At 38.2% G+C, this 71,350-nt stretch overlaps 2 protein-coding genes across 3 annotated transcripts; one reads left to right on the top strand and one right to left on the bottom strand.

Annotated features, from left to right (window-relative positions):
* Positions 1-439: 439 nt before the first annotated feature.
* Positions 440-4,720, bottom strand: RD3L (RD3 like). Of its 2 annotated transcripts, none has more exons than XM_069857095.1 (4): positions 4,404-4,720; positions 3,428-3,519; positions 2,412-2,717; positions 440-1,504 (listed from the first exon to the last, which is right to left on the bottom strand). In XM_069857095.1, the coding sequence occupies exons 3-4, from the start codon at positions 2,708-2,710 to the stop codon at positions 1,207-1,209; spliced, it is 597 nt and encodes a 198-aa protein (XP_069713196.1). In that variant the 5' UTR covers positions 2,711-2,717; positions 3,428-3,519; positions 4,404-4,720; the 3' UTR covers positions 440-1,206. The 2 variants fall into 2 exon arrangements, with proteins under 2 accessions (XP_069713196.1, XP_069713197.1); XM_069857096.1 differs by having other exon boundaries at positions 3,428-3,516.
* An 11,790-nt stretch (positions 4,721-16,510) lies between these two features.
* TDRD9 (tudor domain containing 9) lies at positions 16,511-71,067 on the top strand. The gene is made up of 35 exons (XM_069857034.1): positions 16,511-16,529; positions 18,845-18,942; positions 19,366-19,587; positions 22,291-22,413; positions 24,730-24,810; positions 27,834-27,992; positions 32,874-32,977; positions 34,498-34,538; positions 35,058-35,112; positions 35,246-35,330; positions 36,028-36,085; positions 36,651-36,755; positions 37,915-38,012; positions 39,337-39,468; positions 39,991-40,153; positions 40,237-40,300; positions 41,181-41,244; positions 45,471-45,515; positions 46,452-46,505; positions 47,818-47,934; positions 48,722-48,826; positions 52,071-52,171; positions 53,324-53,497; positions 54,060-54,171; positions 55,358-55,570; positions 57,312-57,401; positions 60,732-60,992; positions 61,439-61,582; positions 62,622-62,692; positions 63,768-63,877; positions 64,029-64,131; positions 64,804-64,942; positions 66,112-66,221; positions 69,009-69,081; positions 70,354-71,067. The coding sequence occupies exons 1-35, from the start codon at positions 16,511-16,513 to the stop codon at positions 70,447-70,449; spliced, it is 3,789 nt and encodes a 1,262-aa protein (XP_069713135.1). The 3' UTR covers positions 70,450-71,067.
* Positions 71,068-71,350: the final 283 nt, after the last annotated feature.

Raw genomic sequence — 71,350 nt, 5'->3', positions numbered from 1 at the left:
TGAGCATTTTCTTCAGTGTTTGAAGAAAAGATTAGAGGAAGCAGTTTCCCCTCTGTGTGAAGTAGTGTGTTTTGTGAGTTGGGCAATGTGAGTCTTGCCCAGTTTGTGATGTGGCAAACGGATGAAAAAGGAATCTGGAGATGAAGAGGTTACATAAGGCGTGTAAAAATTTGTTACATATGGAGATGGGAGCCCAATTGGAAATTCTGGCATATGTTTTCATTGATTTTCTGCTCTAATTGTCTGCTGTGACCTAACTGTTACATATCCAATCGGTCTTGTAAAACTTTATCATGAACCCACAGTGATAGATGATGGCAACTGAAAACTGTGAGATTTTGTTTAACTGAAATTTAAAAAGATCACCTCTTGCTTTGAACTGGTCTGTGGGCTCTTTCTTTGCTATTCTAGAAACTTACTGTCTGATCTGATCAAAGCATTAGAATTTAATACAGAGTCTTGGTTTCAGGATAACTTCCAGTGAGACAAATGAAGGAGTACAACTATTTGAAATAAAACAATTAATTAACTTTTTAAAGAATAGAGAGCTAGTTGTTAAACACCATTAAGTATCCAACATTTTCATTTAGTTGTCTGTCTTCGCAGTAGTTCAGCTAGTGCAGAGTACAGTTTGGAAACAATACAGGAACAGTACATGCATAATGTTATAACTTCTGACATTGTTTTATTATTAGAAATTATTCTTGAAGGTAAGAAATAACTGCTCTGCTTCAAAAAGTATTTATCAGTTGATTTGGTGTAACGTTATATTAAACCATTTATTTTACCTGGTATAAAGTTCCTAGAGAGCCTAAAAGCTACGTGACAAATACAGAAATTTTTGCGTAATGCTTTGAGGGTTGATGCTGTTACAAAATCTGGGAGGAATTTTTTATTTATTTTATTTAAATGCATCAGGCTGTCTATGGCTAAAAACTAAAATGCTTCAGAGTTTTATTCAGAAGCATCTACATTTTTGGTAAAAGTAGGCCTTCGAACACAACATTTTTAAGGTACTATAAAGATAAAAGGAGAGTCCGTATATAAAGTTTGTATACTATATACTAGCTAGAGTCAAGCATTTTAATTTCTGAACTTGGAAAAAAGGGGAGCATGTCACTTCTCTTATTCCTATGTTTGTGGATAACAGTTACAAGAAAGGAATGCAAATGGCTACATACATTTTTGAAAGAAACACAAGCCAACTTAACTTGATGGGTAGTAATAGGGTAGATTCCAGATTCTATGGGAGAAGGTGGGAAACATGCTTTGTGTGGTTTTGTCGACGTAACTGGAAACTGTGGGGATTTCGTCTTTGTCTGATTTGATAGAACTGTCACCACGCATGCTGAAGTGTTCAGAGCAATTTGTATTCCATGCATCTACCAGCTGATCTTGTTGATTTTCTCTTTCAATGGTGGTAAGAAAATCTTTTAAAACTTGCTTGAATATGTAGACTATTTCCCAAGGTAAGACATCATTTTCTGCTAAAACTTCACGAAATCTAGAAACAAACAAAACCAGAAACCTAACCATGGGCACTGAAAACTCTTCTATTTCCTCTCTGCTTTTGTGAGGGGAGGGGAAGGAGGAGGAAATGATTGCATTCTAGTGTCATTTATTCCTTGCTGCCACATTTCTCCCACATGCCTCCCCCAAAAGATTATAGGAGGAAAAGAGCTCTAACAATGCACTGGATATGGTCCAGCTATTATGAGCTCTGAAAGCTATTGTTGCTGGGTATACTGTGTTTTTTTTTTTTTTTCTTTTTTTGGCCCATCTGGGTAACTTGATTTAAACTGACTTTGCCCTGAGGTATATTCTGGGCTTTAAAAGGCACATAGGCTTGTTCTGTCATTTCTGTTTGTCCCTAGAAAATGTATTTAAAATACAGGAATGGGAGAATTTTTCTTTGTAAAACAGGGGTGGTGTGTTTGTTTTTAAAAACTGTTATTTTATTTTTAATGGGATTTTTTGGGGGGGGAAGGGAGGCGTGGCATCGATCTGCTTGTTCTAGAAGCATTCAGCTATTTCGGGCGGTGAAGCTGGGTTTCTGCTTAACAATGCATTGCATTAGTGCCTTAATTTTCTGTTATTGGGTTACTATTTAATAAATATTGGGAATAAGTGACAGGAAAAACTGAAACATGACTGAGAGATCACATGTTTAGGCATGCAAGACTTCCCTTATTTTGGGTTAGACCAGGAAAACCCTGATTAAAAACTTCCTTCAAGCACAACATCTTAAGGTAAGGATGTAACTTCTAAAATGTCAGTAAAAATGCGTTCCAGTTGCTGGTCATTGTTACTCTGAAAGAAAGATCAGTGTCAACTACGAGCTTGGTTTAAGTAGAAGAAACATCTTTTTTTATGATAGAGTACTCGAAGTTAGAGAAACACAAAACAATTACCTGCTGAGAACAGTTCCTGTTTGGCAAGGCTGGATTTGTGAACACAGAACTTCGAGCTGCCGCTGCTCAGTAGCCGGAATTGTTGCTTGAGGGTTTTGGTAATTCTTCAGCCAGTTGTAATCCACGCCAGTCTTCTGGACTTTTTGCTCATTTTCAATCTCTTGCACTAATCTTTCACGCTCTTTCAGGTGCCATTTCAATTCCCGCAGCAGTGTTTTTGTAACTACTTCTGATCCAGGGTATCTTGTGGGTTTGTAGGAATCATTTTTTGCCCATTTCATCCAGCCAAAAAGTGGCATTTTTAAGCTGTGAGGGGAGAAGAAAAAAAAAAAAAAGTTTGCTTATTTCTGTCCAACTCGTAGTTATTTATACCTGTAGACTTCTTTCTTAGCAACTGAATGTTTAAAGGAAGCTTTATTGATGATCCTAAAATATTTTGCATGGCAGCGTAAGTAATGATAACAATAATCACCAAGCCGTAGTTAAATATGACAAGCCTTATATTTTTATCGTATTTTTGGTCTATTTTCTGAGTTGACATAACTGTGACATTTATAGCATTTAAGTGTGCATCTGTCATATCGGAAATACTTCTTTTTTTTATCCTGGTAGTATAAGTGGTTCAAAAAAAAAGGAAAACAACAACAACAAAAAAACCAACAAACCCCCAACCTACCCCTCCCCAAGAATGAACACCACACACAAAACCTGTAAAACCAATCAAACAAGAACCACCACCCCCCCCAAAAGAAAGTGGCAACAAGGAAAACCCTTCCTAAAAACCCACAAACCCTCAAACCTTCAAAATTTGAAGTTACCTGTACATTTAAAAAGTAATTGAGTAAAGTGATAGAACTCTGTGTGATCTGCTTTGAAAACTTCTGTAGAAACTTCTACGTTAAATAAATTCTTGCATATATAATCTGGAGACAGAAATCTGGTAGAATAGGTTTTTAAATTGCAGTTTGTTACAAATTATGCAGACACAAGAATACTAGTAAAATAACATAAATTACCTTTGCAGTTGTCTATGACCAGTGTTGTTCCAGGTGAGTTTGCTTGAAGGTCTCTTACTCTAGCATATCCTGTGTCCAGGCTCTTAATACTGCTGGAAGAAAACAAGTTTGTTTTTTTTCTTTATTTGCTCAAACCATGTTTAGAAAAATGACTTTCTGTACTGAATATGACAGTAAGTATTTCTGCTTTTAAGATTGTTTTTCATCCTCTGTACCTGAAAGAAGTTGTAATCCATTTAACCTAACATGGTCTCTCAAATACTTCGTAGAAAGTCCATTAAGATCTCCTACCTTTGAATTGAGCTCTGCCGATGGCAGCAGTTTAAAAAAAAGATGGTAACAATTTCGAATGCTTGTTGCTAAATCCTTCGGAAGGTCTTGTTGGTAGTGAGATGAATAATGATAGTCAGAAGCAACTCCAGACGTGCTTCTAGCTAAAGTTAAGGCTGTCGTATGATGTGATGCTTGGCTCTGCATAGCTGTAGGTCACAGTTTAGAGCTGTGTTTCTATGCCTGTAGAGTGCTAAAAATAACCATGTTGCTTTTATCATCAAACTAAACTTTCAGGCCATTGAGATGCTGGAAGACTTTTCTTCCATTAGAGGGGGATCGGGCTGTTCTGCTGTCATTTTTAAACAGCCAAGAATAGTCTTTCTCTAGTAAAGATCATCTAAAGCCTTTGTTAAGTGAGTGTTGACAGAAAAGAGCTATTTGACAGCTGCTGAGTATTTTGTTGCTATATTGAATACTTCTTCCAGATGAAAATCATCGATCTTGTGGTACTACACTTCTTTTTTTGTTACTGTGCGTAGCTGTTAGCATTTTAAATTAACATTTCAAATGTGTTTAAAGAAAGTCAGTCTAACAACTGCAGTGTGCCACGAAAGACGCATTAATGTAATTAAAGGAACAGAATGATAAGGAGATGCAAGTTGAGATCAGACTGATGTAAAAAGCCCAGAATTGTAAGTCTTACCATAGACTTTCCTTGTCTCTCAAGTGGCTGTCAGTTGCCTGCTCCCTCTTTCCTTAGTGAGTATTTTAAGCATGTCTGTTTTTAAGATGCATGTTCAGGGATGGCATTGTGCACACTAAAGGTCGCTGAAGCAGCCATTTTCCGTTCCAGTTATCTGGTCTCTTCCTATTAATCTAAACAGAGAGCATGGTGTACAAAATGCCTCCCCTTCTCCTCTTTCTTGTTCTAATGAGTGTCTTTGCTCCTCTAAGTATTTTTCTTTGCTGCTTTTTTGTCTCCACTGGTGTGTTGAACTGTTGTGAGAACAAGGGTTCTGTGAATGTGTTTTGCGTGTCATACAACATAGAGGATGACGTGTATGGCTGTTATTAAAGCTGATACTACTTATACATTGGAAAAATCCAAATGTCAGTATTAATCCGCTTCAACTGGAAGGTTTTCACATTGCATTGTATGAGGTACTATGAAAAAGGAAGGAAGCTGGGTTTATGATGACAGAACTGTCCTGACAGATTTTCAGATGAAATTAAAATGCTCCTTGCCACTTTCTTTACAGCACGGTTAATGTGTCACTGCTTTTTTTTTCCACCATATCAAACTTGAAAGCAAAACTGCTGTACAGTATAAATCCACTGTAGTGTGTTGCAAATTAGAGATGCATACTGGAAGGCATGCAAATTAATTAAATGAGAAACCTGCAGCAGTTGTAGTGGGTTTTTTTTGTTTGAGTCTTTTTTTAACTTAATCTTAGGCTGCATCATCAAATTCTGTGACGTGGGATACGGAGAATGGTATTTACCTTTCCATTGGTAGGAGAACACTAAAGCTGAAAATTTATATTGCTTCTGCTTTTCTATGCATTTCAAATCTGCAGCCAGGAAGAGGTGACTGCTCGTGTGAGGCTAGCGTTGGGAACTGGAACTTAAAAGTGGAGCAGTATTTTATGTAGTTGTAGCCAGTGGTTAATCCTGGAAGCTTTGTGAAGTGTTACACTTCCGTCTGACTATCCCTAAATGTATTAGTGCTCCCGCTGTGCTGTGTCAGGATGGAAGTTTTGACTTGGCTTTGGCTGATGGTGGCTCAGTTCCCTGAAGACATTTACGTTGTTGGTCTTGCTAGATAAACTAGAGTTATTGTTAGGTTTTAACCTGGGGAATGGTAGGGGGAAGGCTGTGTTTTGATTCTTACCATTAATTTTTAGGCATTTCCTAAAATTACAATAATAAATTTACAAATAGTGTGAAGTTCTTCCACTGTCTCTTTTCTTACTGATGAAAAATGTTGTGGTCTCTTCAATGCTAATCTGGCAGTCTTGTGCTTTCCTGAGTTCAGTCTGCAAATCTAGGTAACTCATAAGTGCTGTACTTCTAAAAGTGATACATGGTCTTAAACTTCTGAATTTGCTTTGCCTTTGGCATTCATCTCATTACTGACATCTGTAAATTTTCTGAAAGTTTCAATCCTAGTGGTTTTGCTTTATGCAGTGTAGTAAAACAACATTCTTATAGCTTGTTTCACTTTTCTGAATTTTCCTTTGCTGGTATTAGCGACTAAAGCACATTATAATACTTGAGCAAGACCACAATGTTAGTTATATAATGATGAATTTTTGTGTTTTTGAATAAGCCATACTTTGCTGCTGCATCACGGCAGTTGATTGCAAATTTATTTTTTCCCTGTAAATTAACCCTATTTGTCTGTGTAATATAATATGAAAATGAAGATTATTTAAGCTTATTTTAAATTTTCCCTTGAACCTCTTTTTACTTTGACTTCTAATTTTGAGGCAAAGAATGTAATGAATTCCTAAATGATATCGTTTTTATGCCTTGGTGATATTCTTTGCACTCCACTGAATGATATCTCCTCTTATGTGGGTAAGTCACAAAGGGTGTCTTTTCATATAAGTATCTTATCAGAAAGCATGAGAAATAACTGTTCTTTTTTTGTATATATTATTTTAGGCTTGTTTTCTGATGCTGTTCTCAAATTGAACTGAGGGAGCAGCAAGAGTTGCGGGAGCCAGCACGTACATTTCTTCTTGTCAATCAGTTAGGGCGATTTTGGTGGTCTTCCCTTTCTTGCCATGGCAGGTCCAGGTTTATCAGCAAAGAGCTTAATTCCAAAACAATGGCCTTATAAGAGTATGTGCTAATTGAAAATTGATTGGGTAAATAAGGAAAAAAGTGTGGCAGACAGTGGATAGAATGGGTTCTTTTCCTTTTTGAAGTGCCCCACTGAAGTGATTCATGGTGAAAATGGAGCCAAACCTTCAAAAACATTTCCATTTAACCAGGTATTGCACTGATGTGAGCAAGAAGGTGAGAAGGGGTGGATCAGAAGCTTCGTATTCTTCAATGTGGAACTTTTTTTTATGGCATCTGTACCATGTGAGATGCTACAGACTCTTGCAGTTTAAAGAAGCAAGTGGTATACCTCTGTGAATGAGACTCATAATGACACACCAAGAAATTGTCATTATTCTTATTTGATTTGATAGCAGGTCACAACTGTTGCTAGCTGGCTAACAGTTCGACATATTGACATAGTGGTGTATGTTTCATATGTCTTCATTAACACCTGTGGTTAGTGCAGTCATATTCTGTGTTTTTCTGCCTGGGATTTTGTGTGAAGGGCTGATACTTAATTGTTGTGGGTTAAGCCCAGTAGGCAGCCACATACCTCACAGCTCCTTATTTATTCCACGCTCACCCGCAGTGGGATGGAGGAAGAGGAATGGAAGAGTAAAAGCAAGAAAAACTAGGTCTGTCATTAAAAACAGTTTAAGTGGAGAAGTGGAAGAAGAGAGAAAGAAAATTAAGTGATGCAAAGGCAGTCACATGCTGCCTACCATGGGTAGGGCAATGCCCAGCCAGTTCCCAAGCAATAGGTGGCAAACCTGCCTGAAAGCCTCCTCTTTCCCCTTTTTATTGCTGACCATGATGTTCTATAGCATGGAATATCTCCTTGGATAATTTGGGTTACCTGCCTGATTGTGTTGCCTCCCAACCTCTTGGACAGCCCTCAGTCCATTCACAGGCTGGGAAATGGAGAAGGCCTTGATGCTGTGCAAGCTCTGCTCAGCAGTAGCTATAACATTCGTGTCTTAGCAGAATTGTTTTGGTCACAGACTAAAAATGCAGCATCATAGAGCTGCTATGAAGAAAATAAACTCTATCCCAGCCAGACCCAGAACGGTTAACATAGACAGGTAGAGAGGTCACTAATGCTACCAGTTGTCTGAGAAAAGCATGGTTTCACTTCTGTAGCTCTCACAGCTAGCAGGTCAGAGGATTTGCTTCCATTTTATAAATGCAGCCCCATTCCTTGGATTTAATGATCAATTTGCAGTGTGTTTATTTTCTGATTTGACAGAAAACTTACTGTAACTGTTTTGAGCTGCAGACAGATGGTGTGTCTACTTCCTCTGATCACTTCATACAGCGTTGACTACTGCTTTTGCTTTTTAACAGCTAGGAACACAACTTGCCATGAGCCTACACGAGAGGCCTCTTGGTTAGGCTTCTTGTTTGGTCCTTTGCTGTGACCGCTAATGACAGTGTCATGGAACTTGTGTTGCTGTGATAAATAAGTTGGAAATGTTGAGGCTGGTTTTTACTGTTGGACTGTCTGTAGCATTAATGTCTGCTGCTGGTGACATTTCACTAATCAACAGGGTAGTTAAATTTGTCAGTTTGAAATTGAGGGGATCTTGCATTTGGTACTTGTCTTCAGCAGAATTTTTTACTTGCATTGTATTTTTTATTGTAAGTAAGTCAGTCTCTTGCTTATGTTGTATTGTATTCAGAGATTTGTTTAAGCTGGATTTTATCAAGTTGATAATCAAACATCTTTTTTTTCATCGAGTCCAACCATTCCTATCAAACACTAAACCATGCCCCTTAGCACCTCGTCCACCCATCCCTTAAACACCTCCAGGGAAGGGGACTCAACCACCTCCCTGGGCAGCCTGTTCCAGTGCCCAATGACCCTTTCTGTGAAAAATTTTTTCCTGATGTCCAGCCTAAACCTCCCCTGGCAGAGCTTGAGGCCATTTCCTCTTGTCGTGTCCCCTGTCACTTGGGAGAAGAGGCCAGCACCCTCCTCTCTACAACCTCCTTTCAGGTAGTTGTAGAGAGCAATGAGGTCTCCCCTCAGCCTCCTCTTCTCCAGGCTAAACAACCCCAGCTCTCTCAGCCGTTCCTCGTAAGACGTGCTCTCCAGCCCACTCACCTCAATGTTGCTAAAGGATCAGAAACGATGCTTGATAGATGAACTGTTCTTTTAAAGAAATATTTAAAAAAAAAAAAAAAGAACACATATATTATTCATAACTAATAACTGTTCCATGTGTGGTGGAGAGGCAGTTGCTGTGTAGCTTGTCACCAGTCATCACAGGGACTAGCTACCCTCTTCAAAAATCCTTCTTCGAGCTGTGGCTGCAGAAAGAGGAGCTCATCAAGGGCTTCGTTCCAGGAAGAGCCCGGTTCTTTGATGCCTAGCAGTTCATCCCAGTCTCTCCCACTGGCATAAAATCCCAGAGCAGTAGGTAGTAAATCTGAGGATTTGGGCTGTTTCCTTCTCACATTTGTGGCTATTTCTTTTTTCCTCCTCTGTGGTTAAGGTGGAAGTTGGAAGATCTTGCAGAGCTTGGCATGTAGAGTTTGATACAGAAGAAGTGTATCTGGGATACTGAGCTCACATAGTCTATCCAAATGCTTGCATTTGAGTTTTTCAGGATTTTGCGAAGCAACTTTATTCCTTTCCCTCTCCCCTGCTACTTAAGGTTTTATAACAGGAGCTCTGAATAATTGCTGTGAGGAAAAGCAATGCAAGCCTTTAAAACGCATAGGTATGAAGACTTTATTACTAGATCTAGCTAAGTACATTTTGGAAGAGCTCTCTTGAGTGGAAAAGAGCATGTACCTCATTGATTCTTACATCTTAAAATAATCTGTAAATCACTTTATAAAAATCTGTATTTTAATATTTAATGGATTCCACTTAGGCTGAATTCTATGACTAGCCTTCTATTTCTGTGACTGAAACATTATGTTTTTTCAACAACAGTACATTATTTCTTTGAAGTTAGTGTATATCTGCAGGTAAAACTAGTCTTCTAAAAGTTTGGAATGCCAACTGCCAGTTAAATGGTAAGTAAATTTTAGTATGTCCTTCAGTACAGCCAGTGGAAGGTTATTTCCTGACATGGCAAATGTTCAGTTATGTAAAGTGTCACATTATTTTAGTTTCAGAAAAGAGGGTTTGAAGCAGTCTGCTGTATATATTGTACTAAAATTGTACAGCAAAATATTGCTCTGTACATTGTAAGGCTAACTGTTTTCTCAAGTGATTCCCCCATTATCTCGAAGTAGGTGGACAGCTTGTGTGTGTGATAGAACCCGTGACTTACAGCAGTCCTTCTCTTGTGATCTGTGAAATGAGTGACAGGAGCTGTATGTTCAACTCCCAGTCCCATCTGAACAGCATTTTGTGTGTCAAATGAGGCAGAAGATAAGCAAAAAGTACATCTGTAAGAATTTTTAAACACACAGCCCCACAACTTGTTGATTTTTCAGTTGTTTGTCTCTAAGATGGAAATGTTCTTGAAGTTATATGGCCTTGAAGAGGAGCTTCAACCCCCAAATTAATTGAAAATTACTTGCAATTGGATAAGAAAGCATCTTAATTCTTGAAATTTCATTACATACTTGAATGCATTCTTTATGCAATCAGATTTGCTGCATAATCAGTGTGTTTTTTTCAAGGAGTAAGACTATATGTATCTGTTCATTTAATAAAGGGTTTTTTTAAGCATCCCTCCTAGAAATATTAACAGTGTCCAGTGCATGCATTGGCATTGTAGTGTACGTTACTGAAAAGAACCATTCAAATTATCTGTTACAGTTATGGTTGAGATTGAGCAAATGATTCTGCTCTTGATAACTAATTGCATTAAAAAATGCTTTGGGTAGTATTTAAAATGCTCAAATAAAAAAAATTGACCATGTACTCTGTTATGATAGCCTTGTTGACTTACTAGAGGTCATTCTGTAGCTTGAAGAAAAGGAAGACCTTTCTCTGGCTGAATTTATTTAAAGAAAGGCACCCTCAGTGTATTTGGAAGCACTTACAATTGGATGTGTCAACAATTTCTGGTGTTACACTGTTTTCCTTCTGGTAATTGCCCTGAAGTGGCTGCTTTATTTAATTTTGTGTTAATGGCACTGAACTTTCCCTTCAACCCAAATAAGAAGTGTTTTAAAAGATGTTGTCCCCATCAAATGCTCAAAATCAGTTTAAGTAGTCATATGTATCCATGTCAGTCACACTTCAGAAAGGTCTTAGAGTAGTTAAACCATACAGTAAGGAATAAGCAGAGCTTGCCATTGTCGTGTAAGACACAGTGTTAATTCTTCCAAAAAGAGGCATGCTGTGAACAACCGTTTGGCTTGTGTGGAAAGCCTCCCACTGGTCACTGCTTGTCAGGCTCAAAGTTCCCACGCCTGCTGCTTTTGAGAGTATTTACCAAAATAGGTAGGTCTTGAGATCATAGAATCATAGAATAGTTTCAGTTGGAAGGGACCCTAAAGATCATCTAGTTCCACCTTCCCTGGCATGAGGTAGCTGATGGGTGATGTTTTCCAGATGCTAGGATGTATCAGGAGTTTCTTCTTGTTGAGTGACATTACTGACTTGTGTCCTCAGTGGTTTACAATTTTGTCTGTCTTTGTCCACTTAGAGTGGACATAATACTGTGTGTTTGTGGATGAAGCATGCCCTTGATTTGAATAAGATCAAACTCTATTTTTAGAATGAGGGGGAAGGAAGGCAGGAAGGAAAGACAGAAATTCTAAATTTTCCTGGGTTTCTTTAGGTTGACGTTAAATGTAATTGTGTTAGAGTAAAAGAAGTGTTTACTGCCTTGTCATTTGGTAAAATTCAGAATGTTTCATGCATACAGCTGGAAAGCTGTTGTTTGCCAATGCTGTAATGCATCTGAGGGGTAAAAAGATCTGGGGGAGTCTAAAAATAGGTGAGGACCAAGGCTGGAATCTGGGAAGCCTAAGGCACATATGCTATAACAGGACAAATGTACTTAAATGTGGAGTTGCACTGTGTCAGAGGCAGTAGAAACAGGATTAACTGGGGCATCGGACAGATGTGCTTCAGAAGTAGAATCCAGAAAAGACACTTCATTTGTGTTGCCCTTTCTTGTCCTGGAATGGGTTTGAATTTTCTGAATCTTGTCATTTCACTGATACCAGCAAATGCTTCTTGAAACTAATTAGAAAAATGTTCTCTCTTTGTCCAGGTATATGTAGAATGATACTTGGTGGCTTATTAATGATAGCTTGAAAAGTCTGTATAGGTTTGACAATCAAGGAGAGTGCCAGAGGGCTCCATAATAATTTTTTTTCCCCATTTCACTTGTAACAGTATTCCCTGAGCTTTTAATTTAAGAAAGCTGCAAAATTAAGCATTAAAACATTGAGAAATGACATAATGAAGGCTGTTTACTCCTTTTGTATGTTCTTAATGCAGTTTTCCAATTACATAGATATTTCTCCAAGACTGTAGTCTGATTCAGTGCATTGAGTGAGCAATGTTCATTCTTAATGACTGGCTATTATATATTTTCTTTATTCATTGCGTAGCCTGAGGTGTATTTATTTCATGCTCTTTTCTGAAGACAGAAAGACTAATTTCTGAAAGAAAATATTAAAACCAAACCAAAATAACATTCTTGCAAATTGCCGAGGTCATACTGTCATTGTTTTCCTGGACCTGAATAGGCACAGATCTAAAGCACGTGCACGCATTTCATCCTGAAATGCTCAATACTTCATCTCCAGGAGCATTTAGTTGAGTATACGCATTATATAAAACTGTTTCTTAGCTGGCTTCAGGTGTTGTTTAAATACTGATGTTTCTGCAAGGTCTTCACAGCAAATGTGGAACACGGTCCTGCCTTTCTCACCCATAGCTCCTACCCCTCAATGGGAGTTTTATTGAAGTGATTTGCTCACTATTGCGCAGGGTTCTTGACAGTCCAGTAATAACATGCCCCTCCACGAAAGCATGTCTTAGTCAGACATGCTTATTTCTTCTAATGGGATGAAGGACAACTTACATTTACTGTATAACCAGATTTTATTGTCAGAAGATGTGTCCACTGTGCTTGGTGAGGCTGCAGTCCTGTGGAAATGAAAAACAATTGCTTATAACACTATAATCTGTGTAGTATGTGCATATGATGCTGCCAAACTGAGACTGTGCAGCCAAGCTTAGTTATGTTATTTTCATAGAATCACTAGATTAGAAAGGACCCACTGGATCATACAGTCCAACCATTCCTGTCAATCACTAAATCATGCCCCTCTGCACCTCATCCACCTGTCCCTTAAACATCTCCAGGGAAGGTGACTCAACCACCTCCCTGGGCAGCCTCTGCCAGTGCCCTGTGACCCTTTCAGTGAAAAACTTTTTTTCCTGATGTCAAGCCTGAATGCTTTCCAGCATTTTTCAGCTACTGGATGCTTGATTTTGATGCCATCACCATATTTTTTTGGTTTTTAGTGTTTAATGTACATTCAGTGGAATAACGTCCTTTGCAAATGGTCTCACATGATGTGCACCAACTTTACCTCAGATTAAGGCTTGTTGCAGAGTGTTTCCTGTCCCAGTTGTTTCAGAAGGGCTGTAGTGATGAGAGTGTTGTCTGCTTGCTGAAAGTAGGCAGCTGTTGCTCACGAAGTGACTCTGCAGATGCGTGCAGTCCTGTTGAACCCTGTGTTAAGAGTTACTTGACATCCAGGGAAGAATTGCCTTGGCCCTATGCACAAAATATTGTTAATGTAGGGTAAAAAGCCGTATATTGGTTTGTTAGTAGGTGATAAATACTCGATGTTTCCGATACGAGGAAATAGTGACTAGTCAGGGTGTGTAGGCTGTAGCAGAGCCAAGCTGCGCAGTTTGCTTTGTCAGAGGTTTGGGTGCACTGTGGCATCAAGATATTGTGAATTGCTCTATGATGTGTGACAGTGCCATGTTAAAAATCTGTTGTTTTCAGCTTAATTGTTTTTTGGAGTCCATATTGCTTATAATTTGGGTTAAGAAATGCATACTTCTGCAGCGCTGTCCTTTTATAAAACGTTTCAGAAGTACAGCGACTGAGGAACAGATTGGCTGTGCACTGCATGGCAGAGGCTTACACTGGGCTAAGAGCTTGAAGTGCAAAGCCGTAGTTTTGAAGAGGGGACTTTTGATGTTTCCATTGATGTTTCCAGAACTCTTCTACACTTAAGTTCTTTTATGAGTCAATAATTGTCATACATAGGCTGTTTTAATCTCTAGTGAAACCCACATGCTTTTTTTCACACTGTTCTGTCAAAGTGAATTTTTTTTCTTCTGTTTCATTCTTTGTCAAGGGTAAACTGTCCTGCACATAATAAATATCCATAAAATTCACTGATTGGTTAATTGGGTTAATTTTTTTTTTCTGGCCACCATACTTTATTCGCTCAAAGACAAAAGTTCTACCTTTAAGGAGGGTGAGAAAATTGTGTTTACTTCTGTCTACTTCCCCTGTCTCCAGGGAGTCATGTAAGAAGTACGTGTATTTTTAGTTGTACCATATCAAGAATTGGTGAAACAACTGTATAATCTTTGATCAGAAAAAAATCAAGAGTTTCATAGAAATTCCTAGGCATTAGAAACTTCAGGGGTGGTATTTTTGGAGCTCAGTTGTTTTAAATCAAAAAAAAAAAAAAAAAAAATTATGTGACACTTTCTTCAAGCTGGTGTTTTAACTGCAGAGGCAAAATTTCTTTCTGAGGTTTGTTTGTTCATTGAGGTAATTCCTGCATGACATGGAGACTCTGAACTTACTGTATAATGCTGTTATTTCCCAAGATACCTACAATTAGGAAGCATTTATGGATTTGTCACTTTCCTCTGCAGGTTGCCTGTCAATGTTAGAACTGAAGATGCTGAAAATCACAGACAAACAGGGCCAGAAGAACTTGATGCAGTTCAAAATCATCAGCTTGCCAATAAACCAGGTAAAAAAATAATAATAAATACATAGATATTGGCATCCTGTTCTAAACTTGGATATACCTATCCTTTTCCTCTCTGTAGTCTTTCTTCCCATCTTCTCCCCTAAACAAAACTATGAAACCTTACTGTATATTTCTTGTTTGTTTAATGATGGATATGCATGGTATTAAAAAATAAACATCCTGTTTTATGGAAACAAGAATGTGTAATGCTGATGAATGGATATATGTGCATACGTCTGGTTTATTGTATTGATAGAGGTAGATACATAGTTGAAATATTTCTGAAAGGAAAACATATCACTCAATGGATTGATGTCTTTGTTCTGTTTTCCCATTTTCTATCCCATGTTATTTCTGTGTATACATGATTGTTGCTTTGAACTGCCTTTAGAGAGAAATTTGATTGCACATCTTTCCTAGGAGCTCTGTTAAAAGCAGTATGAGGCTGACTTGCTTGTCAGGACAGCTCAGCTTCAAACTCTTACTATGCCTCTTAATTTCCAAATTTGTTAATGTAGCTGATTTCCCAAGAAAAGGGTATTTGTGTTTTGTCTGTTTGGTGTGTCATTCTCTGTAGTACTTTTTTGTATCCCTTTGCTAATACACCAAACTCTGTCAAATTGATAAATTTTCTAGAAATCACTGTCCTTCAGTGCTTCTGCAAATTCCATGGCCTCTGAAACCCAGATAGGTGGTGAAGCTGTTTGGCTCGTCATCAGCTGAGGCAGTAAGCGTAGCTGGCGTGCCCAGCACGTGCAGCGCAGCCGACCTCCTGTCCTAACCACAAAATACCGAAATACCATCTCATGTTTGCTTGACGTGACAAAATTTATGGGAGAGGAAGAGGAGGTTTTGAAAGCTGAAGAGCAGGGTATAAAGGGAGCGGAAGAAGCTTTAGATGTTATAGTTCAGGAATGTGGTATTTCCTAGTTTTCCATGTGCTTTACTAGCAAAGGAAGGACAACAACGAATTAACTAAGTGAAGTTCCTTAGATGTCTCTATATGTAGTGGTATTGATTAATTCAAGGAAATACTGCAAATCATTTAATGTCCTTCACCTATTAAACTGGAATTTTACCTAAGGTAGGCTAGTGACTTAATTTATCTGCACTGGTGGCCTGCTTAATTTTGAACTGAACTTTCCCATAACTGAGTTTTCAGTTTCTTTTTGCGCCGACTCTAAAAAAGGAATATAATTATTTATTCTGGATTGGCATTAATGGCAGAAATGATTTGCTTGTTCTAAAACAACACGGTGAGCAGTTGCATGCTTTTCAGTTTACTGTTCTCAGGTGGGGAGTGTCCTCTATTCTGTTTATGTTAGAATCTAAGGTGTGTTTGAACATGCTGCCTTACGAAGTTACGCATCGGTTAGACTTGTGGTCCCAGGCTTAGTAATCTTTAATCTTCAGATGCCTCTGTTGCGTTGCAGAAGTGCTGCAATGTCTCTTTCTAAAGACCAGTTCTCTTTTTGGGATTAATTAGGTAAATAGATAGTAAAAATCCAAACAACAGCAGTTGAACGTGATTACAATGCGTGGTATGGAGTCCACAGTTTAATTATTGCTTAAATCAGTAGAAAAACCTTGGAACTTCCATAGGGGTCTGTATTCAAGTATATTTATTCTGTAGTGAGTCTTCATTGTTCAAAAAAACACCTTTCATTAAATGAAAAAAAAAAAAAGTGTGTTTTGGTTTTTTTCTTTAATGTCTTCTAAGGTGGTTACCCAAGTTTTTAATCCCAGTTTTCTTTTCTGAGGTTGTATCCTCAGTTTGTTAGAGTGGGCCTTCTGATGGCTGCTTGGGTCACATCAGTACTCACCTGAAATTGAAGGTTTATTCTGCCCAGGATGGTACCATCTGTCTCAGTTGTCATGGTATTGGTTTCCCAGGCGAAGGCAGTAACGTTTCTTTCAGTTTAAGCACAGAGTACATGCTTTGAAGAGGAAAAAATCCCCAAACCATACAGATTTTAGTACTTGCAGCACCTACTAAACGGTTCTGTGGCTTTCTGTTCTCAAACTGCTTACCTATGGTGGCTGATGTCGGATGACATTCTTGGTACAGCTTTTTTCCAGATTTCTCTGCTTAGGAGAAGGTAAGCTATTGCTGTCATAGTACTGTCAGATAAAAAAGAAGTGATATTAAAAGAACTCAAGTTTCATCAGTGAAAAAAGAGGTATACGACATTGATTAAATTGATCTGACTGTTCAGCAGGTATGTGAATACTGGTGATTGTTTACTGGTTTCTGGTTTGTTCCTTTGGATTTTTTAAATGAAACTCTTAAAATCATTAACCTAAAGTTAGCCACTTCTTATTAATACACCCTGAGCTTTTACTGAGTTAGAGAAGCTTATGGTGTGAATCCTACTATTTAAATTTTCTTTTTGAGCACTGCTGTGGAGCAGCCACTGCCCTCTTCTGTGGACTTTTAACACATTTTTCAAAATAGCAGTTGTTACATGGAAAATGAGGTAGAGATGGGAAGGCTGTGTTGTTCCAACAGGAACACGCTGACACTAGGATCTTTCCCCTGGCAGCTTGAGATTTCTTCTAGCACTGGTCAAATCGTGCAGAGCTACTGATGTCTGGGTAGTGACATGTTTGTGCCAGAGGGAAGCTAGTCAGCCTTTGTACAGTGTTGCTGTGACAGAGTGCTGTATGTGACTTTTCCTGGGGAATATATTTAGAAACTTGATCAAAAGTACTTTAAAGAGAACAGTTAATATTTCCCAAGGATGCTGATAATAAGTTACGTTCTGTGTATGCAACAAATCACTGGTAACTACTGCATTACACAATCCCAGCAAAGAACATTTCCTATTGGAGTGTGGCTTCCAGAGAACTCTGGTCTTCAGTGCTTCATGAAACTGTCTTAATGAACTGTCTTTGGAGATTGGTTTTAATGTAGGGGATTGGGGCACATTCAAGTGTAGTACAGAGGCAAAAGAAGTTGAGCCTGCTTCTGCGTCCCTGCTGTGTGAGGTTTTTATTAATATTTTCAAAGAAAGGATGCTTTCTTTGAAAAAGATGTGCGGTCAGGTATTTAGGCTATAACCTTTATTTTATACTAAATATGACCTTTGTAAAAATAATACTGGCTGTCTTTCCCATTACTCCATGAATTTCTCAGAGAAATGACGTGACTGAAAAAAAAAAGGTGAAGTCTACGTTTTTATCATCTGTATGCAAATAAGTAAATATCACAATAGACTGAGTGAAACCATTTGAAATAGAAACATTTCCACTTTTCACTTCAGGATAGCAGGTCTTCTCAGCTAAATTGCTTAGTTGTAACATGCTAAATTATTGCTTGCCAAACTGCTGTCCTGATTTTCCCCTTCTACGCTTGCCTGCACACCTGCTCAGTTGCTCTTTTGGGGCTTTTTTGGTTTGGGTTTTTTTTTTATGGTCACACTGACAGCTGTCTCAGCAGAAACTCATGATAACACTAAGATTTTTGTCCTCTGCTTCTCGTTGTTAATAGAATCATTGAGTAGTTTGGGTTGGAAGGGACCTTAAAGCCTATCCAGTTCCAACACCCTGGCATGGGCAGGGACACCTCCCACTGGATCAGGCTGCCCAAGGCCTCATCCAGCCTGGCCTTGAACACCTCCAGGGAGGGGGCAGCCACAGCTTCCATGGGCAACCTGGGCCAGTGTCGCACCACTCTCATCTGCCCCTCTCCAGTTTATACCCATTGCCCCTTGTCTTGTCATCACAAACCTTTGTTAACAGTCCCTCCCTAGGTTTCTTGTAGCCCCCTTCAAGTACTGGGAGGTCACTATTAAAGTCTCCTCAGGGCCTTCTCTTCTCTGGGCTGACTAACACCTGGCAACAGACTGCAGGGCGTGGTATTGTGTTGAAAGGTCATTGTGATGCTTTATCAGATTTACTTTAATTGCCATGTGGTAGAAATGTAGTGGTCTTCCTATCAAGCTGAGTTATTATGTACTGTGGATCTAGTAGCCTTTAAGGGAAACTACATGTGGGTACATGAATAAGGCATTTTTTTTTCATAATTGTCAAAAAGACCAGGGGTAGACTTGGTAGTAGCAATGCAAACTATGCAAAATACTTATATTTTAATTAGAAAGAAAGCATGCATAATTATAGGATTTTATACTTTCTTGACACTGATGGTGGTTTATAAGCAGAAGCAATGCCTTTCAGAGCTGCTGCCAGTAAACAGCAGTTGCATAAACACAATCTCTTAAATCTATTAATATTAAAAGGTATTAATTATGTTAATATTCATAAGTATGCGATTCAAATTTGGTAGAAGTTAGGTTTCCAAATACTGTGATCTTATTGTCCTGCTGGTCTTTCCCTTTCTCTATGGAAATGACTTATCTTGGTTATTTTTATGCCCAGGTACTTCGTTGTCTGAGTGTGAATTGAATAATTTGACTTCTGAAGCAATAACTAACCATGAATACGTGCATATGCCTGTAGCCGGACACAGGAGAGAGGTAATTTCATTGTACTTTAATATAGAGTAATGCTGAAAATTGTGTTTTGGTTGGTTTGTTGTTGTTGGTTTTTTTTTTTTTCCTTCTGAAAGAAGCTGCTGTTCCTGTTTAAAGTAGTGTACAATGAACAAAGGTTTTGTACAAAACCATTGTATAAAAACCCTTAGAGGAAGAAAAATTGCTGTTATGCTTGTTTATAGGTGTTTATGTAAAATATGTATGAGTGTGTGCCCATGTTCAGTCATCTCCTAATGTATTTTAGGAGTCCAGTTATCGATGGATGCCTAAGAGATGATAGAAAATATAGCACAAAGTTTTACAGAGATTTATCTGTCCTGCGAGCTATTTATGTTTCATATCTTTATGAAATCTGCTTTGAGTTGTTTTGTGGACTTAGGAGTTTTCTTGAAAAATTTGTTTCAGATAGTGCATCTGATAAAAAGCAATTCAGTTGTGATTATACAAGGAGCAACTGGCAGTGGTAAGAGTACAGAGGTTCCACAATATATTTTGGATGATTGCATTCAGCAATCTGTCCACTGCAACATTGCTGTTATTCAGCCTCGGAGAATTGGTGCCAGCAGCCTTGCTAGGTGGATCTGCAAGAAAAGATCATGGAAGTTAGGTGGACTTGTAGGATACCAGGTATGAGAAAATTTCAAATTGTAATTAAAAATACATCAAAAAGTACTTGGATCTTATTTATTGATTATGTTTAAGCGTATCTAGTGTACGGAGGAAGTGTTAAGAGGATCTGCTTTTAAAGTGGAATTGCAGTTTTCTAGCTGTCTCCTGTTAAACATTCATATTAAAATGCTTAAGCTTTTAAAGTTGAAAAACTGTAATTGCTAGTCAGACTCAAACAGAAATATTTAATTGTCTGCATTCTAATAATTGGACACATCTATGTTTTTATTCGTTGAAGTTGTTGCGGGAGAACAGTATTCTGCCACTGTCCCTTTGCTAAACTCCATAATTAACATAATTCATTACTTTTGCCTGTCAGCAATGTCAAAACTTCCATGCATTTATGGCCAGACTGTTTTGTGAGTGTCCTGTTGTTTCTTCTTGACATGTGAAAAACTTCATCTATTAGATTGGTGCAAAAACAGTTACCGTATTCATCATGTGAACTGTGATGCTTATTTTGGATTAAACTTTTACTTAACTGTGTTGATGCACTATACCATTTTAAAGACTGCAATTCTCTACTTATTTATGCTAAAGGTTTTGTTTTCACTGTTTATTCTTTTTTATATTTCACTGTCAAAGATGGGGGTAAAAAGCCACATTCAAGCGGTTCAGAAAGGGATGTAGAGGAGTGGAAACTTGCTAGCAATATCAATCAAGCATTTAGCCAGGGGACTATCAACGAATGTACAGTTTGACATTGGTTCCAAAACAAGGAAACGAGCCATGATGAGGAGGGTTGCAGATGTCCTTCTGTGATAGAAGACAACTAGCTGAGGGCTGCTATTGAAGTGGCTCCATGCAAAACAATTCTAGAGGCTGCAGAAGAATCAAATGTTGACCATTCAACAGTTGTTTGACAGTTGCACCAAACTGGAAAAATCAAAAAAGTTCGACAAATGTGTGCTGCAGGAGCAGAACGAAAATCACACAAGTCACCATTGCCAAGTCTGTTCTGCACTTTTGTGGAATGAAAGCTATCTGTTTCTTGATTGCTTTGTGGCATGTGATGAAAAATGGATTCTGTATGGCAACCGACAATGTTCCACACAGTGGCTGGACCAATGTGAAGCACCAAAACACTTACCCAAACTGAAGCTGTGTCAAAAGAAGGTTATGGTCCCTAATAGTCAGCATGTGGAATCATCTGCTACGGCTTCTTGAATCCTGGGAAACGGTTGCAGCAGAGAAGTATTGCTAGGAAATTAAATGTACTGAGAACTGCAATGTGTTTACTTGCAGTGTCGGTCAGTTGAAAAGGACCAATTCTCCTCTGTGATAATCCCTGACTGCAGGTCTTGCAAATGACTCTGCAGAAGCTGTATGAACTGGGCTATGAAACTCTGCCTCATCCAGCTTACCCACCAGACCTCTGTGCCAACAATTACCACATTTCCAAGCATCTCAACAGCTTCCTGCAGGAGATTTTCCTCAACTGAGCAGTAGCTCAAAAGACCGTCAAAGAATTCATCAGTTCTGTGACTCCAAAATTCTGTGCTGCCAGATTACTCATCTCTTGTTTCTTGCTAGGAAAAATGCGTAGGTTCTGATGGTTCTTATTTCAACTAATAAATTTAATTGTGAGCTGAGATACGATATTATGAAGTTGATGGTTAAAAATGGCAATTACTTTTGCACCAACTTACTAGTTTCTCCTCTTAAATCTATCTCCCCTTTTGGTGTTGTCAAACTCCACTTATAAACTTGATGGCAGTTTTGTGTTTTCACACTGGCACTGGTACTCTAATCAACTCTTTGTCAGTAATTACAATAAACTGCTGTCATCACTGTTTCACTGGTAGTTTGACAGCTCTCTCCAGTCTGGCTTCCTCAGGTCCTAAGGCCAGAGGGTTCATGCTGGTGCTGGCAGTGGGAGGATGTTTATGGAGAGTTATCTGCTTCTGGAGTACTTGGCTGGGAGGAACGAATGCATAGCGGTTTCTTCCTCCACTCCATTCTTTTTCTTGTATCTATCTTTCTTTCTTTCACTTAGGGTCATATATAAATATATTTGCTAACATGCATTCTGGACATTAGGAAAAAATTTTTCACAGAAAGGGTCATTGGGCACTGGAACAGGCTGCCCAGGGAGGTGGTTGAGTCACCATCCCTGGAGGTGTTTAAGGCACGGGTGGACGAGGTGCTAAGGGGCATGGTTTAGTGTTTGATAGGAATGGTTGGACTTGATGATCTGGTGGATCTCTTCCATCCTGGTTATTCTATGATTCTATGATTCATTTACCTCTTTTTCTTCTTACGTCTGCAGCTCTGGGTTGTGTCCGAATGCACTGCGTATAATGCTGTTTATGTATGTTAGATATGTTCTCTTCGTTATGCATCAAACCAATTTTGTCCAGTTTGAGGTCTGAGATGTTTTTGTTTTGAACTGACCATTACAGAGTAGTTTGTGGCATAGAGTCTACAGTGCTGAGCTTCTTCCTCATCTGTTAGCCCTTGTCTGCTATCCTGTGTCTACGTTTCCATTTCTTTGTTAACAGAGGCAACTTACTCTGGGCTTTGAAAACTCATTTGTACAGAGTCTTTTAGAAGTTTGAATGAGTAATTCTTATGCATTTACTTTATTTAATTTTGGAGTTCTTTCAGGTGTGTAATTCCTGTAAATACATTCAGTGTCTGTTCATGTCGTTGTTGTGTTAGGTGTGTTTGGAGGATGTTTCCTCAAGAGAGACAAGGTTGCTGTATATGACAGCTCGTGTTTTTCTTGAAAGAACAATTCAAGCCAAAAGCCTAGCTGAATTCACGCATGTTGTGATTGATGAGGTAAGTTGGAGGAAATAAATTTAAATTACATATTAAGCACTCCTTCTTTTGTGTCCCTTAGCATGCTAGAGAGAAAAATGCAGATACCCGTGTGTAAAGATGCTTTGTATAAGTTGTCGCTGCTAACACTTCTTTAAAAAGGCTTGTCTCTCTGTTCCTTTGAGCACTGAGGTTTAGAACTGAGGATGTGGGGAAGATGTTTGGGAGTCATTAGCTTTTGATATGAATGCTTTAAAATGTTTACTGAAATCTGCTGTAATTTGTGGCTAGGCCTGTGAGGAGGAGGTGACTAGTGTTTGTTCTTTTAGCTGTTACTGTCCTCAGAAAGAGGCTTTGCTCTTCATGGTTGTCTTGAAAAATAAAATAGCCCTCTGAAAATTCTGACTTCTGGCTAGATTTACAGTCTGCTTATGTGGATTTATTATTACTGTCACCGCACTGAAAAGCTAAAGTAAATCTACTTTAAAGATTTTTTGTTCTGTAATTTGTATTTTTTATGTGATTTTATGCTTGTTTTTGGAGGTAAAAAGTATTTGACTGTTAAATCTTGGCAGATATGAAATTGTGCTTTCACAAACCTTGAATATAAATCACATTTTAAGGTGATATTTTAAATCCTGTGATGTAATGGCACGGAGGAGGATTTTTTTTTAATGCTGGTTTTATTACTTATGCTGGTTTTATTTTCATTCCATTATAGTGTTATAGCCAAGAAACTTTCTTGGACATTTGAGGACAAGGGAGACTGTATACTAGTAGACTATTACATTAATAATGAAGGCTGTTGTGACTGCATTTGAGATGGGACATAGAAAAACTGGAAAAGATTAAGCAAATAGCTATAGTTTGATGTGAAGAAACTTCAGGACTTCATTCAAACAGACAAAAAGAACAATAATTAAAAAAACACCCCAAAACACAAACCAAAAAATCGAGATCCTAAAGAATTGTACCACTTCTCTTTCTGCAAAAGATTAGAGACCGCTCTGATCTTCTAATCAAGCAGGATTTTGCAAAACCATAACATTTTTAAGTCTAAAAGCTGTAAGAAGTAAAAGTTTAATAGAAGATGGTTACATAGAGAAGTGCTAGATTGTTCCTTTATTATGTGTGAAAATTAATGAGTAAAGTTTTGTGACCTCTGATGCAGGAGAACAGTTTTATGCACAAGTTCGAAAGGCCTTGTTTGTTGGGTTGATATGTTTTAACTGGTGATACCAGCTTGTACCTCTTGTTTCAACAGCTCTTGAGACTGTATGGTTGTTTTCTCTTTTTGTTTTTTTGCTTCCCCAGCTGAAATTCCTATCCCTCCTCTTTTACATATGGCACTTTCCCACTATATTTACCTCACAAATTGTGATCTTGACCCAGCGGTGACCATTTTTTGAAGATGCCCCAGCTTGTTGCAGTCAGGTTGGAAACCATTGTATGATTTTTAGCAACCAGATGCTTTCCAGTTAATTTTTAATTGCGAGTCTCAGCCTTGTTAGAGTACTGCAGTGTGAGGAACATACCTTAGCAAATCTAAATCTGAAAATCATGAATTCTCACAACAAGATCTTGCTGTCAGCCTGAAAACTGCCTTGGCTAAATCTTTTTTTAATTAGGCAATCTTGAATGTAAGTGTATCTTTGTATTATGTTAGAATATGCTAGTTTCCTTACAGCGGATGAACGTTGTTGATCTTTGAAGGTTAATCTCTGGAAAAAACCGCTGAGTTTAGTATATTTAATTGTCATAATTCAAAAAAGGGATATGATTGTCATTGGTAATGTAGAAGAATTATTTATTGAACTGCAAGGAACAAGCGGAAAAATCATGTGATAGGATATATAAAGAGCTGGGTGAAAAACAATGTGTTAGAAAGTGGTTATGCATTTTGATCATAACTAGAAGCCATTGGAACACAGGGAGTTGATTCAAGTTCCTTAACAGAAGACAAGCTGATTTAGTCCCTGCCTGGATCATTTGTGATCTTACCTGTACAGCTGACTTTCCCATCTTCAGGATCTCTTCACCTGCTATTGTCAACTCCAGTAGAACTAGTGGGTAGAGCTCACAATTGGTTTTCTAGTCATCATACGCTTTTCATGACATACGACTTTGACAAAGGGTGCTGTAGTCATTTGAAAAGCTATGTTGGGCTTTTAAATTGTGATCAATATACATAGTCTTAAAAGATGTGTTTTCTTCTATGGAAATGTATTGTTTCAAGCTACAAAAATAAAGCATGACATTGAGTAGAAAGGAAGGAAGAGATTGTCAAGAAGAAGAGCATGAATTAATGAAAATGAAATTGTGGGTAATGTTTTCCAGGTGCATGAGCGTACAAAAGAAATCGATTTGTTGCTCCTGATGATCCGGAAACTGTTGTGTACAAATTCGCAGTTTGTAAAGGTGGGTTCAGGATACATTCTGCTATTTTTTTTTTTCTTGCAAGAATAATTTTTTACATATTCTTGATTAACAAGGTCATGTTTTAAAGAGCTTAGCTTAAAATATATCATTTTTTACTAAAATATTTACTTTGCGGCTCTTCATAAGCAAGGAAGCTAAAGGGTATTGTTTTCCTGGATGCTATAATGTGTTCTGAGAGACTTTTTTTCCCTCATATTAAAATATATTAGTTTTTAATAAATTTTTTGTTTAGTAAATTTTTCTTAAGGCTAGACAATGCAAGATGGATATTTGACTAGAATTACATATTTGGTATTGAGGGCAGTGCTTATTCTTGTTTAAATATGGTAGCATTAACTCTTGGAATTACTGAGCCTTTTTTTTAAGATAGTTGGAAAAACAACAAAAGCCACAAGTGCTGTATTTTAATTTCTAGGCAGAACTGGTAGTAAAGCATTGATGAGCTTTTTTTCTCTGCATATTAAGTAGTTGAGCTTTATACTACAGCAGAGTTTGCAGATATTTAGCATAACATTGTCTTTGTGGCCTCACAGTAATGAACTCTTGAATTGCAGGAAATTAAATACAGGTGATAGTTGGGCTAACGAGGTTTATTTCTGTGCAGCTGTTGGGGACTGCATAAATTTGAGTCTGCATATATCCCCTATGTGCTTCAGTTAATTGTTCAGTTAATGGCAACTGTTTTCGTTCAAAACAGATGAAAGATGAATCTGCATTGGCCATTTTGGTTGCTGTTGAAAGGGAATGTTTTCTTCTGTACAATCCACTGCATAGATTCAAACTCAAAGCAACTTTGGTCTTTATATTTTCCAAGCATGTGCTCACTTACTGGAAGTACCCTTCCAGTTTTCATATCTTTTACTTTTCATCCCTTTCCTGCCTGATAAGAAAATGCACTTGCCTTTGTATTTAAAGACATGGTAATGTGAAGCTATTCAGCCTTTCTTAGCACTTGGCTGTGCCTGTTGAGAATACCAAAGAAATCAATGATACTCAGTTTGTGAAAAGTTTGCCCTTGATGCTGATTAGCTTGTTGTTGTCAATGGCAGAAATCCTTACAGGTCTTATATTTTCTGTTGGAAAAAGAGTTTTGTTTTGTAGGTTCCTGAATTTTTTTTTTCTTTGATTTTGATTAAATCTATCAAAATTATCATTGGCAATCTTTTATCTCCTTTATTTCCTTCTCTGCAGTTGTTTCTTCAGAACACAGTTTCGTATTGTACAAATCTGAGACAGTCTTAAATTTATGGGGGTGTATGTATGTCCCTTTGAATTTTTTTACGGTGGGGAGATAGAAACTCTTGATCTCAATTGTTGAGTTTTAGCAGAGCTGAACAGGTAATTACATTTTAATTTATACGCTAAGCCCACTGCCACCTCCTTTATCCCTTTCGTCCCCTTTTGAAAAATTAAAAAGGGAGGGAGTGTAGATCACGTGGCAAATAAATTTAGAAAATGCAAGAATCTCTTCTCAGCTCCCTTGGATTCACAAAGCAAAGAGGTACAAGGAGGCCTGTGTTTAAGGGAAAAGAAATGGATTTATGATTCAAGATGATATGAGATGATACATATGAGGCATTCCTCTCCTAACCTGGCCTTTGCAGACCACACAAGTAGCAGGTCGTTCAACGTTGCGTCAGCTAACAGGATGGGAACAGAGGCTTTGACATGCAGAGGGCAAGATCTGTCTGTTGTGGTCTTCCTACCAACTATGCTGAGTTTTCTGGCAGATGGCAGGTGCAGATTATTGCTTTTCTCCCACGCCCTATTTGAACACAATATTTGCAGAATTACATCCTTTCAGATTTCTCTTCATTTCAGGATGATGATAAATGACTTCGTGATTTAGTCTGTCCTCTGCACATAGTCCTTTTGCCCTCACAAATGCTTTGGAGCTAAGCACAGTGGTACAGTGCCCACTTCATTATCTTGTTGTTTGTTGCTTTCATAATGGGGATGCTGCTGTATTTTATTTGGGCTTTTTGGAGAGGGGGTCTTGATGTCTTTATTTCATTCTATTTTTGAATTCATTCACTGTGTCAGGAAATTAAAATAGGACTGGCTATGTCCCAGTACACAAGTACTGCTTAGAGTGGCTCAGGAGACTCTGGATAAAGAAGCAGAACAATACAGAGTTCATTATAACTTCTTGACTCTGTGTTTTTTCAGATTGAAGCTGTCTAGTTTGTTCCAGTTGGCTGTCCTGAGCATTGGGAGCACATACCAAATAGGTGTTAGAGAGTAGATAGCTATAGCCATGAATGCACCTCGTTCTTCTCCCTTCCAGTGTCCTGCACATATTGTGCTTAAGTGGGAAGAAAAAGACAGTGTTGTAAATTCTGAATGCCATAGTAACCGAAAGAAAAGGCTTCACCAGGTAGCAAATGTGATTTCTGTTTTTCCAGTCAGGTGAATGCTAAGCTTGAGTCTTGGCAGAGTCAGTAAACAGAATCAGGAGCTTAAGTGTGATCCCCGAGAGTTTTAAGTTGTGTTGATTATTTGAAACTTAGAAAAAACTACTTTGACATATTTCCAAATCATTATAGTAACATTTTTGAGCTGGGTTGTAATTACAGCTACCACTCTTCTTAGGAGCAAGGCCATCATTTGCTGGAGTTAAAGGCATTGATATCTAGTAGTTTAGCAAAACAGGAGCTGAACATACTTTGCATACGCATTTTTCCTTTTGAAGACTATGTAGAGATTGTAATCTTGAGGAAGAGTATTGCATGTTTGCAGGTTGAACTTGTATCACAGGAAAATGTTTTTCGTTTTGTCTGCCCTAGGCATCTGGCCTGATCTGTTCACTTACAGGTGCTTACCTTTCTCCATGTGCTACCTAGGGAACCTTAACCATTTAGCTTTGACTTAAACACGCTTAGGATACGTACCTCTGGTAGCCAAAATTAGACCGTTTTCATGTTAAGGATAAGTGGAGATTGCAGTGCAGCATGGGATTTTGTGTTGAAAGTAATGTTTTGTTTACTGTGCAATTTTTTAAGGTGATATTGATGTCTGCTTCCATCAACTGTGAAGAATTTGCTGATTACTTCGCACTTTCAGTTCCTAATGGTCTGAAACCAGCCTGTGTGTTTAAGGTGGAAGGTAGAGCTCATGCAATTGAAGACTATTATCTTGATGATTTGAAGATTCATTTCAAGGTATTGTAAATATAATGTTATTTCTCTAGGCAAAATGAACAGGTTAAAGCAAATGCACTCATGCTTTAGTAGTAATGACCACTCTAAAAATAACTGGGCTGTGGGAGTAATTATCGGTCAATTTTGGTAATCCAGAACAGTGTTGTGGTGTTAATGCAATGGAGAGAACAGGGGATACGCTTAAAAAGTAGCAGTGTGTGAACATAGTGTTATTCTTTAGTTTTCATCCCTGAATTCTGCAGAAATTAAATTAGAGAAATGGAATGAACACATGGTTCGTGGGAGACACAGAAGGAAATAATAGGTGATGTTGTACACAGTGCAGGCATTGGTTATGCATGAACACAGGCAAGCTGGAATAAAAGGCTGTCAACTATTGAAGCTCTAATGCAGAAAAAAACCCCAAACTAAATGCATATGGCAGTTGGCTTGTCAGTTTTCACACATTAGTCTGACAGATAATATGGAAGAGATTATGTAATTCGTGATTTTTGTAAAAGACTTTGATGATGGATGACAACAAAAAGATAACCAGGAAGATGAGTAAGAAGTCTGCTTCAGTCAAGCTGTGTTTTTCATGGCTGAGCTTTGAGCTGAATGTCAGCTGCCGCACCTTTTGCCTCAGAGATCACGAACAAAAGGAAGTGCTTGCTGTGCTTACGCCTTTTATATTTTTTTCACTGTGTACATGAGCATTTCACTTCGATTTCTTTAAAGTTTTCATCTCTTTCTCTGTTGTATTTTTCTAGCTGTAAGCCATTCAGTTGTTTAGTATAAGAGTATGATTGTCCAAGAAGTTATTTGTACCTTAGGGCAACAACAGAAGCGCATAAGTGCTCTTTTCTTTTTTTTTTTTTCCCTTAATGTGGGAGAATAAGTACCAGAAAGTGAATTGGAAAGCACTGATGTTTGTTCTCGTGCCTTGTTTCTTACGGTCATATGTGGAGATATTCTCTGACTAGTAGTTTATTTAAAATAGTTAAAAACATGGGAGGTCCAAGAAGATTTATATAACATCCTAATAAAAATGAAAGGAGAGTGTGGGCGCTAAGACAGTTACTGAATTAATGCTGCTATATGGAATCAGGGCTACATCTTTCGTCACACTAAAATCAGTTAGCTGCCTGAGGTACAGGCTTCAGGCTTTAGTTTTTAATATTTTATTTTGCCTATAAAAGACTGTAAAATTCATGAAAAAGAACACACAAGTTAAAAGATGACAGTCTTTGCTTTTTAGATAAACAGATATTTTTTTTCTAAGTTGCCTTTAGATTTTAAAATGGGTAGCTATGAAATCAGATATCTTAAATCAGAACTCATTTCCCTGGATTGGAATCAGTTTATTCCTTTAACTGTCTTGTTTGCTGTGAGACCTTTGTGCCTTTTCAGGAAACCTAAAGTAGTTGAATGTTACTGTAGAAATGTAGAGTTCTTTTACACATCCTACAGAGTTCTTGGCTTGAATATGTCACTCATTTCTGTATGCGATAATGTTTTAACCCTATGCTTGAAAATGAAAATTTTCTTTGAGCGGTTCTGACTGGATAATTTGGGAATCGCTGATGTCAGTTGTGATTTGGAAGATCAATAGAAATGCCAGTCATTTTTTTTTTCTCCTATGTGCCTCTTTGCAGCAAACCCTTTGCTGTGTGACTAGATAGACATCTAGTTGAATCAAAGATAAATCTTGCCACTTGAATCACTTCATTTGTAGGAAGGAATAAAAATTGAGGGAAGGGAGAAACGCTCTTCAGTGTAGCCCTGGATCACCCTTGCCCAGACACTGGATCATTTGTAGGTGCTACTGATGAATTGTTGAATGTAGATTTATAAGAAGTAGTTGGTTTTTTTCGTTTGTGGGTTTTTTTGGCTTAATAGCCTTTGTAAACACATTGTTCTTCAATAATTAGTCAATTCTGGGACCCAGTTTTAAAAATGTAGACAACCAGAGGTCTGGATGTTAGTCTCTGGCAGATCTGTGAAGTCTACCATGTCTCTACCTCTTACCCAAGGCAAAAAAGCATGTCCCATTTTTGAATTGTAAAGGAAAAACTCCTTCATACTCTAGAACTGAAGTTGGAGTCCAGAGGAAAGGTAGTGAACTGCTGTCAAAAGCTATTCCAGTTGCGTTTTATTATTTCAGTCAGCTCTGACTGGGCCTTTGGACTTGGTGTTTGTCATATTGTTACCTTTTATTAGGAGTGATGCGGCAGCCTTGTCATGTTAAAGAATACTGAAGGTACAATTGATAACAAAATTGAAAGGACAAATCGGACAGTTACTTAAGACGGTATAATCTAAACTCATAAATCTTACTTTGAGGCAGCCTAGAAAAAACAAATTCCTTAGCTTATAACATGTGTTGGAAAAAAAATATGCCTTACCAAAACTGCTGGGTTGTTGGCTATGTTTTCTCATGGTCTAATCAACCTTCTTTGGGAAGGCTTTACTATAGGGGGTGTAAAATTCAATTAAGTAGTTCTGGAGCTGAAAGAGTTTTACGCTTAAATCTTCCTGGATGGTTGAGTCATGGGGATTAGAGAAATGGAAAGAGTATTGCCAGGTTCTTCTAGATGGCTCTTTTTGATCCTCCAGTTCGTTGTCTACCAGAACAAAGTAGGATCATTTTCTCAGGCTTTTCAGAAAGCAGTCTTTCTGCAGAAACTAGGGGTTGGTAAGCTGAGGACTTGATTGCAATAGCAAAAGCTGATCTAAATCATCGTTGACAAATTGGTGTTAGCAGTGGTGCTTTTGTGATTCTACCATGGGCTGCTTCAGAAAGGGAACTGGCAGAAAAATAACTATAACTTTATTTTAATAGCTAATTCAGTGAAACATTTCCACTAGGTCAAATGTGTACAGTGGCAGGCAAAGGTTTTTGGATCAGGTTAAAACAGTCTTGGCATTGAACCACGAACTTGATGTGGATATGCAGTCCCAGTGCTATAGCTGGGAAAGGAGCAAGCTTCTGCTTTGTACTGCTTCCAAGAACACCTTGGGAGACTGTGGCATCACTGAGGATTTTTTTTTTAGCTTAAAACCCCACTGTTTTTCCTTCCTGCTTTCTTATTTGCTTTTGGATAGGTTTATAAGTAGCAGTAATACCTCTTTCTGGCTTTCATTTCACTTTGATAAGGTAAGTCTTCGCTGGTCTGCTTTTACAAGATAGTATCTTTGTTCTTCTTGTCATTAAGGTAGTCATAATTAGCATCTGTTCAAGTTTCAGCTGATCCCCTTAAAGCCTGGTCAGAATTGCAGATGTACTGTTAGTAGAGCTTTCACACCATCACATACTGAGTACCTGTTGGCTTCAAGAGTTTTTACTTCAAGGGCTGACAAGTATGCTGACTGAAAACTTTGACGAGACCTTGAAGCTAGAGGAAGTTTTGTACAGTGTCACTAATGCATCACACTTCGAGAGTAACGCTTCCCGATTCATCTTAAGGTCATGTTTGACTTTCATTCAGCAGCATTGCATTGGAATATAGCTATTTTCTTTAGACCAAAGTAACTGGTCTATGTATTTGGGGCTTTTTTTGTGTGTCATATCAGACAATTGAAGGACACATTAGGTGAATTGTAGTTTTACCAGTACCCGTGCAATACATTCAAACTTTTGCTTATATGATTAGTGACTTGGAATAAATGTGTAATCCTAGTTTTGTGCTTGTTGAAAATCAAAGCCCTGTAAAATTTGGATAACTGGTAACAAACTTTTGCTTCATTTATGGGAAAACCTGGAATATCTTAGGTTTGTGTGTAGAAACCTTTAAGTACTCTTGGCCATTCAGCTTCCTTTTTCAATTTGTTTCCAGGAGAGGCTTTTTCCTTATCTTTTTATCATTGTTAGATCTCCCTGGCTACAGTTGCGTCTTATCTTTTATTAGTATTTATCTTCATGTATTTACCAGTTCCTGCTGGCTGCTGTGTTTTTGTTCCCATGCAGTCCAGTTCTTAAAAAGTGTTATGCTTAAAGCAAAAATGCTCTCTTTTCGCTGTCACTTCAGTTACAGTGCTTTAAGAAAGAGAAGTCTAAGCCTAAATAAAGATGTACTTGAATGCTGAAATACTACTGTTGTATGTCAAACAGCAGATGAAGGCAGCCAATAGGCTAGGAGAAATACCTGGCTGAGCATGAATGTGAAAGTTGATGTTTGTTAGCTGGTGAGAAAACAGGTGATTTCTTAAAGCATACACATGCAACCTGTGGAGGAAGAATGTAGGGTATTGCTAGTTCATTGAGCATTTTCATTTTAGAACTGAAACATTATTATCTTTGTTCTCAAGACTTAATGATTTGCTCTTAAATAGTAAAGCTTAGAGCTTGTGACAGAATGCTTGAAAATGGTATAGGCACGACTGATCTTGTTCATACTGTGTGTGACAGAACCATAGTTCTTCGATAGAATGTGACCTAAACCACGAGATCCGTTAAATGAAAGAGGTATGTTATTTATTTGGCAATCAGGTAAAGACATGCATTACAGACCTGTGAGAAGGCCAGTGCCTGCCTTGTACAGATTCTCCTCCTCCTTATGGTGCTATTCCTATGGATTGTGCTTAGTCCTACATGCTAAGCCCTTCTTGGAGGGGGGAGGACTATGTCCCCGAAGTGTTAGGGGATGGAGTGTAGGCTAGCACTTATCTTTAGGGTAAATACCACGTGTATTTGTTTAGTACAATACTAGAATGGTAGGGTGCTTGAAGAAAAACAACTGTTTGGAAGGTAAGGAGTGTTACAGATTAAGTTGCTTGTTTGTGCAGCTTCTGTGATGTGTTGGTTTTAATGAAAAAGCACTTGACCAGTTGACATACATACATGATCTACAGTCTTTTAGCCTCTTAGGGCACACTGTAACACAACGTTTCTTCTTCATGCAGATTCCTTCTCAAAGAATTCAGGAACCAGGTATAGAAAGGGAAATGTATAAAGTAGCAGTGTCTTTGATTCGATCATTTGATGAGCAGGAGATGAAGGGCAATAGGTAAGATACGTTTCAAGATCTGGAATCGGTGGTTCTTTAGGGAAATGTGACACTAATTGAGGAACAGCAGCAGCCCGTGCATTACAGTTACTAGTGGTAATTCAATTTTCTATACATTTCTACTTTTATTTTACAAATTCATGTAATTTCTACTCAGGTTAGTCATACTAGGACTGCTTGTAGGTCTTGCTGAATGCCCCGTGTTCTTGAAATGCACTTCATGCCCTGGAGTTGTGACCATTTGAGCCAGCTGTGTCATGGAAACCATTTTGTTTGCTGCAGACCAGAACTGAACATTGTTCATATGTTTATATGAAGAATAAAACTAGAAAACTGTCAAGTCACAAAGAAAGAATTCGAACCAGGCATTAATTTTCGCTGGCTGTTTAACCAGTGCCTTACTCTCTGTTGAAATAAGTAAATATTAATTTGCCTTACTGTTTTGTAAACTGATCTTTAGTATCTGAAAATGTACTGAAGTTGCTTCTGCATCTTTAGTCTAACACTGGCCCTGTATTTACTTTAGGAATGGGGTTTGTTTCCATGTATACTAATGACGTATAAATGTCTGCTGAAGAAATAATTTTGTTCTGTAAGCTTTTTCATTTTCAAAGTTAGTGTTATGTAAATGTTGAAATTTTAAGAAAGCATTAGTTAAGTGCACCTGAGCAGTGGTCAAGTAAACCACTCAAGTATAAGTGTTGACAGAGGTACATAAATACAATAAATTTGGCACTACCATTTTCACAATACATAGTGACTTCTAAGCTTTTGTTGTGGTGATTTGGTTTGAGCTTTTCAGTTAAGCTGTTCTACTGTAGTTTAGAATAGCCAAATTAAACTACCTTTTACTAAGTTACCTTGTGTAAGTAAACATGTCTTTTCAAACACTAAAAGGGCTGTTACAAGCATCCATTATAATTAAGCTTCCACTGAAAATTGTACTTCCTATTTGTTATATAGTTTGATAGTAGAAACTTTTAATATCCATTGAAGAATTTTGTATCATGAATTCACTAACAAAAATGTTATGTTAAGGTGATTTTTAGCTTCTTGTAGCAGATAAACTTAAAGGGAGGCATCTTTAACATCATGGCCTGCAGTTCTTGATAACGGTTAGTTTTCTTATCTGCTAGGCTTTTGTTAAAGGTATCTAGTGCTGGTTTTAAAATACAGGAGTATTATATATACTTGAATAAATTTGCATGGAATTCTGCAGTAGTATAGTCCTATTCCATTTTAAGATCTTTGGTAACCTAATTTTGATTAATTTCATTGGTAAATAAGTGTTTCTGGTTTGACCTACTTTTTGAAGACAAAGCTAAACCTCAGTCATTACCAGTTTTCATACCCTGTGTCTTTCAGAAAGCATAGTTGTATGTGGCGTTTTGAGTATAACTTTTTCAGGAAGTTTAAGTAATAAAATTTACAAAAAAATGTGCATTTCTACTTGTTCTTTCAAAATAAAGCATCTTGTAGTGATAAAAGTGTATTCTTACTAGGGAGAAAACACACTTCAGTGCTGCACCTGAGTGTGGAAGTGTGCTAGTATTTTTACCAGGTGAGCATGTGTCTTTATTTTCTTTTTTCTTATTTGTCGTTTAACAAACTTTGTTCCGGTGCTTCTTCTAAGGACTTATTAGATGCTTGTTGGTCTGTTTGGGTGTTTGTCTTGCATACCTGTTTAAATATGACAATAATTAGAAGAACATCGATTAAAAAACTAAGACAGTATATTTTGGAAATGAAGTTACAGTAATAAAATTAATTCTACAGTAGACCCACAGAAATTCAATTGTTCATCTTTTGAAGTTAGTTATTAAATACTGTATAAAGTTCCTAGCGTTTTTCTAGAGAGTTTTCTTGTCTGCATACAGTCTGTAGTTTTTCCCTTGGATTTAATTTAGATTCCTGTAGTAAAAATTAAAATTCACTTTATCTTTATTATTTGATGAAAGGGAACTGTTACAATAATAAAAGCCAGTAAAGAGTTTAAGTAGACGTGAGAATGGGATTTAGAATTGTTGCTGATTACAAAAAAAACCCCTGAATTCCAGACTCTTGATGACTTTTTCCTTAGGTTTGGGTGAAATAAGATCCATGCTCTCATATCTTTCAAGTATGCGTGACAAAAGGTAAGTTAGACTAACTTGTTTCAGTTGAATTGAACTTGAATGTGAACCCTTCAGCTCTGAGTTACAACACAGAGGGGTAATTCATTTTTATATTCTTGCAGCACTAAATATTTCACTAATATATTTTCTTTAGGTGGCAAGTGTGCCTGCTTCACTCAAGTATGGTATCAGCGGAACAAAACAACGTACTTTCATCTACATTTCCTGGCTACAGAAAAGTAAATATTATTGAATGATTACTTTTTCATTAAGCATGTGAAACCTTTTGCTAGAGTAGTAATAACAAATAACGATGTATATTAATTAATTAATTAATATTAGCTGTGCCAACACAACCATTGTGTGAGGGCAGAGCAAGTGGATTTGTTTTTCACAAGATGTAAACTGGTTGCCTTTATTACCAGGCTGTTGCTTTAACTTATGTTTAGATCTCAAGAGAAGAGCAATAACAGGAGGTTACCCTTAAATTATTGTGTGGCACTGTTTTTACTGTCCAGAATAGTTTGTGCATGTTGATTCTTGCAGGTGCATGTCAGTAGTACGCTGCTGGTGGCACTGCATACCAAAGTAATCCCCCAGGATGGGAGTCTCTTGCCTGCTCTATACCCCTCGTTTTGGCTAGTGTCTTGCTTTTCTTCATTACCACTAATAGTGTGATGTTTTGTTATGACAAAGGTGTAAGGAAATATTTTCCTTTTTCGTCTGTATTGCCAAATAATATACTACTTCATTATGTTTTTCTGATCCTAGGAGAAGAAAACACAAGGTGTCTTGTGTTGCATTGCTGCAGAGCAAAAATACTAGGTTGTCATTACTTTATATTTTTTCATAGCGAGTTGTTTTTCCACGTTGAAAGATTGATGTGCATAAATTGCCTTTCATGCATATGTTGCTAATTTTTTGTTCCAAACTTAGGTTATTCTATGTACAGACATAGCTGAGAGCTCGATAACAGTTCCTGATGTTAAGTATGGTAAGTAATGTGTTTTCCTTGCCTGTTCTAGCCTAAATCTCCATTATGTCACGTCTACAAAGCATTGCTGTTGGATTTGAATTTCAACAGTTGTTGAACTCTCTCTCACAACAGGGAAGAGTTTTAAATCTGAATATATGAAAAAATAGTAGAGCTACTGAGTTGAGTGTTGATTTTAATCTTTACTGGGGGGAGGGAGGGAATAATTTTAAATGCAGAAACAAGCAGAATCAGACATCAAGTCACAAGTACCTTAAGCTTGCTCTTCACGTTCTGACTATATTTTGAAATAATTGCATCAGATTAATCAAATACTGATATTATTGCCTTTTAATGGTTGTCATCTGCACTAACTTTTTATTATATTTATATTAAAACATTTGCAGCTGTTAGTATTCAGAAATATCCTGGGTCTTGTGGTTTAGAAACCTAGTGTTCTCTTTATCAGTTTTCAAATAATCGAAAATTTACTGATGATGCAAAATTGAGCAGGTTTTTTTCTGCTGCCATGCATAAATTGCATAAACAGTTTCATATTAATACTAGTTTTTTCCCTTAATTGCAGTGATAGACTTCTGCTTAACTAAAACTTGGATTTGTGATGAGGAAACTAATTACCAAAGCTTGAGGCTTTGTTGGGCATCTAAAAACAACTGTAAACAAAGACGAGGTAAGATGACAATAGGTAGTGGAAAGGAATTTTAGAAGCTAACCTTCCCTGAGACTTCCATGTCACTTTTAGTTTTATTTAAAAGCACAAATTGTTTTTGCCATGAATACTTTGTTCAAAAGCACAGTTCCATAATTCATGGTATTAAAATGTGATAAAACAACTATGCCTGAATGTTTTGTTTTGTTCAAGTGTACTTTCAGAGCAATATTTTGTATTTTTTTGAAAAATACTAAAATTCATGGATGATAAAATTTATGGGATACTTTGTTGTTTAATAGTAGTTTTTATCGTGGGCCATTTTTAAAGAGGACATAGGTGCTGCTAGGTCTTTGTTTTACTCCTGCAACTCACAAGTAGTTAATAGACTTTCCTGTCTGTCTGTCATGCTTAAATCAATTGAAATATCTCTAGTGTACACCAGTGTTTGTAGTATAAGGTTAAATCAACTTTCATAGCTCTTCTAGTAAATTGATGCTCTTAACTATCAATACCTTCAAGTTTCAAATACAGTACTAAATAAACAGTGACACCTTCAGATATAAATAGATATAAACATAGATTTAAACATAAATATTGTGAAGACTACACAACTACAGCTTTATTTTCACTGGTCTGGGTCAGTGTAGCTTATGACATCTATCCAGTATATGACCAGTATCTTGTATATCAGACTTGAAATTTGTTATGCGCATGACTTAAAAGCATGGCCTAATTCTGCAGTGGAGTGTCCCACTGAGTGGAGTAACCTTTAGTGAAGTGAGTGGTGTTTGGACTTGTGAAGATAGTCTTCCTGAATCTGTTTTCTGTAAGTAATAGTTATAGATGTTCTGCTGTTAAGTTCTTTGTGTAGAATATCTTTGCCAGCGATAGAATAACATAGGAGATCAGAGTGTGCTCACTCTATAAAGTAATAAAAATACAAAGCTTATTTACTCTGCGTTTAGAATGTTCATTTTCAGAGCATGCTAAAACTTGCATTGATACATTTATATTAAATTCAGATTTGACAGCACTTGCCTTTTTCTGGTTTTGAGGAAGTGTATTTTAGCACAGGATTCATCATTTTTTTTCAACTGAGAAAGATGGATGCTGATTTGAGGGTAGTTACGTGTTTGGTGGCAGTTGACAAATTGGTGATTTATTCTTTTATGTAAAGGTCGTGCTGGACGTGTTTCCAAAGGATATTGTTACAGGCTTGTGCACAAGGACTTCTGGACACAGTTTATTCCAGAAACATTAGTGCCTGAGATAGCGGTAAGAATTTTGGGGAACATCTAGTTGATTTTTTTGGGGTTTCTTATGTACGTCATCACAGCAGTGTGGGAGTGACAAGTACTTAAGTATGTGGAAGATAAATTGGGACTAAGATAAAGCATGAAGCTGGTACCGAGCATATCAGCATAAACATGATAAAAAGAACGGGTGCTCTGAAGAAGAATCTTGAGTGTGTGAGAAAGCCAGGCTAGAAAAACCTGCCTGGGAATGAGAGTGTGAGTGTGAAATAGACAAAACAAAATATCCTGTTTTTGTTCTTAGTTTGGGAACCAAAGAGCTGTAAAGTCATCTTGAAAGCGAGAAGTCTTAATTTGACTTCTGTATGCTGTGCTGATTAAGAGAATATAGTTAGACATTGCAAGGTCTGCATCTCGTGCGTCTCTGAGCTGAGCGAGTAACAGCCCAGCTGAAGTGCATTTACACAAGTGCACACGGTGTGGGCAATAAAAAGGAGGAATTGGAAGCTATTGTAGGGCAAGGAGACTACGATGTAGTTGCCATCACGGAAACGTGGTGGGACGACTCGTATAGGGGGAGTGCTGCTATGGTGGGATATAAACTCATCAGGTGGGATAGGAAGGGTAGGAGAGGTTGCTGGAGAGGGCTGGAGAACAAGTCTTACGAGGAGCGGCTGAGGGAACTGGGGTTCTTTAGCCTTGAGAAGAGGAGGCTGAGGGGAGATCTTATTGCTCCCTACGACTACCTGAAAGGAGGTTGTGGAGAGGAGGGAGCTGGCCTCTTCTCCCAAGCGACAGAGGACAGGACAAGAGGGAATGGCCTTAATCTCCACCAGGGGAGTTTCAGGCTGGGTATTAGAAAAAAATTTTTCACAGAAAGGGCTATTGGGCACTGGCAGAGGCTGCCCATGGAGGTGGTTGAGTCACTGTCCCTGGAGGTGTTTAAAGGATGGGTGGATGAGGTGCTGAGGGGCATGGTTTAGTGGTTGATAGGAATAGTTTGACTTGATGATCCTGGAGGTCTTTTCCAACCTAGTGATTCCTTCATTGCCAAACATCAGAAACAACAAAACCAAGTTTTCCTTTACTTTTTGTGAAGACAGTGTACGATTTGAGTAGTTACTAATAAATATAACACTGAACAGAGACTCTTCCAAATAGTTTCCTTTGTAGAAGGAAATAAGATTTAACAGTCAAATGGATGCGGATTAGAAATAAACAGTCTTTTGTAAAGAAAATTATCCTTAGTTATACAAAATTAGTTTCAAGGTTTACTTATGTTTCATAGAAAACATTTCCTCACACTTCTCATGGGGTAAATGACAATATTATTGTTTTCCCTTTAGTGTTGTCTATTGGGAAGCACAATCTTAAAACTAAAAAGGTTTGGTATGGGTGAACCAAAAGCATTGCTGGCAACAGCTCTTTCTCCACCCAGCCTAGGCAACATTGAACGTAGCATACTTCATCTGAAAGAGGTAGGCATTTTTTTAATACTTTTAAAATCGAGGTAATAAAAATGTGCTGTAGAAATGTTTTTCTTGGTATTTAAGGTAGAAATAGCCTAACTGGAACCTGAAATAGGAAATGTGTCTCGAATCTCTTCTCAGCACAGTTTCTGCAGGTACTACATTAAAAGGGGATTATAATTTCATTGGAGGGTAGTTGTGCCATTCGTGGACTAGCATCTGTGGTTAGAACAGAAAGGAAGGTAAGATAGCTTGAACTCTTAAGTGATTTTTTTTTTTCCATTAATTGCGCTCTTACACTTTATGATGTGCAGGGGCCAGTGCGAAAATCCCCTTCTGACCTGTGCAAGGGTGTTGGTGATTTGCTTTTCAGTTATGAAGTTGATATGGGGTTTAACATTCATTGCATTAAACAGTTTTCTTACTAATTGTTGTTGCTTTGAGATGCTTTCTTCTTGTCTTGTTTTCTTACAAACTGGTTTTACATTCACTTTGTCTACTTTTATAAGTGAGCAAATTTTTTTTTTCTAGCTGGGAGCACTTGCAACTTGTGTGCAAACAGAAGAAAATCAATACGATGGCGAGGTGACTTTCTTAGGAAAGGTATTGGCTCATTTGCCACTGGACCTACATCTTGGAAAACTGATAGTGCTTGGTCATGTCTTCGGGTGCTTAGAAGAAAGTCTTATTATAGGTAACTGAAAGAAGAACATGGAAGAATGTTTCTGTAAAAACAAGTCATGTGCAGGTTTTAATTTTGATTTGTTTTTGTTTTAGCTGCAACTCTGTCTGTGAAGAATTTTTTTGCAGTACCTTTTGGACATCTTACTGACAGATACAGGTATTATTTTTGATGTTTTACAACTTCCAGACTACGTTTGGGGGCAGAGGACTAATTTGACTGCTAAGTATAATTTTTCATGTTCAATAGAAGGCACTGAGGAGGTCTAATAGCAACCTTACAGTACCTGAAGAGGGCCTACAAGAAAGCTGGGGAGGGACTGTTTACGAAGGCTTGTGGTGATAGGACTAGGGTCATTCGGTGTAAACTGGAGAGGGGCAGATGTAGTCTAGGCATAAGGAGGAATTTCTCAGTGATTGGAGTGATGAGGCACTGGCACAGGTTGTCCAGGGAAGCTGTGGCTGTCTCATCCGTGGAGGTGTTCAAGGTGAGGTTGGATGAGGCTTGGAGCAGCCTGATTCAGTGGGACATGTCCTTGCCCATGACAGGGGTATTGGAACTGAGTGGACTTCAAGGTCTCTTCCAACCCAAACTATTATATGATTCTATGTTGTGAGTCTAATTTTCTGTTGAAGTGCCACACAGTGCAAAAAGAAGCTTTACCAGGGCAGCTGAGATAATGAAATCTGCGTGAACTAATTAGTATCACAGAACTAACTCATCCTTTTCTAAGTACTATACCTGATTGTGAGTACAATACCTGTTTCTTAATCTTTGCCTTCCTGTTATGAACATGTGGTGGTATTTATTAAAATGTTTGGGGTTTTTTAAATAATAATAAAAAAAAATCATCCTTGCTCCCCTGCTTACACAGTTTACCTTCAGCAAGGAGAAGTGAATAAGAAAAAATAGTTATAATAAATGTATTGACCTTGTTTATTAAAGTCTTTGAAGTGTTAGTAGTGTAGCCTTCTGAGCTGTATAGTACATTCAGTATTTGAAAAAGAACTGTTGATTGTTTTTTTGTTTACAATTCCAGGAACAAACTGGTTTTTGCTGATAATAGTAAGAGTGACTGTATTGCAATTGTGAACGCATTTAAGGTAAGTCTTTTTTCCACCTTATGTTGCAGTGAACTCTGATAGACCAAGGCAGAGATCCTCACCTTTGTAGGATCAGAGCAACATTTTTCCCCTGAAAGTTGTTAAAAGCTTCACATTACTCCTAGCTGCTTAGTGATACTTTTTGTAAGTATAACGCTACTAGTTCTGATGAGTTGATTTTTAGCACTGTGAAGGAGCTGCACAAGTTTGCATCAAAGTTAGTTGGCCAGAAATGGGTAAAAATGTGTTACAAGGCTCAGTTTCTGGGTGTATTCCCTACTTCTTGGTCTCGTATGGCTTTTGAGGTATTTGTTCTACTAAGTAGATGGAAACAGCATGAAGAGTGGAGAAAGAGTGAGAACACACTGCTAGAAGTAGGAGCCGATTTTGAACAAGATAGGAACTGCACACTTGGGTTTTCTTGAGCTCCTGTGATCCTTTCAGTAAAGGACCTGTTTTACATTGGGGAAGCAGTCTTTCCAGTCGAAGAAAGTTAACCTGTGTCATTGCAGCTACTATAGAATTGTTGTCTCATTGCTTCCAATAGAACAAGTGGTGGCAAATTGGTAAGTAGAATGGTGTTTCTGGAACTGAAGGTGCCGAGCAAGTTTCTTACGTAGCATATCTGCTCTGTGTGCTGCTGAGGATCCCACTGCAGCTGTTGCAAATCTTGTTATGGGATTGAAATCTTCTGAACTGCAGTGTACTTACTTGGTGCTTCCTCTGTCTTAAGATTTTTGTCTGCATCTGTGCTGCTTCAATACTCCTTTCAAAATTGTCTTTGAGCCTTTTGAGAAGGAACAATAAAAGCCCTGTCATGAGCAGCAAGAAATTTGTATTTCCTGCTGACTTACATCTTCCAGTTTACAGATACCAAGAACATACAGCCTTCAGTGGTTTGGGAAAGTCTTTGATCATACTGTGTTCTGCAGAAGTGTCTTGTTTTTGTCTATATGACTATTATCTGGTTGTGTGTCCCTTTTCAGCTCTATAAGAACACCTTTACATTGCAACATTTTGTTGTTGCAAATGCTGATTGAGGCAAGTCACACTGGGCTTCTGTGGTGTGGACTTGCTTCATTCTGCTAGCTAACAAGTTATGTTACAGTTGGTAGCAGGTTGCCTCTTTTTCTCTGCATTGTTTGGACTACTAAATTCTAGTACAGAATGGGTTTGATTATCCTTTTGTGGCTTTGTATCTTCAACTTCGTAATATTTTATTCTCTCCAAGCATGATTTTTCTTAGGCTTGGCTGTTGGCTGGCTCAGTACCATGGACAGAGGTCGATCCCCACAGTTTGAAGTGGAGCCTGTAGGGCATGGAAAGACCAACTAAGAGTATCTCACTGTTCATGGTCTGACACTTTGTTATGGATTATCTAACACGTTCTGTAACCTCCTGGAGATTCTAAAATCTTCAGCTGCAGATATAATTTATTCCATTTTGTGTATGTTGGCCTTTTTTCACTTTGGTGGTGTCATGGTCCACTCATAAATGGCTGCGTGATGGTTCGCTTCATTTAGGATTTCAGAGTGCAAAAGAAAAAAGCAATAATTCACCAAGTCAAGGGAGTTAAATTTCACTCCGAACTGGAACTTTATGAATTGTGCCCGTAAAGCGACTTGCGATAGAAAAAGAGAGAACAAAGAAAGAGCTGGGGAGAAAAGGGAAGAGAAGGGGTTTATAGCTACCACCATGGGTCCAAAGACATCTGGCGTCTCTGGGGGTCCTAGTCCAGAAGGCGTTCCACTGCTTCTGTCTTCAATTGATGTGATCTCATGGTGGGGAAGATGTTCAGAATTCAGCTGCTCCAGAGCTCTCTCTTAAGCCAGTCAATACCCTTGGACCTACCTTTGCCTGTGAAGATGTGCCAGTCTCCACCTAACAGGCCACACATGCCAAGAGAGGAGTGTCTGCAGGTCTTCTTTCCTTGTGCATGTGCTCCTGGTGGCGGCAGTTGACCTGGGGTCTCCCGATGAAGGCCGGTAGTTGTCATCACCTTGAATTTTGGTTGAACTGTTCATCGCGCGTGCTCTGTTGGGGTCCTGTCATTAATTTTCCTGTGTTTTTCTCCTTGCTTCATGGATCTTTCACAATGGTAGGGAGCAGGGAGTCTTGAAGACAGGTGCAGAACTTTCCTGATGAGTAGGTAGGCACAAAATATTCCTTGCTAGTTTGTACTGACTTCAGTAATTTTCAAAATGTTCCTGCATCTTCAATTACAGTCACGTTCTGAGGTTCAGCACCTGGTGAGAAAATGTCGAGGCAGAGATCAATCATTTGACCGACCTTTACAGGTGGAAGCTGGCCAGACGTGGGCACAATAGGCCACACATGCCCACTAATCCTGAGACTCAAGCCTAAATTCCCTTTATCCTGTTGTTTGCTGTATTTCACTTGCGTCCTATTAATCTGAAGGTGATGTTTGTATAAACCAGTGTATTGTACAGTATATTTAGATGGATTTCTGTAAGTTATCTTATGTGTAAGTCATGTGAAAGCTTTGTTTTGAATACCTGAATGTCAGAAGAGGACAGGGAAGTAACTTGTTTTCAACCCCTCGCTGGTTCAGAATAGATTTCTTCAGGTTAGGCTTGAAGTTCAGTGAATCATTAGCATGTCTTTTTTAAACCTTTCCTTATGAAAAGTTTTCAGTGAATTAGAAAATGACAAAACCTTTGGTAGTAGAATGAAAATAATGCAGGGAAGTGAAGGCTGATCAGGCTGGTTTAAGTGCTATGATTTAAGAAAGAGTTTTTAAAAAAAACAAACTAATGTCAAATAAGTGGAGTTTGTTTTTCTGACATATTGTAAGCCTTGGGTATGGAAGTGGTGGGTATCAAGAGCATTATTTAAAATCAGTACATCAGGTAACCTCATTCAAGGTAGGAAATGCAGTCTGGTTCTTCAACTGTGTTAATAGTCTGGGCCCACACGAAGCTGGAAAATTGTACTATGAGATGTCTTGCTGTCAAACTAGAAGAAATGGTTTCTGTAAGCATCTGTCATAGATTCACTGCCTTGTAATGAAATAATTTTCATTGCTGTTCTGTCTATGTTAATTTCTCTTCCAGCCCTGTTTTCTGGGAGGCATCCACATACGAGCTGTATCTGAATCAATCAGTTTGCTCACTTTTGTGAGCAAAAAGCGAGGAGAAAAGGAAGGTTCTGAAATAACCTGCTTTATTACAGCATCAAATCAAAGCATCTGAGTTGTTGCACTTGAGTGTTTGCATGTGCTTTAATAGTCAGTCCATCTTCTCTCAGAAAACCAGGAGGATGGACCATTGTGTGCTGCCCTGTTACCAGGTGGCTATTGTAGGTCTCCCAAAACAAATCATGACTTACTCGTTTAAAGTCCTGGAACATAACATGCTCGATCTGCTTTTGGAATGCACTGAGATCCTGAATCTCTAAGCTGTGTCAAGAAATCTAGCGACTTCGATATGTTTGCAGTTTAGTTGCAGGACCTGATAGCAAGTTTGAGGTGCTACGTTCATCCAATAGACTGAAAAGGAGTTTAGGCACTGTAGAACCAGTATTGCCTAGCATAATATCTAAGATGACTTGAATGCAGAGTAGTTGTCTTCCTACAGCAATTTTTGTTCTTTAGTGTCTTGTGGTGCAACATTTATAACGACGCCGCACTTCAAGCCCTCCAGTGACGCATTCTTAGAATTCTATTTTGCAGCCATGCCACTTCGTGTGCTGACATCTGAGCAAAGGAGGAAACTGAGCTTTTGCCCCTCTCAACAAAATAGCGTAAGGCTGTTCATAAGAGTGAGAAATACTTACATCTGGTTAGGAAGGAACGAGGCAAGCATCATATTAAACTAGAATCATTAAACACTTAAGACTGGAAAGTTCTATAGTTGAGTCTCCTGCTCAGAGCAGGTTCAGCCATGAGATCAATCAATGTTATGCAAAGTTTTATAGACAAGATCCTGATGTAAGGTGGCCTTGCTATGTGGGATGTTGAAACAGTTGATCTGATGTGGTTGTGTTCAGCATAAATGACTCTGATTCAGATTTCCTTACACTCTTTCGTGCTTAAATATTTGTAGTCTGTGTTAGCCCACAGGCATTTCAGTGTTTTAAGGTTGGTGTTAAAAAATTATTTTTAGCACAGATATGGAAAAAACTTAATAGTTTTAAATGTCATATTAATAATTGTAAAAATTATTAATAAAGCACTACAATTTGTACCTGAATTACTTCTTTCTTAGGCATGGCGGGCCTGCAGACAAAACAAGAGGCAGATATACTCTGAGGTTAGTTAAACTTTCTTCTTTTCTGTTTGAGGTTAGTGATGTCATTGCTGCAGTATTTTATTTTCTTTGTAATGAATTTGTCCTAGTAATTCTGCTTTGTAATAGTTCCAGTTCTTATGTGTAAATATAAGCATAGGCTTTGAGTGAACCTGAGTCTTGAAATCCAGTGCTGAGCATTTGGCAATAGCCTACGTATAGTGCCTTTCACAAATGGATCAGCAGTGGCCAGAGGGTTTGAAATGCAAGCTGAAAAGCGAGATTGAGCTGTAGTTGAAAGAAATATTTTTAATACATGTAAAAGTCTGTCTTTATTTTTTTAAAAATAAACGCACAAATCTCCCCCACCTTCAAAAAAAAAAAACCAAAACCCTTAAAGATGGAAGATCTTTATGTGCATCTGTCACAAAAAGCAGTAGTATACACACAATAACTGTCTCAAGACTTTCTTTTATATGTATAAAATAAAACTTTTGTTATTTCTCTGCTTCTTTGAGCGCATAACATACTTTATGAATAGCAGTGCGTAACATACACAGGGTTACAGTGAGTAACTAAGATGACCAGAATCTGATTAGTTACGAATCCGGATAAAGGAGGGTTTTTTTGGAAGTGACGTTTCATCTTATATTCTGTAGTCGCAATACGGAGGAGTTTGACTTGTGGGTCTGTTTGAAACATTTATGCGACCCGCAGCTGCTCTGTCGGTAGCCAGAGTATAGTTTTAGTCAAATGTGTGATTGTCTTACATTTTCGTACACATCATGATGCTTGATTGATATGGATGTGCAGAAAGGTGTGAAATCGGAGCAAATTCTTCCATTGCTATATATAACTGTTATTTTTGTTTACACAGAAGAATGAGAGAAAGGTTACTAGCAGTAGAAGAAACAAATTTTTAACAAGTTTTGCATTTACGTGCCCCACTATCTTTTCCAGGAAGAACTTGAGTGGTGTCGAAGAAATTATATTGATAGTAAGAGAATTAGAGAGGTAAGAAGAAATAGTTATTTTTTATAAGCAGGAGTTAACTTGCCTTATTTTCTACAAGCGTTAAGATCCTTGGATAAGCCTACTGTGTTGTTATATATCTATCAAATTATATACATTTGTATTTTATTGAAATAAACTGAATTTTTAGGTTTTGTTTATTTGGGGTAGGAGAGGTGATGCTACTTAAAGTTGTTGGAGAATATTGGGACTCCAAATACAGCTTAAGACAGATTAGAAGGAAGCTTTAGTAACTATGGTCATAGTGAGCAAACATTTGGGCAGCATTTCCTCCTGTGCTCCTCGCTTTTCTGTCAAGTGGTTGCAGAGAGCCCATTTATATACAGTTTCAAAGAAAGGAAAGATGTGGGGAAAATGGTTGTAAAGTTAGAAAAGCCCAGTGTGCATTCTTGTGAAGAATGGACTTCGTATAATAATTTATATGGTAACTTATGATAAGAAGGCCAGATACCCATGCCTGGGAGGGATGTACTCATTCAGTAGTTAACTGCTACAATTGGCGCTGTGGTGAGATGGTTCTTGGTGAAGCCTGGAGAAGTGGCGTATCCAGTATTATCTTGGTTGACTGCTAGCTTCCAGATGAAAACAATTTTTGTTTTATTAGAATAAATTTCGAAGCCAGACTTCTCAAATATTAAATAGTAATAATTTTCAGCCACAAACTGGTGTTAAATTATTAACCGTTTAACATACTTGTAACATTTTTTTTACGAGGCTTCCCAGTATTATTTGCTAATTCTGTAGGTCCCTCAGATAAGCTGGTCATAGTGTGACTGCTGTCTGTTGTTACATAACTTTTGCCTTATAGTTAGGGTAATAATAAGCAAATGCTTTTCTGTAATGAGGACTGGGCTTGGAAGCTTAAGAGGGTTTGTTGGTCACATTACTGCAGCACATAATAAAAACTCTGCATAAGCAACGGGTTTCAAGCTTAATGTGGTATGTTGAGAAGGGAAATAAGTATAACTCCTGAATAACTGTAATTGGCAGGGCATGGCAATCTTGTAAAAAGTTTTTATTACTTCTTCTAACTTTCCTCTGTATCATACATGCTTAATAAGCTTTGTGACTAAGGAAATTCTACTTCATAAGGAGATGTCAAGAAAACTGCTTGAGTTATAGTACTGAAATTACTTTCTGAGGTAAACATACTAAGTAGATGAAATGCATACTAGCATCACCTAAAAAAGAAAGGGAGTTAGCCTGCTTCTTTAGACTTTTACTAATGGATTTTATTTTAATTTGTTGATGGTTTTTGTCTGTGTTAATATGTAACCTGGAGTTTAAATTTCAGGTGGAAGAATTATTTAACAACTTGAAAATGCGAGTCAGAGCATTTAACATGTTTGTTAATGATCAGTCATCTGCTGTGGGTCAGGAGCGTGCCTACGAACAACGCTTCATTTTACAGGTAATGCTTTATTGAGTCTTCGATATTTACAAAATTTGGTAATTGGATTTTTATCTGCTAGTACTGATGAACTACTATTACACTTGTGTTTCAAAAATGGTTCAGCATTCACACTAAGTTTTCCATGTGACTATCCCTTCAATTCTGACATTTCATCAAAATAAAACCAAGTAATACTGAAATGAATTAGATTGCATATGCAGACTAATCTTTGAAGTCATGGAAATACTCTTGTGTTGGAGGGCTAAGAACTAACGATTTTGGAAATTGTTTTCACTTGTTTTGAGTACTCTATTTGGACCACCACTGACTTGGGTACTTACTAGGGAGAGGGGTGGAAATGAGATGTTTTTCAGCTGTTCTAACTTTGTCAAATTTCCAGTTAAATTTCTTGTCTTATTTGGACTGATTTGTAGTGATTTTATTTTCACAGACTTATTGTTTCATTGGCAATTGATTTCACTGTGTAAGCAGTGAACTTCTCAGAACTGAGTTGTTGTATTCTGTGAGATGTAACATTAGGACTGAACAAGTCGCTATTTTATGTGAATTTATAGTTTTTCTAGAGCAAGTCTGCCTAAAAAATATCACAATGTTGTAAAATTGTTCCAATACAGTTTTAATGATTTGCATGTGTTAATGTTTAATCCAGAATGACAGTCTAGTAATTTTTGGAAAGACACGAAAATCTTTATATGAAGACCTGTCAGTGTCTGTTGCTAGTGTATCTCTTTTCAAGAAACTGAATATAATATATTGTGTTTTACAAAATACTTACTGATTTCAGGTTGTAATAGCTGGTGCTTTTTATCCGAACTATTTTACTCTTGGAAAATGTGAGGAAGATGCTGTGAAACAGCTTGCTGGCAAAGATCCAGAAACCACTGTAATGGTATGTTAAAAAGGTGGATGACAATAAAGAATCAAGTGATAAAAATGTGTACTGTTTGGGCAATGTTTTCAGGGTTTTTTTGTGTTGGGCAAGGACAGAAATAATAACCTAATCTGATCGTCACTTGGTAGGTTGTCTTCTCTCCCAACTCTCTCTTCCAGTATAACTAATGTTGTGTAGGTGAGCAGTTTTAGAATTCCTACTGAGAACTGCCTCAATGCACTTGATTGATAGACTTGCACAGGCAAACAGCTTTAGTAAAACTAGTAAAAGATGAGAAAAATAGAACAGGACTATCAAGGGTGCTTTTTAGGGAGTGTTTGAGATCTCCTACTTGATAATGCATAGCATACATGCTTGTGGCTTTAAGGTTACTTAGGTATTGCACTCTACTTTCTTTTTATTGTCTCATTTTAGAAATGCTTTTTATATAGTTGAATAATGCAAGTGTGAGATGACTATTTATTTTGCAAAATGCTGCGCAGTCTAAACTAAGAGAATGTTTGGTGTATCTGAACTACGTGCTAACACTGTAAAATAACTATGACTTACAGTTAAAGAAAACAAACTTAGAAGCCAGCAAGCCTCAGAGAACAGACACAAGAGAAAATAGGTTAAAAAGCAGGGGAGAAACTGATAAAAGCTTATTGGCAAAGGTTTTGGTTTTTGGGGTTTTTTTTGTGATTTACTGCTTGCCCAAGAAGAGAGGCTAGTTCTATACTGAAGGAGAAGTTGTGTGCACAAACGCATTTGTTTGTTTTTGAAGTTTCTTAACATACAGTTTCAGGATAATTGAAACAAAAAATAAATTCCTTTTTGACAGACTAGACTCCGTCTTCTCATAGAACAGTCTGGATTGGAAAGGCTGTTAAAGATCATCCAGTTCCAAATCCTCTGCCATAGGCAAGGACACCTTCCACTGGATCAGGTTGCTGAAAACCTCACTCAGGCAGGCCTTGAACACCTCTGGGGATGGGGTATTCCATCTTGTGGAAAAAAGACAAGATTAGTCCTGCCAAAGCAACACTGATTATGATTAAACTGTTACATTAAAAGGAAATAGCTCCTTAGAGCTGTGTCACTCTTGATCTGTTCCTATATCAACTGCTTGTTATCTTCAGGAGAGAATTAGCTGCTGCTGTGACTTCATCAGTGTAAATGGTTTTCCTTGTGGGCACAAGTGCTGCCAGTTCCTCGAGCTCTCAGTTTGCAAGACTGTTCTTATAGCTGTATGATGTTCCAATGACATGTGCCAGAGATATAAAAAGTTGTTATTCCTCCCACTCTCTGGTCTCTCTAAATTATCTTGTCTTAAGTCAGTTTCTGCCGTGTAACCTAGACTGTGTTTTTGATGAGCAGCTGATCTTAGTCCTGTAACTTAAGGCATGTGAAGATTTTCTAAAAATGATCTGTTCTTTACTATATAAGATCAGTCTTCTCTTTAGTTGTTACAAACAGCGGTATAGCCCCTGAAAAGTAGTTCAGAGTCTAGACAAACTTGAAACTTAGGAGGTCTTGCTTTAATACAAAATCAGAGAACTGTTATGCTAAGCGATTGACTAAGAAAAAGGTAGAGAAATGGATATTTGACGGCAGTGACATATGAATAGTTGTGAAACTACAGCCTTAAATTGATGTAAATTAGTGCTGCTGCAGTTTTGCTTTGCTTTTGACTGCATATGCCCTTTTCTTATGTGGGATCTTGTCTGCCTCCCAAATAAGCCAGGTATTAAAGTAGAAGAAAATGATTCTCTAGCTTTGTAGAGTTAGTTTTCAAGCTAATTTAGCTTACAGAATTCGTGACCATCTCTCCTGCTGCCTTGGTCATACATGTGAAAGTCACAATCCACTATACTTAAGTATATACAGTTTATAAGGTCCACTAAACATGATGCAATTGTATATTCTAGGATGTTATTCGCAGCAGAATGCCTTTGAAAAGGTATTGCAGCTCCCATAATTTCACAATTTGAGGTGATTTCAGGGTTAAAACCTGAGAAGAGTAATGAAATCATTTAATAATTCAATTTGGAAGAGACCTCAAGCAGTCATCTCTTCTGGTGGTAAGGTCAAGGCAGGATTGACAGTGAATTTGGACCCTGTTGTTTAGGCTTTCATCTGCTTGGGTTTGGAGCTTCTCACGGGGTACCACCTACCACTTCGCTGTGTAAGCCAAACTGCTGTCCTAGACTTCAGGATGTATATTCTGCCACTTGTCTTGCTCATTCTCCTCAGGCTCTTGAGTTCTTCTCTTTCCCTGGTGCTCTGGCATAGGCTGTTGTTGAAAATGACTTCCATAACTAGTACTATGTTGTTTGTTAATGGCAGATCTAAAGGAAAGAATCCTGTTTGGCACACGGTTGTTGTTGAGCGATTATTTTCAAGACCCTTGAGAAATCTAGGCACTTGTCTCCTCCTCTTCTAGCTGGTTATCAGGGAGCTTATTGACTTTCCTTCAAGATGCAGAGTCTGTGACCTGGAGACCTCTGCAGATTGCCAGAAGGTTGTCTGCTTCATCCGGACTGATGCTCTGTTGATACATGAGCAGTTGCTATGTGAGCAGATCCAAGAGTCGCAAACAATTCCCACCTCGGTGTTACCCTTACTGACCTCTTCTCCTGTTCTGACCTGCAAGAGCTGAATTGTCTCATGATCTGCTCCATATATAAGCACCTTACATTTCACCTACTCCTCCACACAGGAAGGACCAGAAAGTTTTTCTTTTGTCCATAAGAAGCACGTATTCATCTGTAAGTGCTTAACAGTTGTGCAGGCTCTGCCACCATACCTCAATAATTCAGTACACAATAGTTCTGCCAGGACGTGCAGGGCTGTAGCTTCTCCTGTTTCCCAGGCTGTGCACACTGCCTAGGATGTAGTGCCCAGTGATAGCAAAGAACCATAACAATCCAGTACTTTCCTATTATAAGTGAAAAGAGAGGATATTGGACAGCTTCTAGGAAAAACTTTCAGAGGAATACAATTACAAATTAAGCTGCTTTATTTATAGTTACAGAAAGAAAATGTCTACTGGTTTGAGGCAGGAGGGCAGTGTTAGCAACAAAACTGATTTTTGTTGTCTGCTGAGATTTTTGAATGTAGTATTCAGCATTTTGTGAATTTATTGGAGTTTAGATTGTCTATCAGTATTGCCACTAACATGGAATAGGAAGCTAACTAGGTAAACTTAGTAATGCATTAAAACAATTGAATATATCCATATTTAATTTCTTTCTCTTAACAGCTGAAGCATATTCCTCCCTATGGATTTCTATACCATAAACAGTTGCAGTCAGTGTTTAGACAGTGTGGGCGTGTAAAATCTATTGCCTATGAGGGATCTAAGTAAGTATGAAATACTTTAGATATCCTGGTGTTCTCATGTTCTCAGTCATGAATCTAATAATCAGTTTATTTCTTTGTCGGTGGTGTACTGACAAAATGTGTTTGTTTCTTCTCATCTCTTTGAAATCAGTAATTTATTTTTAATGTGTTGGGTAGAGTAAGAAAAGTGGGTTTGAAGCTCGATGCACATTTCTTGGAATAACTTTGGGTAAACTAGCTTTGTTAGAGACTGCTTTCAGCTTGTCTCTAATGTCTTAACAGAGGACCTTAACTGCATCCAGTCTGTCTGTATTTATTTTTGACTTGCATATTGAGTTTAGCTCATTTGTACAGTTAAATGGCTTTCCACAAAACACATGTGACTGGCTGTTTTGGCTAACTGGACTGCAGCTGCTCAAAGCTGAATTCATAGGATCATAGAATCACCAGGTTGCAAAGGACCCACTGGATCATCGAGTCCAACCATTCCTATCAAACACTAAACCATGCCCCTGAGCACCTCATCCACCCGTCTTTTAAACACCTCCAGGGATGGTGACTCAACCACCTCCATGGGCAGCCTGTGGCAGTGCCCAGTAGCACTTTCCGTGAAAAATTTTTTTCTAATACCCAGCCTGAAACTCCCTTGGCGGAGCTTGAGGCCATTCCCTCTTGTCCTGTCACTTGGGAGAAGAGGCCAGCTCCTTCCTCTCTACAACCTCCTTTCAGGTAGTTGTAGAGGGCAATGAGGTCTCCCCTCAGCCTCCTCTTCTCAAGGCTGAACAACCCCAGCTCTCTCAGCCACTCCTCGTGAGACTTGTTCTCCAGCCCTTTCACCAGCTTGGTTGCTCTTCTCTGCAGCCCTCTTATGCCTTTTCCAATTTCTATTTATTTATTTAAGTTCACATATGTTTTCATGTAGCCCTTCTATTTGTCTTCAGTAAGCTCAGTAAATCTGAGGTGTGCTTGTGAGAGTGTTTTCTTATAGCTATCTTTAAAATTAAAAGCATTAGGGTACATAAGAGCAGTAGGCAAAGCTGGTGAAGACCCTGCTTTTTACTGTTGGCTGGCCTGCTAAGATAAAGAGAGGGAGAAGAAATCAGGGCTTTGAGTTTAATGTTGGGTATTGAGTTTTCATGAAAGATTTTTATTGGGGTTTGTTTTTTTCAACAGGGCTTTTGTGGAGTTCGGTCGTCACCCAGTGGAGGGTTTTAAGATTCTTCCTGCAGTGTACTTGTCAGTCAAGATGTCACAGCTGAAAATTCCTTTTAAGTTCAATGTTCACTGTTCAGATTATATTAAAAGCCAACTGCAAGATGAAAGAGTTGCAAAACTGGAATCTCTACGGTAATTGTATTGCATAAAGAAAATGGCTTTCCTTTGCACTGTTAAGTTGCTGAATGGAGATTAGAGGCTTTGGTGAGAATTTCCTTGGAAGTATCACCAAGGAGGATTTGTTAGGTTCAAAAAACCAGATGTGTAGACTTTGTATAAGCAAAATGTTTTTGCAGGACTAGAAATAACGTGATTATCTTAAATATTTCTCTACAGTTGAAGTGTTTTGCTGTTTAAGAGAACTCCGAGTATAGGCTGGTTTTGTTTTGGTTTTTTTTTTTTTTTAAGGTCCTAGCCCAGTTGGTGTATGGAACTATGGATATAAACAATCTCTGACACTAGAGACAATGTGGGGATTGCTAGAACCGAAATCAAAGGAATGGCACTTGGGGGCGTAAAAGAAAGGAAAGGAGGAGGAGTTTAACAAGAGAAATTGAAGGAAAACGTGGCAGCATAATAGGAAATACTGTCTTTAGGGTTGTTTTAGGAAGCAAACGAAAGCAAAAAAAAATGAACTCTGGAGTTCTTGGTTATGAGTGAAATATTTAGCGTCTTTATTCCTTAAACTTTGTAGAGTAAATGTGGACTGTGAGAAGCAGACAGTGGAGCCTGTGAAAATCTCATCTGATACTTCACACCAGTTAAGGATGTTCTCACGTGGTTTTCTGCCTGTTCACATAACAGCGGTAAGAATACTCTACATATGAAGTAGTTCGTAACAGTGCCTTTGCAGAGATGAATATCTGACAAGCTGAAATGGAAAGAACGGGCACTAATAATGTTTTTAGCACAGAGGTATCCCCAAGAGATATGGAGAATATTTGTGATTTGATTTTTAGTAGTTCTTCATTATGTACTCCCATGTTGCGAATAAATTTCAAACTCAAATTGATTTGCATGTGGCAAAATTAGTGGGATTTGTTGGCAGTAAGTGTTAGCTGGAAGTAAGTATAAATGTAAAGAGGTTAATGGGAGAGGTAATCTATTTGTGTACACTATAGGTATGAGAATCAGTAGATATTTGGTCCGTTTATCTGGTGATTATTAACTAGCAGATTTTTTCAGAAACTGTAGATGTGAGAAATGAGTGAATAGTACTGCATGCTTATATATTCAGAAAAATATTGCATATTCCACTGAGCTGGGGAAGTTACGGGCTGAAGTGTTAAAACAGCTGTTGGTAATAGGGGCCTGTTTTGCAAATGCAGGAAAGAGTATTTTCTTCACCTTATTCAGCAAAGTCTCTTGGATCAAAACCGTTCCTAGATTTGATAAGACACATTGCAATAACTTCTCTTCAGAACATCTGCTGTAATGATCGTATATATTGTAAATAAAGATTCTTTTTTAGCACAAGCGTTTGATATTTTAAATAAGGAAAGGTAGATGAGTTCAGCAAGTCATTTGAAAAGATGACTTATTTTATTCGGTTTAATTTAAATAGTGAAGTGTCCTTTCCAGTTTCCTGAAGGATGGCTAATCATAACATAACTAATTGATAGATGTAGCTAACTGATATTCTTTCACCAATAAGAAAAGTGCACTGTACCTGTATGTATTTGGCTGATCAACTGTGTGCCTTGTTTTCTGTATCTTAATTTGCTTTAGAACGACAGAAGCAGTTTTCCTGTATTTTAGTAACACTCGTATTGGGTACTGTTTAGATGAAAAACGTATTGCAGTTACACAGCAAATAAACATGTTTAAATAGCATCTAATTATGAGAGAGAAATGCTTCACTGCATTATTGCAGTACGAGAACATGACTGTGTGTCAGGAGTATTTAATGTATTTTGCTCAGATGTGTTTTGTATTTGTTGTGGAAGAATAAAAAAACCTAATTCAAATATTCTCCCTTTTTTATACTTTTAGGTAGTTGAAGTTGGACACTTCTGGGGTCAAAGGACAAGTGAAGAAAATAGGATTGCACTCCAGGATCTAACTGATAAAATTAACAACTGGAACTTGATTGATTTGTCAGTGACTCCACATCCAGGGTTGTTTTGTCTGGCACCCTTCACTCAACTGGGACACACACAATATTATAGAGCTCGTATTCTGCGTGTTTGCAGAGATGTTGCTGAGGTACACTTACATGTTATGTCAGATTGAATTGGTAGGATGTAATTGGATTAACAATCTTGGAGCTCTTGTTTTTTTTACAGAACACTATGTTCATGATAGTTATAAATATTACAGTGAAGAAATCTATAGTACTAGCACTAAAAACCTTAATAGGATGTTGCCAAAATAGATAATTGTTTTTTGTTTTGTTTTTTTTTTTCTGGAACACAGAAATATTTTAGTACTAAGTTGAGAGGCTCTTGCTGTTGTAAAGTGTCTGGTGTGCTGAAGCAGAGCAAAGCAAAATAAAGACCAGAACCTCCATTAACTGAAAACCTGGTGAGGAATGCCTAGATCAGAGTCCAGTGTTGCTCTGCTGGCAGTAACCCTATCACTTCCTCTTCATAAATACATTGAGATCCAGCTGGAAATTAAGTTTCTTGCCCTCACTGTCCTGGCAGCTTTCAGTCATTTGTGGGTTCATCTAAGCTTGTTCTTCGATGGTGTTTCTTCTCCTGGTTTACATAAGTTTTGTTTTTTTCTTCCTCTTTTCCCTCCCCTCTAGTTTCTTCTCTATGTTTTTCTTCCTGGACTGATGTGTCTGCTGACTGAAGCAAGCTACACTCTTTCTCATCTCACATACTGCACTGGCTCTGTTCACCTGGTCTCCATCTCACTCCACTGTTTTGACCTCAGTTTTCTGACACAGAATTATGTTCCCATACTTGCAGTTCTGTCTTTGCTTATTCCAGCAGAGTGTTTCATCTCTGCATTTAAAAATATTTCTTGTGGTGCATGCTGCATTTGCATTTTCATAGCTTATTGCATGGGCTGCCTCTTGTCATCTTATACTCAGTTCTGTCTCCTTGGTAATTTCCAACTCAACAGAATTTATAAATAATAATGGAGCTTCTGCGGCAGGAATTGTTAAAATTCCAAAGGATACGATCTTTTACTTCTTACCATTTGGTTATCTCTGTTCCTTTTAAGTTCTTGGGTCTGTAAAGCGTGCTTTTTGTTTTGTTTTGTATGTGTGTTTGTTTCTGGGTTCTGTATCAATCAGCCAATTCCTCAGAATGTTTTGGCTTTCTGTAATGGCATCAGTAGTGGAAATTAGTGCCACAGTTTGACTAGCATTTTTTTTTCAGGCCAGTGCTTTTCAGTTGTTAAGGACAGGGCTTTTCTTTAAAGATTGGTCTTTGCACAGCCCGTTCCTCCTTTAAATTCCTTCATTTCTTAACATAGCTGAGTGTCCCCACTATAGAGTTAATTCCAAACATTGTAATCTGTGTAGAGTCGTGAACACTAGTGACTAACAGTGCTAGTGTCGCTTTCTCTGTTGTATTTATAAACAGCAACTAAATCCATGTTAGCATTTGCTTATCCCAAAGCAATTATTAGGTAGTATTATTCACTGCTAAGAAGTAAGGTTACATGGATGTAATTGCAGGGAGGTAATAGGGGCCTTTCAGAAAAATTTGCCTTTTCTAGATTTAGCAGATTATTTGTATTACCAGTGGATGTTTAAGCCAAGGGATAAAATAATAGACATGATAAAATTTGACCTACTATTTTTATTTATATTTAATTTTCTATTTGATTTATTTTTTACTTTTTTTTTTTACGTCATTTGCATGTTTTCCATTTCACTTGATAAAATTATGTTGTACTGTAATTATTAAGCTTAGGTTGTTGCTTGCCACTAAAAATAGCATTTTTTATGTTGTGGAATCTTTGCAGATGCTCATGATTCTTTTTCCAGGTTTTTTATGTGGATTATGGCAATAGATCAGAAGTGCCTTTGAAGTCATTGAAAGAGATGCTAAGCTCTGTTCGAGAGCTTCCTTTCCAGGTAGGTGTGATGCTATTTGCTGCTGATTAATAGCTGTTTTTATATCTAGTCTGGCAAATGGAAGTGTACTTCAAATTGTAATGCTTTTCAGAATAATAATGAATAAACTTGTAGTTTGCTAATGGAATTGCCTACAAATCAGCTTTACAAATAGATGGATAAATGTTTTCCACAGATATGTAGGCACAGAACAGTAATCCTTGTGTGAAACTGATTTGCTTTGGGTTTAACCGTACAGAAATGTTATCTGGCCTTTTGTTTCTAGGGGTACTTGCTAGAACAAAAAAACCACTGAACTTGCTGAGTGACTGGGTGTAAAAATCATTGTTTGTATTATTTTTTTTTAACTGAATACTTGCACTTTTGTAGAGACAACATAGTGGAATCTTTTGCCCACCTGTAATAACAGGGGCAGCAGAGGGAGAGTAAATTGCTCCAACAGCTGTGGTTTTGCTTTTGGTCATCCTTTTCTTTCATACCCATCAGTTCTGTGAGAAGGCGAAATTCAACTTTTCAGTCCTCATTTGGGGGCATTTTTAAGATAGTTGAAAGGGGTGTATCATACTGACTTTATTCTCTGAAGTGTTTAATGATGAAAATGAGAAATGAACCAGCAGAACTATTTTTTTTTTCTTTGCCAGTGATAATAAGATTAGGCCCAAAGTGGAAATAAACTTCCGCTAAATACACGTGAAGAAAGCACAACAAAGGGTGCTTCTTGACAAAATTTAATCTACTCATTTTTGAAGTCAATTATAAAAGAAAACCAAACAAAACTAACCCTGTCAAGATCTAATACTAAGAAGAGGTAAGTAAAAAAAAAAAAAGTCTCTGTTGTAAATCGATTTGAAAACATAATTACAGGTAGTGATTGTGGAAACTAGTTAAATGAGGAATTAACTTAGTCTTGCTTCCCAGGGACAGAATAGCTGCAGTAGGCTTGCCAAGATTCTGTTAGTTTAGTTGAAAAGTACCATGGATTGTAAAGCTTTTTCTAGAGAAGATACCTCTATGTTCTTAAGGTTTTGGTGTGGATGATGAATTAGAATCATGGAATCACCAGGTTGGAAGAGAACCACAAGATCATCGAGTCCAACCATTCCTTATCAAACACTAAACCATGCTCCTTAGCACCTCGTCCACCTGTGCCTTAAACACCTCCAGGGAAGGTGAATCAACCACCTCCCTGGGTAGCCTGTTCCAGTGCCCAGTGACCCTTTCTGTGAAAACTTTTTTTGTAATGTCCAGCCTAGATCCCCCCTGGCGGAGCTTGAGGCCATTCCCTCTTGTCCTGTCCCCTGTCACTTGGGGGAAGAGGCCAGCACCCTCCTCTCCACAACCTCCTTTCAGGTAGTTGTAGAGGGCAATGAGGTCTCCCCCGCCTCCTCTTCTCCAAGCTAAACAACCCCAGCTCTGTCAGCCGTTCCTCATAAGGCCTGCTCTCCAGCCCCCTCACCAGCTTTGCTGCTCTTCTCTGGACTCGCTCCAGAGCCTCAACATCCTTCTTGTGGTGAGGGGCCCACAACTGAACACAGGATTGAAGGAGCGGTCTCACCAGTGCGGAGTACAGAGGGAGAATAACCTCCCTGGACCTGCTGGTCACGCCGTTTCTGATCCAAGCCAAGATGGCATTGGCCTTCTTGGCCACCTGGGCACACTGCTGGCTCATGTTCAGTCGGTTGTCAACCAACACGCCCAGGTCCCTCTCCTCCAGGCAGCTTTCTAGACAGACTTCTCCTAGTCTGTAGCACTGCACAGGGTTGTTGTGCCCCAAGTGCAGGACCCGGCACTTGGCCTTGTTAAACCTCATCCCATTGGAACTCTGCCCAGCGGTCCAGCCTGTTCAGATCCCTTTGCAGAGCCTCCCGACCCTCCAGCAGATCCACACTTCCACCCAGCTTAGTGTCGTCTGCAAACTTGCTAAGGGTGCACTCGATGCCTTCATCCAGGTCATTGATAAAGACATTGAACAGGTCTGGACCCGGCACTGAGCCCTGGGGAACCCCACTTGTCACTGGCTTCCAGCTGGATTTCACACCATTTCCCACCACTCTCTGGGCCCGGCCAGCCAACCAGTTTTCCACCCAGGAGAGTGTGCGCCTGTCTAGGCCAGAGGTGACAGTTTCTCAAGCAGAATGCTGTGAGAAACTGTCAAAGGCTTTACTGAAGTCCAGGAGGATACATCCACAGCCTTTCCCTCATCCAGCAGCCGAGTCACTTTGTCATAGAAGGCGATCAGGTTAGTTTGGCAAGACCTGCCTTTTGTGAACCCAATGCTGACTGGGTGTGATCACCCGGTTCTCTTGCATGATAGCACTCAAGATCACCTGCTCCATGATTTTCCCTGGCACTGAGGTCCGACTGACAGGCCTGTAGTTTTCTGGGTCCTCCCTGCGACCCTTCTTGTAGATGGGCACAACATCAGCCAGCTTCCAGTCCAGTGGGACTTCCCCAGTCTTCCAGGACTGTTGGAAGATGATGGGGTTTGGCCAGCACATCCTCCAGCTCCTTCAATACCCTTGGATGAATCCCGTCCGGCCCCATAGACTTGTGGGTGTCTAGTCGGGCTAGCAAGGCTCTGACCACCTCCTCTTGGATCATGGGAGCCTCATTTTGCTCCTCTAACTCCTGGGTTTGTACACAGACGGAACAACTTTCTTTACAATCAAAGACTGAGGTAAAGAAGGCATTAAGTACCTCAGCCTTTTCTTCATCCCCTGTCACTGTTGTTCCTTCTGCGTCCAATAGGGACTGTATGGTCTCCCTAGTCCTCCTTTTATTATTTATATATTTATAGAAAGGTTTTTTTTCTTTCACAGACTTTGCCAATCTGATTTCTAGTTAAGCCTTAGCCCTTCTGATTTTTTCTCTACACAATCTCACTTCCCTCCTGTAGTCCACCCAAGAGGCCTGTCCCCTCTTCCAGAGCCCATAAACGTTTCTCTTCTTCTTGATATCACTCGAGATCTCTCTGTTCAACCAAGCTGTTTTTTTCCCCTGCCGGCTTTTTTTTCCGGAGCATGGGATGGCTTTCTCCTGAGCTGTTAGGATTAATACCAAATTATCTTCTATTTATGTTTTGCTTGCTCTCATTTATTAGCAGCTATGTACAGCTTTGAAGTGATATGATACATAATGTGTTAGTTGCATTGGCAGTGACTGAATAGGAACCCTGCCAGTAGTGTTATAGCAGTCTTTAGAATTAACATTAGCCACTGCAATAGTTACAAAGTCAATCATGGTTAGTAGCTCAAACAGTTCGAGAAAATGAAACATTTCTATGCAGATTCTCTACTAAGACAAGCACTGTTTTCAACGTTTGTGCTCTAGGCTTTAGAATTCAAGATGTGCAAGATGCGTCCATCTGCAAAATCTCTTGTGTTTGGGGAACGGTGGAGTTACAGTGCTAACGAGAGATTTGCCTCGATAATATATGGCCGTAGCCACATAGTGAAGGTGTATTCATTTGTGCATAGCGTTCTGCATGTGGATCTTTTCGGTGTCTCAGAAAGCTATACCCTTGTCAATATTCGAGATCTGCTTGTTGAAGAAAATTATGCAGAACCAGCAGAAGAACCATATGAATCACAAGTATGTATTAAGCTGCTTCTACTTTTCTTATTTGAATTTATTTCAGCTCAGGCTGTTTGGAGTCCTAAGTTGAGCTGAAATCTTGACTACTGCCATTGTATTAAACAAGATTGAATGGGACAATATATTTTTATGTGTGTTGATAATTCATAGTGAGCTGTTGGCCAAAAGCGTCGCTGCTTTGAGACTCCTTTTTTTCAGAAGATGTTTCCCGGGAGGTAATTGCATCAATTGAACTGCTCTGCTGTTTTTTGAAACCTTGACAAAATGTAAATGTTTCGTAGTTTTAGGTGTCTTCCATTTTTCTTTTATAAAATCTGAAAGATGACAAGAAGATTGTTCTTTGAATTTGTTTGTGAGTATGCATATTCTTTGTGTAGGATCTTTTTTGTAAATTTTTTGAAAATATAGCTGTTTCATGTGCTTTTTTCCATTATTTTCCATAGCTAAACCATGATTTGCTTGAGGGATTATGTTTGGACCCAGTGAAGATGGAGGAAACACCTGTATCTTCAAGAGAGGAAAAGAATCTCATTGAAACGTTGTTAAAATTGTTTCCTGACAATAAACCTGATGCAGCAACCCACAAGGTAACTTGAGTGGTGCTTTTGGCATGGCATTACATGACTGCTTCTTATATTGTTAGAATGGAGATGAAAACTGAAAGCACCTTTAGTAACGAAACCAAATTTGATGCCTTTCATAGTGCATTCTCCTTTTGGTTGGTAGAAAGCAGTAATGTGACCACTGTTTCAGACTATTCTGTTGCAGCTTTTAACAAAGTTCTGAGTCATAGTCTTAACTCTTAAGTGAACCAGCTCTCCTGTTCACTAAGGCAGTACTTCGAACTATTGCAGAATGAAGATAATATAGAAAAACTGAATGCAGTGATTCCACTCATGGTGGTCTTCATTACATAAGCTACAGCAAAAAGATTGCAACCCTATCAAATTTTCAGAAAATTTAGGCATGGTTTCCTTCCTCCTCAGCTGGAGATACGTAATCAGCTGGGATAGGTGACTCAGCCAACACTCCAGTAACTGATAATAGTGAAACAGTAGGTGTTTCTTCCACTTCCAACTCCAAATTCGGAATGTATGTTACTGTATTTTGAGATACCTAGTTACTACTAAGCTGGAATATAAAACATGAAAGTGTGTGTTGTGGTCTGCCTTCTGAATACAACTTAAACCTTATCTACGTTATAGTTCTTTTACCATTTCAGGCTTTGAAACAACTAAGCATGTTCCATTTACCCACAGGAGTAATCCTGTTTAACCCCTGAACTTCATAAAGTGAGATATTTTGAAAATTAAAGACCTGTTCACATAAACAAAAATTACCTGATTTTGTTAGGTGTACTCTGAAGTCTGAACCGCTGTTTTTAAGCCAGAGGAAAGCTGTGAATCCCCAGCATCTGTAAAAACGCTTCATTTTCGGCTAGGTGCCTCAACAAGCAAAGCTTGGTTTAGATGGATGAAATGATAATGATCTTTATTGTATCCGTGCAGTGCTGCTGAAATATACGTGCTGAAATGTGTTTTGTTATTTTGTTCATAAAGATCTTGATTTGGAGAGAGTGAGGTGCTGGCTAACTAGAAGTACAATTTGTTCTTTCCCTTTTTGAAGGTAATGGTTTCTACCCCATCCAGTCCTTATGAGGTGAAATGCTACGGTATGAATAAAGTATCCCGGTTAAGGTATGAAGCTACTTCTGCTGTGCAGCATAGACGCATTTGTAGCTGATATTTTCAATTAATAGGCAAAAATCATCATTGTTACTATTACATATTTTTACCGAATTTTTATTCATTGAAACAACTGAAGTAGACAGGCCTGACTGACTGTGCATTAATATGTACATTATCACCACGTAAAATTTCAAGAAGAGTTTTAGAAAAAATGCTTTAATTTCTTACAGAGAGGCTATTTGTTAACCATCATCTACATTTCATAGAATCGTAGAATAACCAGAGACCCACCGGATCATCGAGTCCAACCATTCCTATCAAACACTAAACCATGCCCCTTAGCACCTCGTCCACCTGTGCCTTAAACACCTCCAGGGAAGGTGAATCAACCACCTCCCTGGGTAGCCTGTTCCAGTGCCCAGTGACCCTTTCTGTGAAAACTTTTTTTGTAACATCCAGCCTAAATCTCCCCTGGCGGAGCTTGAGGCCATTCCCTCTTGTCCTGTCCCCTGTCACTTGGGGGAAGAGGCCAGCTCCCTCCTCTCCACAACCTCCTTTCAGGTAGTTATAGAGGGCCGTGAGGTCTCCCCTCAGCCTCCTCCAGGCTAAACAACCCCAGCTCTCTCAGCCGCTCCTCATAAGGCCTGTTCTCCAGCCCCTTCACCAGCTTTGTTGCTCTTCTCTGGACTCGCTCCAGAGCCTCAACATCCTTCTTGTGGTGAGGGGCCCAGAACTGAACACAGGGTTCGAGGAGCGGTCTCACCAGTGCCGAGTACAGAGGGAGGATAACCTCCCTGGACCTGCTGGTCACGCCGTTTCTGATACAAGCCAAGATGCCATTGGCCTTCTTGGCCACCTGGGCACACTGCTGGCTCATATTCAGTCGGTTGTCAACCAACACCCCCAGGTCCCTCTCCTCCAGGCAGCTTTCTGGACAGACTACATTTGCTACATGGTGTTCAGATAACCTTCAGGCATTAGCTGCTATCCTTGAGGTTTTGTTGTGAATTTAAAATAATTGTTTTTTTATGTTTGTATGAGTGTTTGAGTTTTCTAACATTGAACATACTTATTTCTTCCCCAGCAATGTTGTCGTACAACAGGAAAGCATAAACTCTGTTGCTATCAGTCATGGTTCAGAAGATCGCTTTCAGCAGTTGTTGGTTGCTGCTTCTTTATCAGCAAATGTAACTGGTAATGTTTAATAAAAATGTTTGGATGGTTTCTCTAGGCTTTTTTTTTATGAGTGGTTCTATGAGTAAATATGTTACTGTAGTTCTGCGTTACATCTTTTTGAGGTTTCATTTTCATCAGCTACTTCTTAAATTTATTTATTTATTTTTAGCAGCAGGATCTGCTGTTCATATAGATGAAACAACTTTGATGCCTCCTATTCCTGGCCTACTTGCGCTCATCAGTATGTTGTTTGCTCCTACTATAGAACTCAGGTATTCATGTGCTTTTCAAAAGTGGTGGTTCTTTATTATTTTTTTTTTTTAGGACCCTCGCAAACTGGTGACAGACTTTTCCCTCCACCCCTGTTTTTGGCACTTAGTTTATTCTTTTCCTGTTTATGTGCTCTTGCATCTGTTATTAGTTTTATAGTATGTGGCTAAGATAACTTGAGTCATTTATTGGTGCTGCAGGCTCTAATCTCACAGTAAGGCAGTACAGTTTCGAATAATTGTGCTGGAAGCCTACGAAGGATACACTGTAGAACTCAGCAAGTTTTAAATTTGTGTGAGGAGAGGAACTTTGAATTTTTTAAAAGATGAGTTCTGGCAGTTGCATTACTGTTCTGTTGAAATTTTTGTATCTGTAGAATGTAATTTCAGCATAGTGAAGCTAGCTTTCCTTAATTGAAGTTTCATTTTGCATATACGTGATTTTCTTTAAGCTTCGTGAGTATATGTTTTCATAAACAATCTTTAGTTTTGTTTCTTCAATATATTTAAAAATACAGTATGAGTATGTGTGAGTGCCTCTCAGTTGTTTCAGTTTCTCTAAAACACACCTGTATCTTGCTTGGCATGGCTTAGACAAATTCATTGAAGTCTGTTTTCATGTGAGTTTAGTTCCTTCGTCTCTAGGAGAAACTGTTTTCTTTCTTTTTCCTACAGGGTTGATGGAAGTCGAAAGTCTTTTACTGGTGCTCTGTGTGGTTTGGGTTGGAGTCAGACTTGTCAGGCTCCACTGCTTCCAGAAAATGAGATGGAGCTGACATTTGACGTGCGTTTTGGAGTGGAAGACATAACAGAGGTAAAACATGCATAAGAACATAGAAAGCAGAGTTCAAAGCATCAGAGCTTGTTATCTCTTAAGACTTAATAAGAAAACTTGTTTTAAGCTCTGGGTTTGGGTTTTTTAGTGTACTACCTGTTTATAGCTTTGGATTCTTACCAGAAAAACAGCTACTCCCTCCACACATTTTGAACAAAATGATAATATTATAGAACAATATAGAACCCCTCCATGGCAGGGATCTAGGAGCTGGATGATCTTTAAAGTCTCTTCCAAATCAAACCATTCTAAGATTCGGTGATTCTATGAACACATTGTACACTTCTTAAAACAAAAACATTGATTTTTGCACTAATCGGATATCAATACTAGTTAGTTATGTTTGTAGGATCATTGTGGTTCTTACTGGTCAGCCTGGCATTACTGCTTTGCAATCTGCAGTTTGATTGTACAGCTCTGATAAGTCATCTTTATCAAGCTGCTTCTCTTGGAGCAGGTCAAACAAACAAATAATAAAAATCCCCATGTACCTCATTACAGCCTTTTTAATACTTTTAGACAGAGGCCTGTCAGAGGGAAATATGTACAAATAGTCTGTTAAGTGGGACAGCGAGCTGTATCTGACCTGTGCTTCAGATTTGACGTGTGCTTTAGGCAGTGAAGGACCTTATGTGCCCTAATTAGTTCTGTACAGAGTAGCTATGTTAGGTGATGACTGATGGTTTCTATGGACATTTTAAGGTCACAGTGGACGTGATGGTGCACATGTCTGTGCTGTTGTTTTCTGAAAGCGCTGACTTGGTTTATGTGACACCTGTATTCATGGCACCTTAGCCACGATGGTATCAGCAACCTATTGTACATTTGAATGTTATGGACAAATGGAGAAAAATCCTGAAAACTTTCACAGAAGGAATTCTGTTTTGGAAAAAAATCTAGGCAAGTGGTAGCCTGTGTGGTTCACAGCATAACTGAGTTGGGCAACCTTGAATATTAACATTTTTGAACAGCGGAGGTACATCCAGAGGAGTAAGTCTTTCTAAAGCTTTAGATGTTTTTGCTTATGTTAATAATATTCCACTTGAAGTTTGGTATAGATGCCACAACCAACTTGATGTCAGTATAATATAATGCAGAACTAGTGCTGGTTTAGAGTGCTTTATATTCTGTTATTGATCTTTTTGCAGATTAACATCCTTAGGATAGCCATTAATGAGCTGCTTCGTGAATGTGAAGAGCGTTCTGAACAAGAGAGAATTAGACAGCTGCAGCAAAATGTTCGTCAGAAATTTCTAAGGTAATAATTCTGTAGAAATAAGATCTTTGCAGTCAGTAAAAACAAAATAAATTATTGCTTGAAGCATAGCTCAGATTAGGCTTTGGGGAAATAACGTGTTCTAATTTAATGATGCATTTTATTTACTTTGTTTATTTATAAAGCAGTGTACTCAACGACTTTAGACTTCTTGTGGAAGCACTGGTTCTTCAGGGAAGCCTGGTCACTTAAGAGTCATAAAACCTAGACTGTAAAACATGTTCTACAATGTAAATGTGTATGTTCTGATGTATAATCACTTTGGGCACCCAGAACAAAGCTAATGAAGTCTCATGGCATAGGGGTGCAGAAGGATTTAGTATTCTTCCTCCGTACACATTAAATTTGGATTGTGTGCGTTGCCTTTCCTCCCTCAACTCCTTTCCTTGGCCAAGTTAATTGCTAGAACTCCCAGGTTAATTTATGAATTGAAGTCAAGTCCACCTGCCTTCTGTTTTTTCCAGCAAGCCTTCTTGCTTCTTGTAACTGAAGCAGTGGTTCTGAAAAGACTACTGTGAATCTGTGCAGGCAGTCTTGAGAATTTTTCAGCTTGTGGTGTTGCCAGTGTTCAGGGGAGCTAGTTCAATGAAGCTCCTTCGAATGTCTGCCACTGCTGAGCGTGCTGTGGAAGATCTTCCCTTATTTCTAAATGTAGTGTATATGTTTTAGTGCTCTCTGTGTCACTTATGGACTACTTCTTATCTGTCTCTGTACTGGACAGACTTCAAGAGTGGCTCTGGCTCAGCCATGAATTGGAGTTACGTTAGGCTTTGTAGTGTTGGCCTCATTGCTAGGAAATGTGACCTTTATCATGAATAGTACTTTTTCTAGAGTAACTACATGACAAAGTGAGGGAATTCCTTGTGCTGATGAAGACCAAAAGCTTTTAAGCTCTAGCTACACTTAACCCTAGGTTATCAAAATTGTTATCAGAGCAGCTGTTCATGCTGAGTTTTCAGGTGTTTCTTGGTTTTGACTAAATTGAGTTTTTTTCCCCACAGCTGTGAAGAACTACTACAATACCTTTAGCTGAAAGCAAATGCCCATACTTCTTGTTCCCAAAACTTGAAAGAAAATTGTGATGCGTTTTATAATAAATAAAAAAGTGAATGGGAGGGAGTCAGCCTTCCTATTGTAGGCACTGGAAATGAAATTAGAAGAGCATAAGCAGTTGACAGAAGACATGGAGCTACTTATTATATGTTAGCTGACTAATAGATGTGTTGGATATAACAAGGAAGCAAGGTAGTTACTTTTGTTCTGGGTGCTTGACTGTGCTCTTCTCTGTGGGACACGGCAGCTTCCAGCCCACTATTGCAGCGTGTGCCTCTGGAAAGTGTTGGTGAAACCTCACAAAGGCCGTACCTCAGACATGCATGCTGCTTGTGCTTTCAACTTAAAGAGCACCAGTGCAGGCTGATTGCAAGCTGTTTGTGCTTAACATCTGCAACACTCCTGGTGAAACACCAGCTGTCAAGTTCCTCGGGCTGGTTGGTGTCTGCGTTGCCTTTGAACACTGCCATGTAGTACCATATTCAGGCTCAAAAGCTGAGTGAAGGTGGTTTGCATGATTCGTGTGGTAGTAAATGTAGGGAGAAGTCAAGGAAAGTGGATAGGCAGAAACACCCCAAACCACAAAACCTCTCTGGAGGTGACTGACAGTAAAGGAGCTTATGCTCGGCCATCAGCACTTACATGCTAAATTCAAAGTACAAAATGCCACTGCCATTTCTTAGGGCATATGAATATTTGCTCCTGTTTAGTACCTTTTTTGGGTTGATTGTTCAGACATCTCCAGCCAGCTGGGAGGGGAAGGAGCAGCCTGCACAGCTTCTTGGCGCAGATCCTCAGCATTGACACGTTGCCCAGTTCAGTCTGTGCTGACTGCCTGACTCGGTCACACTCGTCTGCCTCCTGGGCTTTTTCCTTTAGGATTTTATACTTTTCTGTGATAGCATTACCTCTTCTGGGATGTTGATGCTTCTACTGATCCAATAATCCTACAGCTTATTTTCCTAATTTTTTTTTCTTTCCCTTTTTGGAGGAAGAGATAATGTGATTATTGCCAGGATGTCATTTTTTCCTTTATGTAGAATCTTTCTTCATTTTGAATCTTTTTTCCTGATTGTGTTTTGTTTTATGTCTTGGGAAAAGCCCAGCCTTTCATTAACGAGAGTAAATATGTAAAAATTTAGCCTGAACAGTCTTTCATAACTTTTTTCCATTTTTGAAAAGCTAATTGTATTTACAACATGTCACTACTACTTAAGACATAGATCAGTGTTTGAAAAACATATCTAGACAGAATTAATTAAAGTCTACTACTGTTGTAGTTTGCGCAGCTTGAGGAAATAACTGGAGCAGACAGACAATCTATAGCAATTGAGTTGTCACGCAAAACAAAATATCCTAAAAATAGCTCTATTATATATTCTAGTGAATAAGCATGCATAAAACTTAGGGAATAAAGAACAATTTCAAATTTTAGAACTAAGTAAATTTGTGGAAAAAAACCCATTTTATTTAAAAGAAAATACATTCTGATACACTTAATGTCCCAGTGAAAATATATATTTTGATTTCTTATACTAGAGGGGCGAAGTATGGAGAAGTTAAAAAAAATCAGACTGGGTTAACAAGAAAATTTACAATTTTCTTCAGCATGGGCAGCTCATAAATTCCTAGTTGTATCTAATATAGAAATTCCTTTGTATTTATAATTAATCAAGTAGAAATATATTTCTTAAGGCAATTTTTATGTAATTTCAGCTTAATCTGCAGATCTAAACCTCGAGATATAATTGCCCCTACATGGTATGGGAAGCCATTTGCATGGAATCAGGTAGGGCTACAAATATATAAGTATTTGTAGTAGTTGGAGTACTGCAGTATAGTTAGGAGTGATCAAAAGGAGAATTTCCTTTGGAAGGATGTCTTTGTTTTGAGTATTGAGTTTAAAGGTAGTGGAAGTACAGAAGAAGTAGAGTAAAATATAAGGCATAAGTTGTGTATACATCACTCTATTAATATCCTGCTTTTGTAGTCTTCAGTTTTAGCATGTTGTTTTCTAATTTTGTTTATACAAATATTTAGCTTCTTCAAATGGAACACTTTGATTTTTAAGTTGAGAGATTGTAAAGGCAACTTCTATGTTTTGAAAGTTAAGATTTTGTGTTCTTTCTGTTAAGCAGCCATGGCCGAAAAGCTAAACATTGATAATTTTTCTTGTTTAGGATTTATCTGAATGTAATGCATTTTAGTTTTGTTTTGGGTTGCAGTGCTTTTATGTGTGTTTTCTCTTTAGAGCATACAGAAATATAGCTTGCTTTAGAATGGATGTGGTGGAATCAGATAGAAAGGCAGCTTGCTTGACACCCAGGAGGGTTTCTTAGAGCTGAGAAGTCTAACATCCCAATCTGTTAGAAATCTTACCTTTTTTAATTTGAAGGCCTCTGCAGGCCACTAGATTTCCTAAAGAACAAATGCTTTTTCTTAATTAAAAGAGGGTGCAGAATTACTGAGCGCAGCAGTAAGATTTCTACACGCACCCTCCCTGTGCCTCTCCCAACCAGAGGTGTTTTATAAATAGGGGTCTTAGGTCTCCTTGAAAAGATTGGCAGGAGTGAATGAGCACCAGGGGCATGTTTTTCTAGTAGGCAGTCACTGGAGGGGCTAGTGGGTGTCATGATACACTGCCTTAAGCCCTAGTATTTGTTTTTATATTTCAAATGTGGTTGGTATTATGAAGGTAGTCTCCTGGTCAGTTATATTGGTGCTTGGCTTTTTATAACAAGTTAATGTATAGGCCTTGGATCAGGATTTTCCCCACTGCATCTGAAATCTGAAGAATTGCAGGACATCTTCCTTATGTCATCATGTAAAATATTACCTGTAATGCTTTGGAATTGATTGTGAAATACTATTCTGTCTTGGGCAAACCATGAGATACAGCGTTTCATAGTACTGGCTCTAGAGTTGAGATGTGTGGCATGGAACTGAAATGCTTGTATGATTTGAAACTGTCAAATCTCTTTAAAGCTCTTCCTTAACTATGTTATGTAGGAAGACATTATTGAAAATGCACTTTGACTTCCATGTTTGTTCTTCTGATTAGGTGGATTCTCAGTATATCGTTGACCAGTCTGAGGGCCAGCGTGGAAGAAGAAATGATCTTTATCAGCTACATAAGCTTATTCAGTTGAACGTTTGAGTACTTCTAGAAGTAATTCAGAGGGAAGAGGTATTAGTTTAAAAGTTACTTTTGTCTTCTAGATACCTCTTGGATTTCGGTTTTGCATGACTGTTCCATAAGATTAGTGTTAGTGTACTAAAATACAATTTGAAATATGTTCATTGTAGCTCTTTAAACAAACGTTTGCTGGCCATAGAACCACTTGAATTTATTCATAAAACAAACTGACTTAAATCAGGATGCAGTTTTCATTCTAATAATGTTTCTGAGCAGATTCATCTGTACGCACATGAATGACAAAGTGAATTTAGGTTTAATTATTAATTTTCTGTCTAAAAGCTCATCAGCCTTGGGGCATGATTTTTTTTTTGTCTTCAGCTGCAAGTTGCATTTTTTTTTTTGTCATTAGCTTTTCAAGAAGCCCTACAGCAAAGATGTTTGGAGTTTTTCTTAACCAAAAGCTATAGTTGAAACTGACAATGCAGGTTCTGTTCTGGTCCAAAATACAACTTCATATGTTAGATACATTTTTTCATTGATTTTTTTCATAAAGCAAGATATAATATGATTTATTTTCCTGTATGGCAGAAGAAGGGTTTGGAATTACTAGTTTATGGCACCTTTGTTTTATCCTTTCTTCTTTAATGTGTGAGTCCTAAAAGCTAGGTCAGTGGTTTCAGAATAAAATGCAGAAGTTAAATAAAAGGTATTTGTCTCTTGTGTTGTGCAGTCATGCTTAATAAAAGCTAAATGTAGTTATTAATGGTATGTGATTGCATTCATGAAATACATGAATACAAAAACAGTATATGCAAAGAGTATTAATCTTCACACTATTCACTCAGTTATTTGGAGATCATGTAACATCCAGTCATCCTTTGAATAACAGATGGAATCAATGGGAACTAAAAGTGGCAGA

Source organism: Phaenicophaeus curvirostris, chromosome 5 (genome assembly GCF_032191515.1).
Source record: "Phaenicophaeus curvirostris isolate KB17595 chromosome 5, BPBGC_Pcur_1.0, whole genome shotgun sequence".
Taxonomy (NCBI): domain Eukaryota; kingdom Metazoa; phylum Chordata; class Aves; order Cuculiformes; family Cuculidae; genus Phaenicophaeus; species Phaenicophaeus curvirostris.
Note: the sequence above shows the minus strand (reverse complement) of the source record. Positions and strands in the feature narration are given on the sequence as shown.

Coding starts and splice junctions, on each gene's coding strand:
- RD3L (XM_069857095.1), bottom strand. CDS start 2,710: ATGCCACTTTTTGGCTGGATGAAATGGGCAAAAAATGATTCCTACAAA. Junction 1,505..2,411: donor ACAGGAACTGTTCTCAGCAG/GTAATTGTTTTG, acceptor GTTTGTTTCTAG/ATTTCGTGAAGTTTTAGCAG.
- TDRD9 (XM_069857034.1), top strand. Junction 35,331..36,027: donor CATTTCCTGGCTACAGAAAA/GTAAATATTATT, acceptor TTCCAAACTTAG/GTTATTCTATGTACAGACAT. Junction 64,943..66,111: donor GAGTGGAAGACATAACAGAG/GTAAAACATGCA, acceptor ATCTTTTTGCAG/ATTAACATCCTTAGGATAGC.